The following is a 68,505-nucleotide window of genomic DNA, read 5'->3' on the forward strand; positions in this document are numbered from 1 at the left end:
AACAAACTGGGTAGAAACAAAATGACACAGAGGTAGGAGGCCCTGCTTGCAAGCTCACAATCTATAGACATGGTAGTAATGTAATTTAAAGCACTATAACCATGCCAGCTGTAGAAATGTAAACATGATGTTTTACAGGGATACGGTCATTGGGTCACCACAAAGTAGGTCGACACCACTAGGTCGACCTGCAGATAGATCGACATGACTTTAGGTCAACATGCAGTAAGGTTGACATGACTTTAGGTTGACATGGGTTATAAATAGAGTTCCAGGCAGAAGCATTTTACACCTTGACAAAGACAGACATTGTTAAAACTTGTTGGCGTTTTTTCATTAAGAAGGTGGCTGTAGTTATAGGGCAGTATTCAATGTGAATACTGGCGACGTGCAGCGAATCCTGTTTAGGATTCGCTGCACATTCGCCACTGCTCGCTGCGTTCCAGAGCCTCGCCGGCTCCGATATTCAACGAGTCAGGGGCTCACTGCCCCATATCGGCGAATTTGAGATCCTGCGGCGGACGCCGCAGGGAGCCTGAGGACGGTGGCAGGCAGGGAGATGGAAGTCTCCCTGCCTGCCCCAGAACGTTTGTGGGGGGGTAGGTGGGCTCCCCGGGAGCCAGGCAGCACAGGCTGCCCCCCGGGGGTGCCAGCAGGGGACCGGGTATATTAACTACACCCGATCATGCATATGTAATGATCGGGTGAAGTGAATATATGAATATGTAATGAGCGGCTCGGCTCCGGCCCCCTGCTGGCTGGTCTGTGTAAAAAAAATATATATATATATATATTTTTTTTTAAATTAAATATATATTCATGTGCTCACAGCACATGAATAAAAATATCATGTCCCTCCTCAGAATAAAATTCCAGATTTTTTTACACCAATTGTAAAAAACAAAACACTTTATTTTAAAAGTTCACATTCCACTTCACCATAAAAAGATAGCGATTGCTACTCGGTGAATCATGGCGAAAAAAACCTTGAAATGTATTCGCCATGTGGTCATTGAATAGGGTGATTCACCGTTTCAGTCTGAAATTCGCCTTACAGCACAAAATCGCCATAAAAACCTGGCGAATCAGCCTCATTGAATACCGCCCATAATTGTAAGCCCAGTGTAAGCATCTGCTGTTGTTGCCACACCAAGGGTGAACCCATAAGAAGTGGTACCATCACCACATAGAAGAGGATCCTATACCCCCATTGGGACATTCATTTTTATGGACTACACCATGAATTGTTTGTTTATGGTTTTCCATGTACGAACTATCCACGAGAAAACTTTATTTGATATAGACTCTACAGTTGGTTCCATACAACAGAAAACACGTAAATATTCATATAATATTTATTATATTTTTTTTATTATATTTATTCATTTAATTTCTGAGGGCTATTAGCATTGCACAACATATTATTTTTCTTGACTGAACTATCCCTCATTGTTGTGATTTCCTTTGCTGCTCTAGGCGCAGTAGACACAGTAGAAAAAATATTGTTTCAAATAAAATAGTGTGCCCAGCGTAGCGAGTATGTTTCGGTGTCCATGTCACGCGTTGGTACATTTCGGTGTCCATGTCGACATGACATGTGCCAACAGGTAGTATTTCATGCCCTACCGTTCACTAGGGCATGGTGGGAGAATAAAATAGTGTGTCGAGCGTAGCAAGGCACCGTGCCCGAAGCATGTCGAGCGCATGCGGTGGTACGTTTCGGTGTCCATGTTGACACGACATGTATTCCATGCCCTACCATCCACTAGGGCATGGTGGGAGAATAAAAGTGTGCCCGAAGCATGGCGAGCCTACCTAGCCATGCGAGGGGACACAGTGGTACGTTTTAGTGTTTATGTTGACTGTGTTGACATTCGGGTAAAAAAAAAACATGTTTCGCTGTTGGGTGCCGGACGGGGTCCCGACAGTCGGGATCCCGACAGTCATTTACCCGATGTCGGGATCCCGATAGTCAAAACCCAGACACACGGGTACCCGATGGCCACCGGCTATTCTCCCTCATGGGGGTCCACAATCCCCATAGAGGGAGAATAGAATAGGTGGCGAGCGCAGCAAGCCCCCGTGCCCGCAGTGTGGCAAGCACAGCAAGCCCACAAGGGGCTTTGTTGCGCTCACCATGCTGTCTGGGTCCGGCCAGTCGGGATCCCTACTGTCGGAACCCTATACCACACCCTCACTGTCGACCTAATGACCCTGTCGACCTTACCCCTGTCGACATAACCCATGTTGACCTTTAGTCATGTCGACCTTTGTGCATGTTGACCTTAAGCCATGTCGACCTAGTGGTTTCGACTTGCTTGTCTACCAACTTGTTGTAGACCAAATGACCAAATGATCCACACCTGTTTTACAAACATATTTAAAATTCTAATATAACACTATTATAATGCCTTCAATTATATAACTATCGCAAACTGCTATCCACATTGTCAACATTATAACTATCGATAATATACATGATCCCTTTAGAATTACACAAATTATTGTTTTGAGCTTTAGAATCAGTATTGTCATTCTGAAGGATTCTCCGTTTACATTTTTTACCTTGATACTACAGTATAGCTAGGTTAAAAAAAATCAAATCCAAGTTTTTCCACAAAATTCATATGAGTATAAAAACATGGGCAATTTATTTAGCACCTTCTAGAAGTTAATAGGTAGGATGTTGCTATGGGCAACGAATCATATACTATGTGAAATATAACTCCCATCTTAGTAAACTTTCCCTGTTGTAATTTTGGCCCTTATTCTGGTTCACTTGCAAAGGCAAATTCCTTCTCAAATGGACAAAACCATGGGCATTGCAGGGGGGGGCAGATGTAACGTGAAGAGTGAGTTAGAATTGGTTCAGTTATTTTGTTTCTGTGCAGGGAAAATACTGACTGCTTGATTTTTACACTGCAATATAGATCTCACTTTGAAGTAAAACCCCACCCAAATCTAATTCTCTCTGCACATGTTGGGGGAAATTTACAAAAAAAAAATTTGCGGAAAAAAATCGTATTTTCATACGAAAATACAATTTTTTTTGGTGTATACGTATTTTTGGCATTTACTGTGCCAAAAAAAAGGTATTTTCATATTCTTAATGATGGGACATTCGTATTTGTATTTACAAATACGAATGTCTACACCATCGATAGAATACGACAGGAATCACCATTCAAAAGAATGGTGGTTCCTGATTTACTAAGCAGCCGTATTGATAATATGGCTGCTAATTGAAACAGCCACGAAAATACGGCAGGAAAATACACCTTATTTTCCTGTCGTATTTGGTTTAAGCATGCACGGATCAGTCAGATCCATGCAGGCTTTAGTGTAATAAAAATAGAAAAATAAATAAATAAATAAAAAACAGCGTGGGGTCTCCCCCACAGCTGTAAACAGCACCAGGCTGACAGAGCCGGGGCCGGTAATTAAAAATCAGGGAACCCGACAAATAGGGGTTCCCCGATTTTTAACAACCAGCCCCAGGCTCCAGGTCTGGGGCTATTTCCCAAAATACGGGGGACAAAATGACTAGGGGTCCCCCGTATTTTAAGCACCAGCCCCAGGCCAAACCAGCCAGCAGGGTAATGCCACAGCCGGGGGGAGACTTTTTATACAAGTCCCCCCGGCCAAAGCATTAACCCCCTGACCGGTCAGCCTGGCCAGGGGCCCTGGGGGAGTGGGGACCCCCCCAATGAAGGGGTCCCCCCCCTCCAGGACTTACCTGTCCAGGCTGAAGCCTGGTGCTGTTCTCGATGCCCCTGGGCGGTGGGCATCGAGCTGATTGTGTGTAAAAAAATAGAATAAACTATTGTTTTTAACTGTGGAACTATGAGTCCCAGCAAGCCTCCCCCGCAAGCTGGGACTTGGAGAACCACAAGTCCCAGCATGCGGGCATTAAAGGGCCCGCTGGGTCTTGTAGTTCCACAGTAAAAAAAATAGTAAAATAAACAATCAATGACACATACGAAAAATGGAAGTTCTTCAGTCTTGAGCCGCCGTAGTCCAGTTCTTTTTCCAGGTTCTTCAAGCTGCCGGCGACTCCGGCATCTCCCCGCAGCCGACTGAGAAGCGCAAAAATGTTTCATCCTCCGCGCCTCTCATCAGAGCTATTCTATTGGCTAGGTGGCCAATCAGGAGCTGAGAAAGTCGGCTCCTGATTGGCCACCTAGCGGCCAATAGAATAATTCTGATGAGAGGCACAGAGGATGAAGGAACTCTGCGCCTCTCAGTCTGAAGCGGGGAGCTCCAGGAATCGCCGGCAGCGCAAAGAAGTCCAGGACTACGGCAGATCAAGACTTCAGATCCATGGAGGACCTGGGTGAGTAGGATTTCCTTCCACAGGTCCACCATGGATTTCTTCGGACCCCGGACCGGACGCCGACATGGACATCGACATGGAGAAGAATGCTGACATGGATCCGGGACCAGGACAAGGCACTGGATCAAGACCCTGGGACCTACCTACGGGATCAAGATAGGTAAGTATCAGTATGTGTGTAATGTATGTATTAAAGTTTTATTTTTCTTATGTGTCAGTGTGTGTTTATTTTACTATTTTTTTAACTGTGGAACTACAAGACCCAGCGGGCCCTTTAATGCCCCGCAGGCTGGGACTTGTGGTTCTCCAAGTCCCAGCTTGCAGGGTAGGCTTGCTGGGACTCATAGTTCCACAGTTAAAAACAATAGTTTATTCTATTTTTTTTACACACAATCAGCTCGATGCCCACCGCCCAGGGGCATCGAGGACAGCACCAGGCTTCAGCCTGGTCAGGTAAGTCCTGGAGGGGGGGGGACCCCTTTATTGGGGGGATCCCAACTCCCCCAGGGCCCCTGGCCAGGCTGACTGGTCAGAGGGTTAATGCTTTCGCTGGGGGGACTTGTATACAAAGTCTCCCCCACCGGCTGTGGCATTACCCTGCTGGCTGGTTTGGGGCTGGTTCTTAAAATACGGGGGACCCCTAGTCATTTTGTCCCCCGTATTTTGGGAACCAGCCCCGGACCTGGAGCCTGGGGCTGGTTGTTAAAAATCAGGCAGGGAACCCCTATTTGTCGGGTTCCCTGATTTTTAATTACCAGCCGCGGCCTGCATGGATCTGACTGATCAGTGCAGACTGCCTACACTAATTTGTATTAGCAGCTGTATATACGGCCAGCTAATACGAATTAATACGACATCGAAGGGTTACAAAGCAGTCGTATTTGACTGCTTTGTAAATCCCCCTCTGGAACACGACAAAGCATACGAGGTATGCTGTCGTATTAATTCGTAGTAAGAATATGAATGCAACTTTTTGCATTCGTATTCTTAGTAAATTTCCCCCGTTAAATCTGCCCCACCTGCAGTGCACATGGTTTTGTCCATTTGAGAAGGAATTTGCCTTTGCGAGTGAACCAGAATAAGGGCCTATATTTGAGCTAGGGACCTTTAAGGAATTTAATTGAATAATGGAATCTATGAGTCCAATGAAATTTACATATGCACTAAATGTGGAAAATGAGTAATTTCTTGGTGTATCAATTAAAATGAATCACAGGATTCTCTACCTTGATCTATATCAAACCTACTGACAGAAATACCCTCCTTTTGGCTGGAAGTCATCACCTCCTGTAACTAAAAAGGATTATATTTCTCTCAGCTCTGTAAAGAGAAATAACCAGAGGGGAAAGTGAATGGATGAAAGGTTTGGCCAAATGATGAATAAATTCAGAGAACGGGGATATTCTGTGGCAAATTTTCATTCAGAAACACAGAACAGAACAAAGCAGACTCCATCCCTAGCAGTGAGACACTGAAACAGTCTATTAAAACCAAAAAAACAAGACTCTTAGGGCAGTATTCAATGAGAAAAATTCGCTGTGATTTCTGGAGAGTTTGTGCTTTTCACGCGGTGGAGAGAGGTTTTTTTTCTCCAAAGGCGAGCCACCCTATTCAATGTGAAATATTCTCCGTCTTTCTAAGTGATTCTCGCCGTCTCTCTCCGTGTAGAAATTCTCCATCTTTTGATGGAGAGCAGGAATGTGAACTTTTAAACTAAAAGGGTGTTTTTTTTAATTTTGGTGTCAAAAAATCAGGTTTTTTTTTCTGTGAAGGGCCATGTTATTTTTATTCATGTGCCTATAGCACATGAATATATATTTAATTTTTAAAAAAATAATTTTTTACATTTTTTTTTTTTATTTTTTTTTTACACAGTGCAGCCAGCAGGGGGCCGGAGCGCTCGAGCCGCTCATTAGATATTCATATATTCACTGCACCCGATGCACGTTCGGGTACAGTGAATACTGGGTCCCCCGCTGGCTATAGGGGGGGCAGCCTGTGCTGCCTGGGTCCAGGGGAGCCCTGCTCCCCACCCCATATCCCCTGCAGCAGCCAAGAGAGACTTTAATCTCTCTTGGCTGCTACGTCCCCCGGCTCCCTGACAGCTCCCTGCCGCGGACGCTCGTCCGCTGCAGGGGTTAAGACTCGCCGCGAGTGGCGGCGAGTCTTTAACACGTTGAATAGGGGGATCAGGAGGCTCCGGAACACGGAGAGTGCATGGCGAGAGAAAAAATCTCTCGCCATGCACGGAGAATATTTGACATTGAATACTGCCCTTAGAGGGTTATTTTGGTTCACTCTTTCTGACAAATTCCTTCTTAGATGGACAAAACCAAGTGCACTGCAAATGTAGGTAGGGGAAATGTAACTTGTGCAGAGAGAATTAGATTTGGGTGGGGTTTTACTTCAAAGTGAGATCTATATTGCAGTGTAAAATAATGCAGCCAGTATTTTCCCTGCACAGAAACAAAATAACCCACCCAAATCTAATTCTCTCTGCACATGTTATATCTGCCCGACCCACAGTGCACTTGGTTTTGTCCATCTAAGAAGGGTTTTGTCAGAAAGAGTGAACCAAAATAACCCCCTTAGGACAGTATTTAATGAGGCTGATTCGCCATGTTCTACGGCGAATGTGGTAATGGTAATCTTATTACTGAAAAACTGATTCGCCCTATTCAACATGCACTATTCGGCGACGGCGAACAGTGAATGACGGACAATTCGCTGTCTGATAGTCGCCGTCATTCGCTGTGGTTTTTCAATGTGATTCGCCATGAGTGTAGTCAATGATCAGATGGCGAATTGCTTTCTATGTGATTTTCGCAGTGTGTCACTGTGTAGCAATCGCCATCTTTTTATGGTGAACTGAACTGTGATCTTTTAAAATAAAGTATTTTTTTTTTTATTATTTGGAGTAAAAAATTCTGTATTTTTTTTCTGTGAAGGGGCATGCTATTTTTTTTCATATGCTTTCTGCACATGAATATATATTTAATTTTTAATTTATTTATTCTTTTTACACATAACAGCCAGCAGGGGGCCGGGAGCCGCTCATTAAGTATTCATATTTTCACTTCACACTGCTCCCACTCCTGCATTACATATGCAGGAGTGGGAGCAGTACAGCGGCTCCCTACCCCAGTCCCCTGCCAGCTCTCCTGGGGGTCAGCTTTTGCTGCCTGTGTCCCCGGGAGCCCTGCTTATGCCCCACAGTGTACGGTGCAGGCAGGGAGGCTTCCATCTCCCTGCCTGCCTCTGACCCCCGGCTCTAAAATTCACCGTCAGGGGCAGCGAGCCCCTGCGGCAATGAATAGGGCGACAGGGAGGGGTGGCAGCGAATGCTCCAGGCCTCCGGAACACGGCGACTGTGCGGCGAATCCTAAACAGGATTCGCTGCACATCGCGATTATTCACATTGAATACTGCCCTTAGGGGTAAATTTACTAAGATGGAAGCTTTATTGAAGATGGGATATTGCCCATAGCAACCAATAAGATTCTATTATCTTCTAGAACAGGGGTTCCCAAAGTTTTGGAATTACGGCACCCCAAAGCATCAGAAACTTTTCGCGGCACCCCTAGGCTAAATGTTTCTCCTTGAGAAAGTCAGAAACAAATATTAAGTTAAATAAATTGTGTTTATATCTCATCATAAGGATCAGTTATGTCATGGTGGATAGGATTCCCTTCTGTTTGTCCACAATTTGATTATTATAATGGACATAAAAAACTGGAATTGCTCCTGGACCAATTACTGAACTAATGATTGAATACTAATTCACGTGGGGGGAAAGGGGAGGGGATTTATCAAAGCTCAGATAAAATGGTTAGAAATTAAGTACTAGCCAATCAGCTTGTACTTTACATTTTACAGGCTGTGTTTTAACAATGTGTCCCTTAGCAATGATAAATACAGGTATCCCCAATCTTTCAAGCCTCAGACTTAGTATTATTGATGATCATGTGGTAAAAATAAAAGACTCATACAGTTTAAATCAAAATGGTTCTATTTGTTGGATACGATGAAAACGCAGGGTCTGAATGACAATTTATCCTTTGGTCCATATATGTGAGGAATTATAAATATTTTTTTTATAATTGGATTTCCCTTTATAGGAATAGATTAAAAAATAACCTTTTGGTAATAATTTTTATATACAATACATAAATCATGTTAATATCGCATTGGTTTAACTAACTTAACACTTCCCACTTACTTCAATTCCCTCCATGGACCTTATTTTAATTCAACCAGTCCATTGCACGTTCGCCTGTGCGTTTGCATCTGCACACGCACAGGCGCATTTCTGTGCATGTGCAGAAGCAGTGCATGTGCAACTACATGTTCACCGCCCCGCTCGCACCTAGCAGTGCGGCTGGGCAGAGGTGGAGGGCACAGCCCATGGGAACGCCCATGGTAATTGGCCTGTGGTGCGGGGGGAAGGCAGCTGCCCACCTGCTTCCTGCACAGGGTGCTCGCAGATCAGAGACACCATAGAGGCGGGGGGGGGGGGGGGGGGGGGACACCTGCACGGCAGGTGGCAGCGTTACATTCCAAAAATATACTGGTAGGTTAATCGGCTCCCAACAAAATGAACCCTAGTGTGTGTGTGTGTTTCTCAGGGAAAATAGATAATGAGTTCCACTGGGGCAGGAACTGATGTGAATGGCCAAATATTCTCTGTAAAGTGCTGCTGAATATGCGTTAATATAATTTACTGGTTATAAATAAATGATTCATTTTTGTAAGTAAACCAAAAAACATAATACTAGGCAACACCATGTTGCACTGTGGGGTGTGGGGCAGATGAAAAGTGCAAACAGATTTCGGTTGGGGTGTGTTCTAACTGAAATCTAAATTACAGTGTAAAAATAAAGCATCCAAAGCAGCCAGAATTAACCCTGAACAGAAAAATATAACCCACTTAAGTCTAATGGTGTGTACACACTGTACTTTTTGCCTTCCGATGTTGACGATATAGTATCGGATTGGATTCGGATGCAGATCGCTTTAACCCTTGCGATCCCGATCCGATTCTGATGCACGTTCACGTATCGCAAGGCAGAAAGTCTTGTCTGCCATGACTATATAGTGCAGATCTGCACTATATAGTCAGACTTGTATGCAAATCGGATGTGCCTTAAGATACTATCCACGATCCGATCTGATTGTGGATAGTATCTTAAGGCACATCTGACCGTGTGTACACACCATAAATATCTGCATGGTACATCAGCTTCACCCTGCAGTGCAATATGGTTTTGCCCAGTTGTGTAATTTTGTTTTTGCTTTACTTACAAACATGAATGAGGCCCAAAAGGCGATTTTTAGACTTTTTGCCAGATCTTTTCCTATTATAAAGTATACAACTCGCAAATGTAATAGGGTGCGAGTTTTGGTGAACGTTAACAAAAATCATAATACAAATAGACCAGGTTCTGAATTTGACTGAACCACACACATCAGTGAGATGTGTGAATGGTTCTGTTCCTAAAAATGTGTTAAAGTAAACATTTAAAAACCAATACGACGTGGGGTTCCTCCTCCTGAGCATAACCAGCCCAGGGCTAATTGAACTGGTTTTAGAAATGTATGGGACAAAAAACATAGGTGATCCCCAGGATTTTTAAAACCAGCACCAGGCTCAAGGGCCAGTCCTGGTTCCAAAAATACTGGGGACAAAATGAGTAGGGGTCACCCAGATTTTGGCAACCAGCCGGGGGAAACTTTTTACGCAAGTTCCGGTGTCTCTTTGGACAATATATAACAACCGTTTTTTAAGGGTACTACCAGGGCCGGTGCCACCACTATGCAGCTTTAGGCATTTGCCTAGGGCGCCGGCCACTGGAGGGTGGTGGTGAGCAGCAGCAAAGCTTCCGCCAGCGCAGAGGGGAGAAAGCGCCTGGGACTGGAGCAGGAGAGTCAGCCATACCCCCGCCCCTAGTTAGCGCCGCCCGCACACCACTGACCCCCCTGCCCACCCAGAGCTGCAGCTATCGCCGCATCTCTAATTCCCCCCATGGAGCGATACGCATCCCCCAAACACCCCCCCCCCAGTGGAGCAAAGTGGAGGCAGTCACAAGAGCTTCCATTATTTAAGAATAAAAAATCTGTGGTAGTGTTTACGCATGGCAGAAATGTAAGAGATAGGTTGGTTCATGCAGATATTTCAAACAAATACCTCCAAACATGTCTACTAAACTTTTTGACACCATGTAAATCTTTTAAGCATCAATATTGCGAAAAGTAGTATGATATTAGATTTGTCTTAACTTGTGCTACTACATATTTAATTTACATCATAGCGTGCCCATGCGGCCTATTATGTTGGCCAAACAATTTGTACATTCAAAGAAAGAATAATTGTGCATAGGTCAGCTATTAATATGATACTTAAGATAAAGATATTGATCATCCTGTGTCTAGACCAGGCATTCCCAACCACGGTCCTCAAGGCACACCAACAGTGCAGGTTTTGCAGATATCCAAGCTTGAGCACAGGTGACTTAATTAGTACCTGAGTGATTCTGATTAAACCATCTCTGCTGAAGCCTGGATATCACTAAAACCTGCACTGTTGGTGTGCCTTGAGGACCGTTGTTGGAAATGCCTGGTCTAGACACATTAAGGAGGCTGGACATGCTCTGAATTCTTTAAAATATTTAATTATAGATCATACCAGAGTCTCTTTGTGTAGGTGATAGGGCAAAAAGTCTCCTAATCAAAGAGTCCCAATGGATTATGCGTTTGAGTACCACGGGGGTGGTGGGGCATTGCATGGACATGGAAACACTAAGCGGCGGGATAAGGTGTGCTGGGAGAGGTCACCGGACGTCAGCCACCTGCCCTGTCTTCATCCCGCTGCACACAAATATAAGTCGGTCTCCACTGACTTATATTTGAAAAGGCAGGAGAAAGTGTATTTTCGGCGGGACGGGCTCTTTGGGACTCGGTAAGCTGTGAGCTTTGCAGCTTATCAAGTCAACCGGAATTAGGGCCTTAATGTAAGCTGTTACAACACTATTTGTTCCAGTTTAACTTTATTTATGATGTTTTCTGCTGTGTAAAATATACCATTACCATGAAGACACATTCCAATTGTGGCACCTGCAAGGTCGGCGGCATGTCGTCAAGGGTGACACTGTTGATTGGTTTTAGGGAATCATGAATCATTTCTCGCTTCTGCCAGGATAAAGCGGTTGTCCTTGACTATCGGGACGCTATCAATCACCATGATGCTGTGCAGAGGGTCTGACTTCCACTGGGTTCATGTTGCTTCAGGTGATAATGAGTTTGTGCCACTTGTGGATAGGACAAAACTCATCGCCATTATTGCGTGTAGTGGGTTTGGCTTCTGTTGGGCTCTAATCACAACGCTATTGGTGACATTGTCCACAGTTCAAGCAATGCTTCCTAGAATGCTGGCTGGTTTTGCTTCATGGGACATGTGGGTGCCGGATGACTGACCAGCAGTCGGGATTCCGACAGTCATTACACTAACGTCGGAATCCCGACTGCTAAAAGCTCGACAGACGGGCAGCGGCTATTCTCCCTCATGGGCGTCCATGAACCCCATAGAGGGAGAATAAAATAGGTGGCGAGCGCAGCGAGCCACTGTGCCCCTAGCATGGTGAGTTTGCAAGGGGCTTTGTTGCGCTCCCCTCGCAGTCTGAACCCCCGCAGTCGGGATTCCGACGTCTGGCCAGACGTGTGCACGGATTTGCAGTTGAGTCTTGTTTTATCTGATTTAAGTTAATTACACCACTATAAATTGGCATTTTACAGACTGGTCTAACACGCTCCTGAGGACAGTGCACAGCACCAAAACAGCTGTTGAACTAACCCAACCTGCAGTGATCCATTCTGGGAGACAGGTTGTCGCTACGGACTGAATGCTCTAACATTCTGGTTGCCATCAATGGTGATTCTGCACCCAGCCATCGATAGTACTAAACTATTTGATTGATAACCATCAATAGTTTTAGCTATCGATGGTCATCTATTATATGTGACTGAAGGGCCTGTGGGCCAATCAGAACTCAGGGGTGGGGCTATGCTCCATGTCCCGGCACCTTAAAAAAAAAAAAAAAGAAACATCTGGTGCTCCTTTGCCATCGATGTAGGGAAACCATCTGGTTCTCCCACATCGATTGCAAAAGTGTTCAACATCAGCCTTAAACAATCGATGATTTTAAATCATCGATGGTCGATGGCCATAATATGGACTGGTTTCAGCCTAATGCAGACCTGATCGCTGATCTACAAAGTTGCAGATGACTGAGATTGGATAGCTGCCACCCAGACAGAAAGAAAACCCGCCCTGTGTAAATTTGCCAGTGAATTGACACTCAAAAATCCATACACAATTCACAAACCATTTAAAGACTTTTTCAGTCTGTGCAAGTGTGTGTAAATGTGACCCTCCCACTACTCTGTGACAGAGACAGCCTGATCCGAGACCCCTTTGACTAAATCTTGTAATTTTTTCCCCCGATTTGTAATCAGGTGCATTGTGCCTTGGTTGAAGGTGTCAGCTACTACACGCTGCCGTGCACAGTGCAGCGCTATTACAGCAGGAGTAGACGCTATCAGCAATGAAGGCTGCAATAACAGCAACATACAGCGTCTCCACCTCGGGCACTGCACCCCCTGCCCCCCACTACGGCTGGCACTGGCAGCTATAAACACCGTTGAAAGTCGACTCCAGACACAACAGTGCAGTGGCAGCAGCCTAGTACACACTGACTACACCACCCCACCGCATCCCAAATCCCACCCATTTACTCTGTTAAAAACCACGCCTACCCCATGATCACGCGCCCTCTCAACCCGCCAGTGAGGCATGAGGGCCGGGATGTTGGCGTTGTTGTCATGGTTACACATTAGCTGTCCAAACTCCGCCCACTCCTGCAAGGACACGCCTGCATTACGATTCCTGCTTCCGTTTTCTTTCTTTCGCCCCGCCCAATGCGGGCGCGCGTTGCGCGTTACTAGTGGCTACAGTGATGGAAGTTTTGTAGTGATGCGCGCTCCGGGCTGGCCAGTGATTGGCCGGCTGCTGGTGACAGGTGGCTGCGCTGTCAGATGCCATATGCGCGCTCCCGCGACTCCCGTGTGTAACTTTCTGTATGTACGCGGAGCGGGCACAGCGCCCCCCACAGTCACCGCACCGTTAGCCCGATTACTCTCTGACCGGCTACGGTCCGGATCAGCCGTGTACAGACAGCTCCCGGCTCTTATTGCGCATGCTCCCTGGATGTAAAGGAAGAGGGTGAATGTTTCCCAAGTGCTGGAACTTGCTGCAAGCCACACAGTATGCAGTCGGCGCTGTGCGTGTAGCGGCGCATACAGGGACACGGAGCGCAGAAGGCACTGATCTCCCTGCCCGGCCCCGGGTGCAGAGCGCTACCATTATATATTATTGCCATCATCAGTCACTATCAGTGCTGCTGCTGCATTCCCCGGCGCTGCCGGCCCTCCCTTCTCCCCGCCCCCTTACACACACACACACCCCACACTGACTGCCTCCTTCCCGAGTTGTTGCCCAGAAAGACAGCCATTCAATCAGCTGCTCACACTGCCAGACTTTCTTCGCTCCCAGCCGCTCTCTCTCTGCTGCCCGGCTCCGGCATCCGCTGGCTGCTAGACAACGCCTGTCTCCTGCCCAACCACCAGCCTACCGGTGCGGATCGCTTTGTGCAGCCGTGTCCCTAGGACTGTGGTGCATGCCCAGCCGGGGGTCGGGGAGACCGCATTCATCTGTCCCCCTGGCAGTAGGTGGGGGGCCCCCTGAGGTACAGACCCTGGAGCTGTAGGAGCCCGCTGGGGCTGTGCTGGAGACTGGAGTAGCACAAGATGCTGAACCCGAGCAACGGAGACCAGACCCACATGGTGACCTACGTGGAGGATTACTTGGACTCCATCGAGTCTCTGCCTTTTGACTTGCAAAGAAATGTCTCTCTGATGCGGGAGATTGACGCCAAGTACCAAGGTAGGCGTCCTGTGCATGGTGCCCACCCAGCCGGAGAGCTTGGGCAACTTTCCCCCTTGTTGTTTGCTGCAGTCTCCCTGTCCCCTTATGCATCCCTCACTCTCTGCCCTCTCCCCCATATGCACCCCTCACTCTCTGCCCTCTCCCCCATATGCACCCCTCACTCTCTGCCCTCTCCCCCATATGCACCCCTCACTCTCTGCCCTCTCCACCATATGCCTGCATTGTGCTCCCCCCATCCCTCTCCGCAGATGCACGGCTGCTACATAGGGTCAGTCACAATCTGTGCTGCTGCTGGACGGACACTTGCAGTATGTACTATGTAGCCGCCTGTCATAGGGCGGAACAAAAGGTGCCCAGCTCTCCCACACCCGCCGCCGCCGCAGCAGCCTCCTCTCCAGCATCACTATGTGCAGCATAGACGGGCGATGGGGGCTGCCAGTGACCCGCACAGAGGTTCTAGCTGTGTGTGGGGAGATTACAGCAGCACAACAACACTGGGGAGGAGGAATGTACAGGCATAGGGTGGCTGTAGTAGTGGCTGCTGTGTGTGCTGGTGGGCAGGGTTTCCTTTGCTTATTTTTCTCATTGTTAGTAGCGATCCTTGTCGTAAATAGCGCACAGCACAGCGCCCTGTCTGTAATACAGACGTATTCCTAGCCACCTTTGTTGTACACTACTGCGATGCTGAAAGAGTTATTATCCCCTGGCCAAAATGTTATCGCTGGGATTCCGCTCCCTCCCTCCCGAAGTTGCCCTCCCTCCTTGTTCCTATGTATCCCTGTGTGTGCATATGTATACATGGGCTCTGTCACCCTCCCTCCTTGTTCCTATGTATCCCTGTGTGTGCATATGTATACATGGGCTCTGTCACCCAGCCGGGCATTGTGCTGCATGTACAGGCAGAAGTCCTCCTGTGTGCAGTACATGTATGTGTGCTCAGGGCGCTGTAGTGGCTGCAGGAAAGTAGTTACTGTGATGCTGAAAGTGTGACATTGGCAGCGCTGTGCCCGGGTTATGGGGAAAACATGCACCACGTCGCATGCCACTACCCCCTCCCCCGCACCGGAGGAGGAGACACCCGGAGCGGGTAACCCGCTTCCCCAGAGACAGCTCTGCACTGTGTAAATGCGTCACATTCGGATGTCTCAACCTGCACTCCCACCACCGCTTCCCGGCGCCTGGGCTGGGTTCCCACTCATCCTCGGGATTGTATTGCTCTCAGCATCATAACTTAGTAGTGAGCGAGCAGCGAGACTCTCTGCAGATAGCGCTAGTGGTGAGAGTAGCGTATTGCGGCACCCGGAGATGGAAGCGCCTACATAAACGCTTGTTCATAGTTTGGTGCTGCTTTGTCTATGTCTGAGAAAACATACATGTAGACCTGTACAGGGACAGCTGGACAACATTACTACAGCCCTCCCTATTATGCATAGCGCCAGCCGCGCTGTAACCTGGCTTTAAGATACTCTCTCTTTTATACTGGGGGTATTGTAAACGTCGATCTGTTAGGTCCGCCTCTCTGAGCCGATTGGTTCCTACTTTCTAGTTTAGAACGTCCCGGGCGTTGTCTGTCTTTTCATTTGCTGCGGGATCGCCCCGTCCCCTGTGCTACTCCGCCTCCCTCTGCGCTCTTTAACATACCCCTTTACTCTCATTTGAATGTCTCTGCCTTTCCGACTCTAATCATTGGCTGCCAGGCATGAGGTGGGCGTGTCTTTTCACTCTGAAAGACGCACTGATATGGGCACAAATATATAAGTGAAGTACTTAAGTGTGTGGCAGCCATCTTTTATGTGGGCATGAGATGGTGGTTCCTGTCACAATGGCTATTGTTATGAGAGGCTGCTATGTGTAGTGCGGACTTCTGCGACCCTGCTGCTTTTTTTCCCTGTTTTAAACCACAATGCCGGCTACTCTCCTCAGTGGTCTTATTAAACATGGCGGCGCTCACCGCTTGATGGGTAGTTGAATTTCCCTGGAGCCGACGGGAATGTCTGTCTGTGCTGCGGGGAGCGAATCATTGCGGGCACCGTCTCGTCTCTTACGCTGAGAGCAGCAGCTGTCTGTAATAAGTGCCGGGTGTCTGTGGACTGGTGACCACAATGCGGCTGCACACACACTCTGCTCTCCTCTGTACACACAGGTATTGCTATGCACCGTGTCCCTGGCCCCTCGGCTCTGGTTCTAGGCGTCCTCTAACTAGAAACACCAGAGAGCTGCTGTCGCCTGTTACTTATTACTTAAGCTCAGTCGTATACTCAAGTTTAACCCTTCATCCGTTCTAAGACCATTACAGTTCTTTGCGGGAACACTGCAGCATATATACTAGCATCTTGTTAAACTATCATTTGCCAAATAGAGAAGAACCTGTAGGAAATGATCTCTCAATGGAAACTATCTCTCCGTAAAGCTATGCCATCTGTTCATTTAAACAAAGATTCGAAACCTATAATATAATTACCGATAAGAACTGATTGGCCCATCTAAACAAACAGGTAATGTACTGTATGAAGAACTGACCTTTTACATATTTAAAACATGTAATTGCACAGTGGCACTGCACTGGCGCTACATTACATTCTGCTGACTGCTGTCCATTGTCACAATGCTCATGACATCTGTACTAACAGCTCTCCTCTTAAGAGCTTCCCATTGCGATCCCTGCCGCTGCCTGTACCTGGTAGTCCTTCTGTACATGCAAAGTGACACTGGAGGCTGCGGGGCATGCTTGGGGATCCGTGTCTGATCTCCCACACAGCAGCACTGGGTAGAGGAGTCCATTGGCTACTACGTGGTAACGCCACCTAGAGCTGACATTGACCACTGCAGTAAAGCCTTGCTAGAGAGGGCTTTAAGTACATTCAAAAATGCAATAAAAACCACAAAGGGTGGGATGTACTAAGCTAAAAATGCAGTAAAACCCCCGTTTTCAGGGGTTTTACAGCATTTTCTAATGTATGAATACCCAGCCGCCGCGTCAAAGGTGGCGATACCATATAGAAGCCTATGGGCTTCTATCAACGTTTTTCCGGCTGCAGGGGGGAGGAGGAGGCGGCACGGGACAGCCTGCTTAGCTGTCCCCGGCGTGAGGGGAGGTGGAGAAGCTCAGGAAGGTGATGGTGACCCCCCCCCCCCCCCCCCCCCCGCACACCACATTACAGGTATCGTGGGGGCCTCTGTCACCGCACTGACAGAGGCCCCCACGACAGATAGCCGCATAAGTTAATACATCCCGCCCAAATACTTTTCTTTACCGCATTTTTTTCTGTAGTACATCCCATCCAATATCATTATTGCAGTGAGGCAATATTATTTGGTACAACACTTTGTAGGGTTGACTATTAATGGTCTGATGCCCAGTTTTTTCACTACTGATGGGAAACCACTGATTTACCATGCATCGTCGACCATCAGTCTCTAGCCATAAGCCCTTTGGAGCAGAACCTTCTTCCTCCATTTGCTCAAAATGATCCCCCGATTATTCTGTGATTTTTACTGAACAGAAGTTGGGGGAAAAAATAATTTTATTTTATACTCCTATACCGCCTGTACAATGGGGGTTATTCTGATTCACTCGGAAAGGCACAATAACTCTCTAACGGACAAAACCATATGCACTGCAGGTGGGGCTGATGTAACATTTTCAGAGAGTCGGGGGGGGGGGGGTGCACTTCAAACTAATATCTATATTGCAGTGTAAAAATAAAGCAGCCAGCATTTTCCCTGCACGGAAAAAATAAAACACCCAAATCGAACTCACTGCACATGTTACATCAGCCCCACCTGCAGTGCATATGGTTTTGTGCATTAGAGAGTGATAGTGCCTTTGCGAGTAAACCAGAATAACCCTCAATGTCCTTCTGATTCTTGAGCATTTGGATTCTGTTGCAAAACTGTTTATGATGACCTGTATTGTGATTGATATTGTATGTTATCACTTGCTAAAGCTTCAATAAAAGAAATGATCACAAAGAAAAAAATATTACCCTTTAGTGTCAATGCTTTGGCCAGCATACACCAATGGAAGGTCTGACTGGGACCCCAACCCCATAGTGGGTGAGATTTAAATAGGATGAGAGATTCAGAAAGTGAGAGATTTTGTGAGAAATCTCCAGTTTTTTTTAAAGCGGCAATCATTTTACATGGCAAAATAAAACAGATTTTGCCATGTAAATGATTTCCGCTTTAAAAAAACTGGAGATTTCTAACAAAATCTCTCACTTTCTGAATCTCTCATCCTATTAAATCTCACCCAGTATTTCTTCTGTAATCTAATGTTACCACACTATGAAGTTTGTATCCAAATCCATCTAATCAAAGGCCGGAACATGCTGACTGGGTCAATGGTCTGTACTATGCACTCTGCTGTGAGATCAGACTCTGTCCTTAACCACTAAAACCTGGCCAGGATCCAACTGGACCACCTAGTTTTGGTTTTCTCTGAATCAATGCAAGGGCATGCAAATGCATAACCGAGCAATTAATTTTATATATGAAAGCCATTTTCGACTATATTCCGCAGGTACAACTCTATACATTCGAACCTGCATCGGCAGAAAAGAAGTCTGGAAATGTCTTTATTGAATAGCTGAAAAATCTGGATAACATCAAATACCCACCAAAGAGGGTGCCAGAGAAAGAGGAGCAAGGAATAGAGAGTTGTTGAGGGAGAGAGCTTTGTAAAAAAAAAAAAAGGGGGGGGGGACAGAGTTGTGCAAGAGAGAGGGTGGAAGTTAAATGGGGAGAAGCAAGTGGGAGGGGTGCAAGCAGGAGTATAAAGCTGGGTACACATATATACAATCCATGTCTCTTTTTTAACCGTTTGGCTGATTGTACTCCCGTCGGACCGTCCACAAACAACAGCCGATCACGCGCGTACACACCTGTACAATTTTACTTGCGACGTCCGATGTACTCCCGTCCAAACAGTCGCAAGAAAAAGATTGTACCACGGTACACACTCTCTCGATTTGGGCTTTTGACACGATATATATGAACAAAATTATCATAATGGGCTGGGTTAAGGGCATACCAAAACAAAGAGGCGTGAGTACAGAACCTAAACAAGTGACGGGGTACGCATCTAAAAATTAGTCCGCCTGCAAGGTGACTAAACTTCTATATAGAAATGCCGGTCTGGTCCCGCAGTTAAATTTGAGAGGCACAAGCAGACAGACAATAGCCCTTAAAATGGCTAAGGATAATACAAGGCACAGTTGCTAATATTTCAATATGCATTACATAATGTGAGACACACGGATCACCAAACTGCTATAAAGCCGGGTATGCGAGTATAGTCAGTTTGCGGTAGTCACCATGTAGTCGCATACCCGGCTTTATAGCAGTTTGGCAGAGTGACTACCGCAAACTGACTAGTTGCATACCCGGATTTATAGAAATAATGAACTACAATAGTTACACTATAATAAGTACATAGATTCCATTTATGAAGTTGTAATGGCTGGACGAACATGCATATTATATGTAAATGTGTAGCAGCAAATTAGGTACTCTTTACCTAGAAGGGCGCCCATCGCGACCATCGAATGCACTAAAAATCGGGTGCGACGCGTTGCCCGCGATGGCCGCGATTTCCCATAGGGACCAATGTTAAAAATGAGATTGGACCCGATTTTAGTGTTCAATGCCCACGATTTTTACATAGGAAACAATGTTAAATGGGCCACAGAGCCCTAATAGTCACCGTGAACTCTGAAATGGCCCCCACAATTGTTAACGCCACCCCACGATCAACGTGAACCCGAAGCGTGGCGAGCGCAGCGGTACGCGTCCTCCGACCTTTTCATGCCCTACTATCCACGTCGGCGTGGAGTTGAGAATAGAATAGTGTGGCGAGCGGACGCGGATACCTTCACAGGTAAACGCGTCCCCTCGCGGGCTTCACAGGTGTCCGCTTTTCGCCACGGACACCTGTGAAGCCCGCGAGGGGACGCGTATAACTGTGAAGGTATCCGCGTCCCCTCGCGGGGCTCGCTGCGCTTGCCACGCTTCGGGCTCGGTGGCTCGCTGCGCTCGCCACACTATTCTATTCTCAACTCCACGCCGACGTGGATAGTAGGGCATGAAAAGGTCAGAGGAGGCGTACCGCCGCCCCTCGCCACGCTTCGGGTTCACGTTGATCGTGGGGTGGCGTTAACAATTGTGGGGGCCATTTAAGAGTTCACGGTGACTATTAGGGCTCTGTGGCCCATTTAACATTGATTCCTATGGCCAAATCGCGGGCATTGAGGCATTTAACATTAAAATCGCGGTCAATCACCGTTTTTAACATTGATCCCTATGGGAAAATCGCGGTCATCGCGGGCACCCGTTTTTAATGTGCCCGCGATGGCCGCGATTTTTTACCCCCGACACCCGCGATTCCAATCGCGGGCGCCCTTCTAGGTAAAGAGTACCGCAAATTATATCAGAAATAAAAAGAAGGGGAGATTTATGAGGTGAATATACTCAACACAGTTTATTTAAACAGTAATAGTGCAACACATGTAACAATGTTAGATAAAAGGGTATGTGCACATATAATGTCTGAAAATGGTGAAGAGCAGCCAGATGTGGTGCGGAGCATAGATATTCTTAAAACCTGTACTTCTATGTTGCCTTGAGGACAGAGTTTAAGAAGTACTGCATTAATCAATAGCCGGTATCTGCTTTCCATATGAACTGTTTTAATTGCAAGGGCAAGGCTTCATAGGACCTGGCACAGCTATAACATTTTTCTGACATACCTGTGAAATAATGCTATTTGTGGTTTCCCAGTGATGTCAGGGAGAGGTACCAAACTGCTATAAAGCCGGGTATGCGACTAGTCAGTTTGTGGTAGTCACCCTGCCAAACTGCTATAAAGCCGGGTATGCGACTACAGGGTGACTACCGCAAACTGACTATACTCGCATACCCGGCTTTATAGCAGTTTGGTGATCAGTGTGTGTCACATTATGTAATGCATATTGAAATATTAGAAACTGTGCCTTGTATTATCCTTAGCCATTTTAAGGGCTATTGTCTGTCTGCTTGTGCCTCTCAAATTCCTTTATGTTTTGACAGCCTGATATATCATGAGCAGCGGAGCCGTGGCTCCGTGAACTACATTAACCCTGTCAACTCCACACATGATTTATTCATGTGTGCGTTCTGAATGCAATGTACTTATTATAGTGTAACTATATCTGTAGGAGAGATCATGTAGCTATGGAATGCCCACATGGGCGTTCCAGCTTTAGCAGTATAGTCACAAGAACGGCCATCATATCGATCGAACGTGCGTACACACTGCACTTTTGTTCCGATATGAGGCCGTCCTGTCAGATGAAAATTAAATAGCAAAGAACCGTCTACCGACCGAGTATGGACGGTCAAGACAGTTTTTTGCCGTTTATCGCTCGTACGGGACAGCGTACACACCTATACAATTGAATGGCTGTCCGACCCAGAACGGAAGAACGACCCGACAATTGTATATATGTGTACCCAGCTTAAGTGAGAATGTCAAGAAGGGAGAGTGAGAGTGAGAGAAAGGAGGTGAGAAGTGGTGTCGGGCAAAGAGGGAGAACAAGAAAATGTTTGTGTCCGGGAGAGAAAGGGATTAGAGATGGAGAAATAACCCCATGGAGAGGGGTAGTGACAGAGAGCAAGGGGGAAAGACTGTCCGAGAGAGGGAGGAAAGAAATAGAGGTGAAGCGTGGGGAGAAGCAAGATGAGAGGGTTGAAAGAGAAAGAACAAAAGAAGAGAGGTGAGAGAGCTGGTGGCAGACATTGTTGGGGAGTTGGAGTGCATGGGAGAGAGAGAGAGAGAAGAGAAAAAGAGGTGGGGGGAGAGCGAAAAGGAGGAGGGGCATCACCTTTTACTAGGTGAAAAATGTTGTAAACCCCCCCCCCATTTGGGGGGATATACCACATTTTCAAATGTAATGACACCCAGCCGCCTCGTTTTCACCAAGTAGGGTATCACCACCTCCGCCGATCCCCAGAGCAGATACCGATTGGGGTAAAGTGAATAAGGGCAAAGTGGATGAGGAGAGGAGGCAGGTCTCCTGCTCCCCACCTGCTGCTGCTCCTGGTCCCAGTCCGCCTGACAGCTCCACAGGACTGGCTGCAACAGAGTGTGTCCCCAGGGACCAGCCCAGCTTTTAAAGTGGGTCCTGGGTCTGCAGTTTAGGGTAAAATATGTTCTAAAGCGTATTTGCGGTCACTGGCATAATCGTTAATTTTGTGAAAGACATCTGTTTACGATTTGGCAGCCTCACATTGAGAGTTAGGAAGATATTCGCATAAAAACTCATTCATAGATGACCAGTATCCTTTTGTGTATCCCTATGACCTCGCCACTTACCTGAATGTAATCTTTCGCTATGGCTGAGGATGAGTTACACTCCTTTCCTCTCCAGGCACCATCTAGCTCGCAATACCCCCTCTTCAATCTCTCTCACTACTAGAACATAACCTTCCTGTTTCTAATAAACACCCATCTTATCAGTTCTGAAGATACCATCTCTCAACCCAACTTCATCACCATCTCACCTGTCCCCTTTTTTTTTTGTCTCCACAGTATTTGAATGGATTGTGTACATCCGCCTAGCCCTCTTTATCTTCTCTCATTGCCTCCTTGTGTCTCTGTAATCTTGATCCATCAACAGCATTTCAACAGAGACTGTCCCTGCCCTAAGAAGTTACCAATGAGAAATTAAAATGTAGACTGGTGCTAAAGGGACAATCTGTCTGTTGCCTTGAGATACAGGGGCTATCAACAAAGCCCCAAAATCAATTTGCAAGAAAGATGTGTTTTTTTGTTTGTTTTTTTGTTCTAGAGATCAAGAATGCTTAAAGTGTGTTCCAATTCTTAAATGTTGTATGGTATTTGATTTAAAGCAAGTGGATTAATTTGTTACTTATTTTTTAATAAATAAGCTAACACATATGGATGCTAATAAGTATTTATTAATCAATAAAAGATTGTTAAGCATTTAAAATTAAATCCTTAGATATAAACATACCATATAAGTTCTCACAATTTATTGATGATACTGCAGCATTTTTCTGGGTCACGTCCTGTGCCTTAATATCTTCATCTCAGAGCACATTGTTCTCTCCCACTAATTGTAGGGGACCAAAAAGTGTCCTTGATACTGTTTTTTTTTTTTAATATACACCTCCTTCTTCTTCTTTTGGGAAACTAACTAGTTTAATGTATATTTAGTAGGATCAAGTCCGACACACACACACACACACACACACACACACACACACACACACACACACACACACACACACACACACACACACACACACACACACACACACACACACACACACACACACACACACACACACACACACACACACACTGTCAAGAGCTCCCACACAGGCTGCTTAAGTTTTATCCACCCATGAAACTTGAAACTTCCGGAATACTCCCCACTCATACTGAAGATGTTCACTTTCTTGTCCACTCCTGCTTTGAAATTTGCTGCCTCCTTTTAACTGAGCCTCCCTTACTGTGTGTGTACCTGCTGCCGTATAGACTTACCTGCTGTCTCACCCTCTTGCCTTCAGGTTGTAACCAATAGTCCGGTACACTGACTGGACACAATGTTGTTAAAGGAAGGAGATTATGTGAATACTGCCTTACACCTTTTATGCCTACAGAACCTAAATTTACTAAGATGGGAGTTCTATTGAAGAAGTTGCCCATAACAACTAATCAGACTCTATCTATTATCTTCTAGAAGGTGCTAAATAGAGAAGTAGTAGAATCTGGTCACTATGGGCAACATCCCATCTTCAATAGTACTCCCATCTTAGTACAGTAAAACAAACCACAAGTGAAACAAGTACAGTAAAACAAACCCATCTTAGTACATTTACCCCAGGGGTTGCCGACTTTTAAATGCTCCTCTCCGGGAGAAGCCCGGAGAGGAGACTTTCATTACCCGTTCGGGGGGGGGGGCTGGGCTGCTTGACTGTGACGTCATTAAGCCCCGCCCCCCATTATGGAAAATCGACTAAATCACTAATCTCCATGGAGGGGAGGGGCTAAAATGACACGAGTGTCATTTTAGCTCCGCCCCCTCCTCTGAGACCTGCGGATTGCGGCATTTAATGCCGCGATCGGGGGGCTCAGTGGGGTCCCCCTGATTCCGGGAGGGTTGCCCACCCTTCCGGGGGGCCGGGAGGGGGACCCGATTTTCGGGAGACTCCCGGTAATTCCGGGAGGGTCGGCAACCCTGATTTACCCCTATGTGAGTATTGTGGCACAAACTAATGGATAAATGGTTCTAACAAGTGTAACAGCATAGAACAGTAGCAATACAACCACTCAGGAACATATCACAGTCCTGGCTATTTAAAGTCTTACTTACCTACTGCTGTACCATTAACCTGACTATATAGAGCTCTATAGGGCCAGCCCTTCAAATTCTTGCCCTGGCCAATGTTTTTTTTTTTTAAATGGTGGCCTGACAGACCTCCCCATGAGAAGTCAAGTGTTCAACTAATTTGTGTGTAACTGGAGCGTTCCTCCACACGGAAGTGAGAGACTGACAGCTTACCCATCTCTCCACACTACTCTTAATTGGGTTTACTGCCCAGAACTCTACAGAGGCACAGATTTCTCTTTAAATTCAAATGATCTGGGCCTACTGCCCATTTCCATTTTATCGGGGGGCTCAGTATTGGCCTGCTTAAGTGGGGTCAATTGGAGTGATCTGGGCCTAGTGCATGTTATAGAAATCCCATTTGGCAGCAGTCGCTGCTACAATTGCCATATACCTTTACGCATGTTTTGCCTTTTTTTTTTTTTTTTTTTTTTTATTATACAGAAGAATAGCAATCCTAATGGTATACAGTGTTTGTCAATGTGGAAAATAGATAATGGTGCAGCAGCAGCACTATGTAAGAAAAATCAGAAATCTACCCGATAAAGCTAACTTAGAGCCCTCTTATTAAATGATAATTCCATCCAATTTAAACCCCCAACCTCTATGGACTTATAGGGAAGTGGCTTCCAATTTATGGAATTCATCTCCCTAGTTTCAGCCAATGGCCCTTAAATAATATCAGTTGTTTGCTATTTGAATACAGCACAAAACAATAGGAAACTCTTAAGCTACACATATACATTGATCCTGCATCAGCACGGAGTACAAACGTATACAATTTGTTCTGCTTCTGCAAAGGTTGGGATCCAATCCCAATAGAGGACCTGCTAAACTCCTCCACCCCCAAAAAATCCCCTGCTGCTAGCACCATGCCGCAGGAGGTCACAGCTGGTTACATAATACAAAACCTGGCTGATCGAGAGTGTTTGTTTGAAATGCAACCTCATATTTACATGTATTTAATCAAAATTTATGGGACATTTGAAATACCCACTTGTCTTACCTCAAGTTAAAATTATATTAACTTTAACAATTTATATACTTACTAACTTTGTTTCCTTTTTTATATATCATTGTAGAGATCCTGAAGGAGTTGCATGATTATTATGAAAAGTTCAGACGTGAATCTGATGCAATACAAAAGAGACGCCTACTGCAGTTCATCCAAAGAGCTCTTATTCGTAGCCAAGAGCTTGGCGATGACAAGATTCAAATAGTTAGCCAGATGGTGGAATTGGTAGAAAACAGGACAAGGCAAGTAGACAGTCATGTGGAACTCTTTGAAACATGCCAAGATTTAAATGACAGTACGAGTAACAGCAGCAAAAATACCCAGGATAAGTCCAAAAATGAGGCTGTCTCTCAGACTGAGAAAGCCAGCAATAAGAGATCACGGAGACAGAGAAACAATGAAAATCGGGAAAATTCGACTATTAATCATGACCACGATGACCTTACACCTGGATTGCCTAAAGAGAAGAAGGCAAAAACGTCAAAGAAGAAGAAGCGATCTAAAGCTAAAGCTGAAAGGGAGGCATCTCCTGCAGATCTTCCTATTGACCCAAATGAGCCAACCTATTGCCTGTGTAACCAAGTTTCTTATGGCGAAATGATTGGCTGTGATAATGAGGAATGCCCAATAGAATGGTTTCACTTTTCTTGTGTTGCACTCAATCATAAACCAAAGGGAAAATGGTACTGTCCTGAATGTAGAGGAGAAAATGAGAAAACCATGGGCAAAGCACTTGAGAAATCTAAAAAAGAGCGGGCATACAACAGGTAGTCCAAAGACACTTATCACATGAGAGGATGAAGGAAAGAGAAGGCATCTTATTTATTGTCCAGACACCTTGTGAAGGTGATAAGGATTGCATACTGTATATTTTTTATCTAGGGATACACCCATTACGGTTGTAGCGACAGCAATAACATTACTTTATCCCCTTTATTTGATATAAGGTCTAACAGTGAATTGTCCATGAATCTACCAAGTGAGCTGGTTATTGTCCATGCTGTGCATGTGTTCTCAAACGCCATGTTTCCAGATGAGGACTAATATTGTATCCATTGTGGTGGAAGTTTAATGCACTTCTAAAACTACAAGCACTATGTCCACAAGCTTGTTTTCACATAAGTCACAGCTATGACCTTTTGGCCTACCATCGTATAACATTATTTAATTGTATTGGTCTCTATATTTTGACTTTTGTCAATAGCCAATGTTTTGTTATTTCTTTTGATATGTCATGGCTTATACGTTGTGTTGGCATGGGAAGGATAAAGGTCAAGCTTGTTCTGTAGCTATATTATTATTCCAACAATGTAAAATTCACGACAAGTATCTTATGTTTTTAAAGAAATGCAAAAGATTGCGTTTTACTTGCCAGGTTTTTTATACTGTGTTCTGGCCTGGGAACCAGAAGAGGCCATTTTAAAATATTTACTTTTTTATTTTATTTATTGAACCAAACAGTGGTTTAATAATAATTCACACAAATCAAGCTTTATACAGTCATAGGTAGTAGCGAAGCAATCCTAATTTGTATAAATGTATATTTTAAGTGACATTGCACTTGATGTATTATAATTAGAAATGCAGCAAATGCCATTGTATAACCAATGTGCATTCCCCTCTGTATGTATGAAGATTGTACAGCTGTAATACTTAAAATAAATACAGATCTATGGAAAAATATATATTTTTGTAAATTTGGTTTACATACGGTAAAAATGGTTATTTATGTGTTGGAAGAGGATAATCCTATTCTGGGAACAGTAGTGATGTATCTTCCAGTATACAGAGAGTAAACTTGGCCTTAACAGGTCTACTGCAAATGGACCTCTGGGTCAAAAGGTCAATATGGAAAAAGTTGACAGGGTCACAAGGTTTTTTTTAAGGTAATTTTGTATATTTCACCATATGTAAGCCAAATTTGTAGAAACATCTATCTTTACGGCAAAGTGCCTTACTCCACTATCGCTGTGCTTGGCACAGAATACTAATCTCTATTGTAGTCCACATGGATGGTAAATCATGAAGTTTAATTATTTTTATTTTAAGTGTCGACTTTTCAACTTGTCCACCTTAAGCATGGTTTACCTTTTTTTACCTATTGACCTTTTGACCCTAATGACCATTTGGAGTCCACCTATTGGCTGTCAATCTTTTTTCAGTCGATCTATCAACCGGATGCCATTGTACACAGGGAAGGGCTTTTACAAGCCGTAGTACAAAGTCAGAGACTATGGCAAAGGACACTAAAGCTGTAGCAGCAGCACGCAAGTTGGGCTCTGTGCTTTTATCATTCCATAACTGATATTCTTAATGGCTTATTCCTATTTAATTATGGGGTGGTTTCTGTATTATGCTACTCATGAATTAGGGACAATTTTTTTTATTTTCTTTTTTTTTTAAACAAAAATCTAAAGTTTGTGTCTGGCGTTGTATTATTATTATTTTTTTTTTTTAAATAATAAACTATTCCATTCATAAGATATATGTGGAGAAATAAACTTACAACCCTGTTTACCACCACAAACCTTAAGGCAGGTAGGAATAACTTATTTAATTTCTCTTTCGTCCAGTCCGGTGACACAGATTACGATGGGATGTAGGAGGGGTCCGCAGGAGCCAGGCACCTATGCTTCTAAGTCTTTGGGAGCAGGCTCCTCCCTACTGCATCCCATAATACTTCAGTTAGTTTTAGGTGCCCACAGGAGTGGGTGCTATGCTTTGCAGCTGCATTTTTTTCTTTGGATTTTTTTCAGATTAGTTAGGCTTTTTATTATTTTATTAATGCACTAGCTAGAGCAGGTTTTCCAGTGTGTCGCTTCTCACAGAAGTGCATACACACTGAGAGCGCAGCAGAGGCTGACAGAAGCGCGTCCTGTCGGCTCTCTGTGTGCAGAGGGACACTTTTTTATTCCCTGGGCCCCGGGGGTGTCCTAACCGGCTCCTTGCAGAAGGGGATCGTGGGGGATGGACCCCCCGCGATGGCGCCCGCCATCTTGAAGGGTTTAGGGACCGAAATCCCGCCAGGGAAGTGAAGTCCCTTACAGGAGTCCGGCGCTGCTGGACAACTCCATTGTGGTCCCATGGAGGGAGGTACAAGGAGGTGAGAGAGACATCTGCGGGAGCGGCTGAAGGGGGAGAAAGCACCATATGGGCTGGTCTCCCTGCTGAGGCAGAGACCTGGTCTCTTCCGGAACTGTACCAGAGAAAAATTTGAGCGCTAGGGACAGGTGTACTGTGCTGCGTACAGATGGCTGCCTTCTGGTAGAGGGATGCCGCCCTCACTAAAGGTAGACAAAGAGAACAAAGGACCAGTGGGCGCCTTCTGTACGCTAAAACAATTTATTTAACCAAAAAACACACAAAAAAACACAGTAAATACAATTACAATAAAAAACAGTAATTTGCATGCATGCAGCAATTCAATAAAATAATTCTAAAAAGCCATTTCACTGCATTAGCATGAGAGGTATTGATAATTACCAGTTCCTGATTGGATGGAAAAATTGCCAGGTGTGGGCAGGTGTTACAGTCTCGCACAGATTTGTGGTAAGCAAGATTTTATAGATATTTCCAGGTGGAATTGGGGCTTTCAGGACGGACCCACACCGTATATATCACAGGGATTCCTTGATGGTACTTGGTATTGTCTCCTCCACTCACCCGGGCAGGTGCAAATTTGCCCGATGGATGTATCAAGTAGGTGCCTGATATATTTTAACACCCTTTTGGTCCGAGTGCTGCAGTAGCCAGTGGCCCGACTCTGGACTCTGTGCTCCACTGAATTAGTAGCCAGCCCAGCCTTTCTGTGTGCTGGTGTGGACAGCGTAGATATCCAGTGCACACAGCGGCTGACACACTTGCTTCCCAGCCGGCTGCCTGCGTGCACAGTATAGGCTTGAATGCCGCAAATCACTATCAGTCAGCTGGCATAAGTACCACAAGCTTCTGGTGCAGACAGCAGCTGCTGGACTCACTTCCCAGTCGGTTGTCTGTGTATGCAGTGGGGACCTGAATGCCGCAGATAAATATTCAGGCGGCGGGCTGATGGTATCGGTGTAGCGCCCTACAGGTCCTCAACTGCTGATCCTCTTCTCTGGGCTCCTTAAAGACGCGTTTCGCTGCGCTCAGGCAGCTTTATCAATTTCAGGAATAAAGGAGTATGGTTTGAAGGGTGGTTTTATACACACCACTTGATTTACCACAGGTGTGTTTCTCCTTTGCAGGTGGCAATTAAATGGCTAAGATTCCTGCCTTCCTTAGCAATTGGGAGGCGGCTACATTTAAGTATATAGTAGTTACACAGCTTAAAAATTCACATGTTACTTTTTTGGGTCATTTATTTTTTATTTGTTTTTGTTAACACTGACAGACTGTTACTTAATTTACATGTATCCAGTTAGTTCTATTTCACCACATGATTCACACTCTAATTTAAAGGGAAAGGCATCTTTTTCACTATTTGTGTCACTGTTTCTACTCATGTCGACTTTTCGCTCCAATGATAATCCCTACTTTTCAAATAAGTACATATATTTTAGGGGACTTTTAGACTTCTAATATAATAGAAAACTAATAAAACAATAATCCCTAGTACTCAAACAGGGGAATATATGCAAAAATAAAAATACAACATGACATAAGGAAAAATAAATAAATAAAAATAAATACAAAAAAAAAAAAAAAATCAGGAACTGGTAATTATCAATACCTCTCATGCTAATGCAGTGAAATGGCTTTTTAGAATAATTTTATTGAATTGCTGCATGCATGCAAATTACTGTTTTTTATTGTAATTGTATTTACTGTGTTTTTTTGTGTGTTTTTTTGGTTTAATAAATTGTTTTAGCGTACAGAAGGCGCCCACTGGTCCTTTGTTCTCTTTGTCTTCCGGAACTGTGTTGGCGCCTTTTTCACCGTGCTGCGGAGCTGACAGGGTGATTTTACACAGACTACAGTCTCTTCTCGGAAGCGCTTCCCTCGCTGATCGCTGACAGGATTACCAGCTCAGATAAGTACTCTGATACATTGCTCTGTGCGGTGCCTGTTCATTTTGCATTGTGTTTAGATACATGGCTGAGGGTTTTACTTCTGCTGCTGTGTAGGGGGGAACGCTGGACATGTTTATTTACTGTAAAAAGTGTGATGCTAAATTTACATGTGAACATGAGGATCAGGGGGATTTATGCCCGTCCTGTGAGGCTGTTCCCTGAGGGTCACGCGCCCCCAGACCAGAGATAGCTGAACCTGAGTGGGCTTTGGCTCTGGGCAGGTCTTTGAATGCTCTTACTGAGGCTTTGAATATGCAGAAGGATTCTTTGATAGGGTCTCCTGGCCATTTTACATCGTCTCAGGTGTCTGGGGGGTCACTTACCCCGGCTCAGGGGGACCCCATTTTGCTGCAGGCTATGCAGGATACTGCCCAGGGGGTTCATAAAATGACTGCCCTGATGGAGCAGTTTACAAAATCCTCTGAGAGTGTGCTTAGGCATCCTGTGTCTACACCACCAATTATTCAGGATTTGGATGATGATGGTGGGTGTGATGAGAACTGGAGTTGGGACATCAGCGATGAAGCTGAGGCGTTGACTTCAGGCATTGAGGATTTGATTGTGGCTATTAAGCAGACTTTGAATCTTACAGAGGAGGAAAAGACTCCTGTCTCTTGTGTGTTTAAAAAGAGTCGCAGGGACCCTGTGTGTTTCCCCTCAGATGAGGGAATGTCATCTCTTTTAAATGAGGCAGGAAAGACTCCTGATAAGAAATTGTTGATGGCAAAAAGGTATGCTAATATGTACCCTATGCCAGAGGAGCATACCAAATTATGGGAAAAAGTCCCATTAGTGAATGCATCAGTTGCTAGACTGTCAAAGGCCACTGCCTTGCCGGTCCAAGGGGGTGCTGCCTTTAAGGACCCAGTGGACAAAAAAGTGGAAGGTTGTTTGAAGGCCATTTTTGAAGGCTGTTTTGAGACCCATTATTGCATCTGCCTGGGTCACAAAAGCCATGATCAAGTGTGCGGAGGAGCTTGCTGGGCTGCTCCACCAAAACTCTGAGGCTTTTATTCTGGCAGAAATATTGAGATCTGCCGCAGAGTATGTCTGTGAGGCTGGTGAGGAAGGAGCTAAAATGGCATCCAGAGTGTCCGTAATCTCAGTGTCTGCTAGAAGGGCTCTTTGGCTCAAAGCTTGGGAAGCTGATAGTGAGTCTAAGAAGTCTCTGGAAAGCTTGCCTTTTTAAAGGGAAGTTATTGTTTGGCTCAGTGCTGGAAGCCAGTATCAAGCAGGCCACTGGGGGCATGAGTACCTTTCTTCCCACTACTTCCAAGAGTTCAGGCTCCAAGTTTGGAGTTTTCAAGCCATCCTTTTGGCCGCCATTTCGGGGCAGGGCGTCCAACAGAGGACAGTCTGGCCATGGCAGATTTCAGGCCGGCAGAGGAAAGGCTTCCAGAGGCCGTTTTGGTGTCTTTACAAAAAAGCATGCAGCCAAAGGGGATGACAAGTCCTCTGCATGACGAGGCGGGGACTCCCCGTTCTGGGCTCAGAGTGGGGGGTCGCCTCCTACATTTTCAGGACAGGTGGAGAGAATCCATAGTGGATCCTTGGGTCCTTTCCATCATTTCCGAAGGTTACCAGATAAATCTCACGGGCATGTCACCCAAGAGATTTCTTCCTACTCCCTTGCCGCGGACAGCGTCACTGAGGTCCGCTCTGTTGGGAGCAGCTGTGGCTCTCAAAGAAAAGGGAGTAGTGATTCCGGTTCCCCAGGAGGAGAGAAAACAAGGGTTTTATTCAATCTTTTTCCTTGCCCCCAAGCCAGATGGGTCTTTCAGGCCCATACTAAATTTAAAATCTTTAAATCTTCACTTGTGGGTAGATCACTTTCGAATGGAGTCCCTGCGCTCTGTGCTCCTGAGCATAGAACCGGGGCAGTTTCTGGCATCGGTCGATGTTCAGGATGCATATCTCCATGTGCCCATCTTCAAGGATCACCAAGCTCTCCTAAGGTTTGCAATTGGAGAAGACCATTGGCAGTTTCAGGCACTGCTGTTTGGTTTGGCAACGGCTCCGAGAGTTTTCACGAAGGTGATGGCGGTCATGGCTGCAGCTCTCCGTCTAAGGGGAATAGTAATTATTCCTTATTTGTATGACCTTTTATTCAAGGCGGAGTCAGCGGGAAAACTTCAGGAACACCTGAGTGTTGCGACGCAGTTCTTGCAGGAACAGGGTTGGGTGCTAAACCTTCCCAAGTCACATCTAACACCTACACAGAGTCTGCAGTTCCTCAGGGTTATTTTGTACACACACCTTCACAGGGTGTTCTTACCTCACTCCAAAGCGGTGGAGATTCGGCAAATGGTACTGACAATTCTCCGGGGGGCAGTGGTGCTTCACCTGAGATTGCAGGGCCTTTGGTCAGTGGAGGAATCCAGTCTTCCCATAAATATACTGGAACTGAGAGCAGTATGGAATGCCTTGTGCCAAGCAGAGGAATTTCTGAAGGGTTTACCAGTACGAGTACAATCCGACAATGCCACTACAGTGGCATACTTAAATCACCAGGGCGGTACTCGGAGCAAGATGGCGATGGCAGAGATTGTGAAGATCTTCACCTGCGGAGGTTCAGGTTCCAGCACTGTCAGCCGTTTTCATTCCGGGGATCCGGAATGTGGAGGCGGACTACCTCAGCAGGGCGGACCTGCTGGAGGGGGAGTGGTCACTCCATCGGGAGGTGTTTCAGAAGATGGTAGACAGATGGGGACTGCCAGACATAGATCTTATGGCATCCAGGACCAATTGTCAAGTACCGAGATTTTGCTCTCGGTCGAGGGATCCGTTGGCTTGGGCAGTGGATGCCATGACCGTTCCTTGGTCCTTCAGTCTGGTCTACATCTTCTCCCCCCCGTTCCCAATGATCTCGAGGGTGTTGAAGAGGATAAAGAACCAGAGAGTACCGGCCATTCTGGTTGCACCAGATTGGCCCAGGAGGTCATGGTACTCAGACATACTGAGATTATCGGCGGAATCGTGGCGACTTCCTCTTTAGCCGGACTTGTTAAGCCAAGGGCTGTTTCTGCACCAGGACCTAGCTCGTCTAAATTTGACAGCGGTGTCTGCGGCCAATTACCACAGGGTGTGGAGGATCTACATCAGGTGGTGTGAAAGGCAGAGAGTTCATACCTCCAGGTTTAAGGTTGCGAGGCTACTGGAGTTCTTACAGGATGGACTGTCGTCAGGGTTAAGTTTGCAGTCTCTGAAAGTGCAAATTTCGTCACTTTCCATTTTCTTTCAAAATAGAGTGGCTCTGTTGCCAGAGGTACAACCCTTTTTACAGGGTGTGGCCAGGATTAAGACTCCTTACAGGCAGCCAGTTGCACCATGGGACTTATCTCTTGTTTTGTCCATGCTGCAGAAACCTCCTTTCGAGCCACTGAGATCAGCTGATCTCAAGTACCTTACCTGGAAGCTTACTTTTTTATTGGCGATTGCTTCGGCTAGGCGTGTGTCAGAATTGGGTGCCTTGTCTTGCAAGTCACCATTTTTGATTTTTCATGATGACAGGGATGTACTAAGGACAGTACCGAAATTTTTACCTAAAGTGGTTTCCTCCTTTCATTTGAATCAGGACATGGTGCTCCCAGTTTTTTCCCCGCCTGAGGGAACGAGGAATAGGGACAGTTTGAAAAAGTTGGATGTGGTTCACGCATTGCAAATCTATATCAGTAGAGTAAAGGATGTTCGCAAATCAGATTTGCTGTTGGTTTTGTACGATGTACATAAGATTGGGTGGCCTGCTTCAAAGCAGACTATAGCCCGCTGGTTGAGATCAACTATTGCATTTGCCTACTGTAAGGCAGGTAGACCTGTGCCATCTCGCATAAACGCCCAGACTACAAGGCCAGTTGCTTCTTCGTGGGCGGTGAGGCATGGGGCCACAGCGGAGCAGCTGTGCAGGGCAGCCACCTGGTCCTCTGTTCACACCTTTACAAAATTCTACAGGTTTCATGAGTTCGTGTCTGAGGACGCTTCATTTGGACGGGCAGTGATGAGAACTGGCAGTCTGAACGTACCCTCCCAAAGGACCAGCTCGTGAACGTCCCATCGTAAGCTGTGTCACCGGACTGGACGAAAGAGAAAAGGGGATTTTTGTAAGAACTTACCGTTCGAACCCCTTTCTCGGAGTCCAGTCCGGTGACACAGCGATCCCTTCCTAACGCTCAGTAAGTTGTACCGTTCATGGTTGCCATGTTATGTGTTATAAGTTGCATATATGATGTTCAGGCATTGTACTGAGTTATGTATCCTAGTGTGCTGTTGAAGTTTAACTGAAGCATTATGGGATGCAGTAGGGAGGAGCCTGCTCCCAAAGACTTAGAAGCATAGGTGCCTGGCTCCTGCGGACCCCTCCTACATCCCATCGTAAGCTGAGTCACCAGACTGGACTCAGAGAAAGGGGTTCGAACGGTAAGTTCTTACAAAAATCCCCTTTTAATTATTGTTTGCTGAGTTTCTCAATACAAACCCTTTTGGCCTAGGAACGCCATGGAAAAGTGGAAAACATGCTGCTGTGAGTTTGTGTATAAGAATAAAAAAAAAATATTTTTTATTTTTATTTTATAAAGTATGCATAATTGAGGGCCATATCCGTTTTGGAACTGGAATGGAATAGAGATGAGCACGTCCGGATTTCAGGAATCCGAACACCCCCCTATCCGCATGCGTTCACAAGCCTGTTCAGGTTTTCCTGCCCAGACTCGGAGCGCGTCTTTCTGGCGCCCGCAAGATCACGCTGTCTGATCTTGTGAGATCCAGACAACGTCACTCCAACGTCACTATATGTATATAAGGATGGGCGGGTGCCATGTTCACTCCAGTCTAGGAGATTGAACAGTGTGCACGTCTGGCTGTCTTCCCTGGCGCCAGCCCGCGTGCTCACTCTCCCACCCCGCTGTGCAACCTGCGTGGTGTAGTAGTTTTAACTACTACACTGCTGATAGTGACAACCTGCGTGGTGTAGTAGATCTACACTGCTGATAGTGACTGACATGCCCTCTGCATATGCTGGAAGGGTCACCCACAGTCCAGTTCCTGATTTTGAAGTTGTCACTGTTGTACACCAGGAGGAGGAAATTGATGTAGCTGGCGCTGAGGAGGAAGTTAATGAGGAGGAGGCTAATTTTATTTTAATGAAACCCTGTGCTAATCTAAATATTGCACCATATACTGAAATCACAATTGCCAGACAAGGTTTAAAAATGGCGGCTGCTTCTCACACCTGTCCTGCTACTGAATCACCCTTAGATAGGGTGTTACAGGTTTCTCTGGGAAGCCATTCTGCAGTGTTAATGGAAGCACTGTACCTTAAGCACAGATAACATGTACATGACTGTGTCACATTCACAGACACACTGTAATGCAGATTAAGATATTCCAAATATTATTCCTGGAGCCTGCCGCTGCCGCTCTCATCCTGCATCACACAACCAGTCGCCGTCGGAAGACCACCTAAAAAGTGACAGGAGCGTGCAGGAGATGCTTGTGGTGGCCCTGCAAAATTGCTGAACACTTTTGCCATTCTGCCACTGCCTGCCGAAGGCTGGAGCGGCAGCAAAAACTCCTCAACCTACCCATCACCTCAAAGAAGAGGTTGTGATGCGCTGGAACTCCACCCTCTATATGCTGCAGAGGATGGAGGAGCAGCAAAAGGCCATTCAAGCCTACACAGCCACCAACAACATAGGCAAAGGCGCGGGGATGCACCTGACTCAAGTGCATATACGAAAGGGGATATAATAAGGAAGGGGGGGTTATGTTTGGCCAGTAGGTTCCGCTCCTTTGCAGCTCTGCAGTGCAGCTATTCCATTCATTGGCTTCTCTTTTTGACCTGTGTAAGAAACCCTTGGCCATTGACAATGATATTTTTGTATTGCTTCCGCTTGCTGGAAAACAATTTCTTTTGGAAGCTCCGAGCAGATCTCAGTGCGGCTCAAATCATCCGCTGCTCCTTGGCTATATGTATTTATATACCCATCAACCAATGATGTAATATCAGCTAACAAGGCATCCAACAGTGCTAGGCGCAGAGCCAAGCGGTGTAAGACTTCCAGAGCGAATTCTTTGAACAAATGTGTAGACATTGGACGACCAAGCCGTATATTGGGGTTATCCTTTATTAAAATTAGCTTGTAAGTCAGGAATGAAACTTGTTAAGATGGCATGTTGAGATGTTGAGTCAAACATTCCTTAAGTGAACACGTACGATTAAGAAGGAAGCCCCCCTTTTACATGAAGAACAGGTATACATTTCCTACCTGTGTATCAAAGACATTGCTAAGAACCACCCCATATTGGTGGGACAAGACATCCCCCAGCCAGCGACAGTCATGGACCACATTTAGAATGCTTTTGTCTTCAAGTGCCATTTGTAGCCTGTTTCTGAAAACTACAGGCCCCAAGAGATGGACATCAAAAAGACAAATGCATATTTATGTAGCCACCTGCAGCCAGCATAACTTTCCATGGCGACACAAGTTCAGTCCCACTGCACCTAAGCTCAGGACTTTCTGGCTCTGTAAATGTCGAATTGCAGGACCAAGCATGGGCTGAAACTGGTCTGCATCTTCATCCTCAACTGCCCATTTAACTGCCTGTAGGATAATGTCATGCATCCCATGCGGTGCAGGTAGGTCAGGCTCTCTCATTTCACCGGCAGGCTTCCCAGCATCTTCAATGCTCTCTTGTGATAAGGTTTTATCTCTTTCATTAGCTGTATTTTGTGGCTCTTGACTTGAAGGACCAGACGATTCTTCTTAGTTCCACTTTCAGAATGGTATGCCCAAAGAGGATTTTTGTTCGAGGTACTTCTTTCCCAGTTGCTAAATCCTTAACTTTTCTTAAAGTGATTGTACGGCTCGCATCAATACTCATTGGCACGCCCTGAAAGCATCCATTGGTGGTTGTAAATTTGATATTCTTCCCAATGACATTCATTAGGAAGCTGGTATCCGTTACTATGTCCATGCTAAACGTGTATTATGGGCACAGGACCGAGCACAGCACACACTGCCGGCAGCAACTGCAAACAACCGCACCCTTCCAAAGACATTTTATCACAAATCCCCAAGGAGAGTCAAAAGGTGTTGGTGGTTGCAATGCCATCACTGTGGTGGAAGATTACTTTGGTGACAGCATCCAGGTAGACATGTCAGACAGTCCTTACCTGTACTGGCTGGTCAAAAAAGACAGTTAGGAAGCCCCTGTACAAAGTAAAACTGTCTCTATTTTACCTGAGTTGTCCCCCATCCAGTGTAGGAGGATGCTTCCGCAAAATGTGGAGAAGATGATGTTCATCAAAATGAATTGGATGAGGATGAGGAAGACATCTTGCCTCTATAGAGCCAGTTTGTACAGGGAGAGGTGGCTTGCTTCTTTTTTGTGGGGTCCAAACAAACCAATCATTTCAGCCACAGTCATGTGGCAGACCCTGTCGCTGAAATGATTGGTTTGTTAAAGTGTGCATGTCCTATTTACGCAACATAAGGGTGGGTAGGTGCACCTCTTTTTTTGCATTATGTGCTTTTTGGGGCCTAGTTTTTCAAACAGCCATCCTGTTTGCTGCTGCAGTACCACTCCTAGAGGAGCCACGTGTTTGGGCCACCCACTTTTGTGGCTTAACATAGTTTTCTCCCACATCCAGCAGGGGACACTGCCTTTAACCATGGGGATTGGGATGTGATCTGGAGGAGCCGGCACTTTAAGAAATTTTGAACTGCTGGCTACTTCCCCTCCAGACTGCAGTCTTTTGAAAAAAGTGTCCGGAGGAGTCGCCCGGGTGTAAGTCTCTCTGAGACCGAAGACATTTTATTTATTTTTGTATTTTATTTTATGGCAGTGTTTTCTTACTGCACATGTCCCTGGAGGGAGCCAGGTCGACACTGCATGCAGTGTTCCTTCTGGGCTCAGCCACCGGGGTGTACTCCCGGGGGCCCGCCGCAGCTGCATGCAGCTTGCATACGGGTCCAGAGGCTACCACACACCTCCAGGGACGGGATGCTAGCGCCGAGCGCCATGTGGTCCTGGTCAGCCTAGCTAGCTGACCAGGTAATGAGACAGGCAGCAGGGAGTCGTGGGAGCATTCTCCCTGCAGTAACATAGCCGGCGAGCGTCTTGCCCGCTCACCAGAGGCGCTCCTTGCTGTCGGTGTCAGGCGGTGAAAGCGCGCTGTCACTTTAAGGCAGAGGGGGCGGACCGGAAGGGAGGAGGCGGAAGTCAGTTCCCTGAAGGGGATCTGTGCCGGATTAGCTTTCTGTATTAGCAGGATGCAGGATCCCACATTGCCTGTTCTCTGCAGCAGCGGCAGCTCCTATTAAGGATACCTGCGCAGCAAAGCAAGCTTCCCCTAAAAACTTCAGGTACTGTGGTCTGGGGACGCTGGTGGTGGGAGGAATTCGGGTTAAGGCTGCTTTCCCCTTGTTCCACTTCAGACCCAGGTCAGTGTATACACTTGTGGGGGTCTGTGTGCACGGTTGTCTGCAGGTATGGCTGAGAGCAGTACCTCTAAAGCAGCCCTTAAACTATATACATGCAAAAGATGCAAAGTCCAGTATACTCAGCATGTTAAGGGAGTAACTGTATGTGAGACTTGTTATGGGGCAGGTCAGTCCTCAAGAACAGCCCTGCAGCAGCAGCAACCATCTGAATCCCTTACAGCTGTGCTGTCTAATTTAGCTGCAGAGCTGACAGCTTCTCCCAGGGAAAGGGAAGCACTGCATGCACAGATTAAAAATGTAACCTCTGTTGAACCTCCATGGGCCAGATCCTTGTTAAGGTCAGTGGATTCTTTAGCCAGGAATTTTCCTTCCTCATCTCAGGGTAATCCTTTTTCTCAGGAAGCTAAGAGAAGGGGTCCGGCTGTATTAGTGCAGTCAGATGATGCAGAAGAATTTTCTTCGGCAGAGGAGGGAGAATTTTGGTGGAAGAGTTAGCAGAACCCTCCGTGGAGGAATATGCAGAAGAGGAATCTCAGGGTATTGATGCCCTTATTAGAACCGTTAAGCAGACTTTGGATTTATAAGATCCAGAAGTCCCGGTTCCAAGGTCCATTTTCGGGAGGTCTCCAAAGCCGCAGGTATGTTTTCCGGAGTCTCCGGAATTAGATAGATTGTTATTGGAGGCCTGGCAGTCACCGGATAAAAAATTCCAGGTGTCCAGGAGATTTAGGGTTTTATATCCCTTTTCTCAGGAATCCAGGAATAAGTGGGAGTCTCCTCCTCCAGCGGATACCTCTGTTTCCAGATTGTCCAAGAGAACCACCCTCCCCATTCCAGGGGCGGTGGCACTAAAAGAGGGTCCAGACCGCAGGTTGGAGGCCACTCTAAAATCCCTTTATTCCACTTTTGCTACGGCCTGCTCTTGCAGGAGCCTGGGTGAGCAAGGCTGTGGAGAAATGGGCAGATTAGCTTGTGGCAGGTCTTAATAATAATAGGCCCAGGGCGGTGTTGCTGCCTTTGGCAGAGTATATTCAGGATGCGTCTGGATATTTGTCAGGTGCAGCAACAGATACGGCAGCTTTGGGAGCCAGGATTTCGGCTTCCACTGTTTTGGCCAGGCGTTCGTTATGGCTTCGATCCTGGCAGGCAGAGGCAGAGATTAAAAAAGCGGTAGAAGCTCTGCCTTTCAATGGTGAAGTTTTGTTTGGACAGTTAGCTGGACAAATTGATTTCGCAAGCTACCGGTGGTAAATTGACTTTTCTGCCTTCCCTGGCACCGGTTTGTAGGAGACCCTATGGAGGGCCATCCTTTCTGGCCTTTCGAGGAGCGTCAGGAGGCAGAGGTGCAGCCACATCAGTTCCTACAGCTGCTACCTCATGCCGCCAGGAGCAAAAAGCTCCAGACAAGCCCGTGGCATGACGGGCTCCCCGACCACTTGGGAGGTGCCCAGGTGGGGGCAAGGCTGTTGAATTTTGCGGAGGCATGGCGACAGACTTGCAAAGATTCGTGGGCCCAGCAGGTGGTATCGAGAGGATACCAGCTGGAGTTCACAACTTTTCCTCCCCCAAAAATTTTTTTTTAACAGGTCTTCCGCTACTGGAGTTGAAGCGAGAAGCACTCCAGGCTTCAATCCAGAAACTGTTACAATCAGGAGTAATTGTAACAGTACCAGTGGATCAAAGAGGACAGGGCTTTTATTCCAACCTTTTTGGTGCCCAAGCCGAATGGCACGTTCCATCCAATCCTGAATTTAAAAGGATTGAACCACTTTATTATTTACCGCAGATTCAAAATGGAATCAGTACGGTCAGTGGTGGCAGGCCTCGAGCCAGGGGAGTTTCTCATGTCAATGGACATAAGAGATGCATACCTTCATGTTCCCATTTGGGAGCCGCATCCTCAGTTTCTGCATTTGCTGGAAGCGCATTTCCAGTTTCGAGCTCTCCCCTTCGGCCTGTCATCTGCTCGTCGAATTTTTACAAAACTGGTGGCATGCATGGTCGCGGCATTACGGCGACGGGGAGTTACAATCATTCCATACCTAGACGATGTTCTCCTCAAGGCTCCGTCCAGGGAGATAATGATTTCGGATGCCTTCCTCACACATCAGTTTTTGATTCAGCATGGGTGGATAATCAATTTTCCCAAGTCCCAGTTAGAGCCGACTCAGAGACTGGTTTTTCTGGGTCTTCTCTTCGACACAGTACAACAACATGTGTATCTCCCCGGCGACAAGATTTCATCCCTCCAAGCCTTGGTGAGGCTGGTTCTGGAAACAAGACATCTTACAGATGTGCAAAAGCACAGGCTGAAGAGAAAATGGCCCTGTCAGTGGGTAAAGGGGGGAAAACTTTTTTTAGGTATATAAGTGAAAGGAGAAAAACAAAAAGTGGAATAATTAGACTGAAGACAGAGAGTGGAAGTTTTCTTGAGGGGGACAATGTAATAGCAGATAATATTAATAATTATTTCTGCTCAGTATTCACTGCTGAAAGAGAGGGGAAGGGGCCACAGTTAAGTTGCAAGTATAGTCAGAAAACTGAGGGAGAGACAAGTACATTTACAGAGAGAAAGTCCTCACAGAACTCTCAAAACGGAAAGTGGATAAATCAATGGGGCCAGATGGGATACATCCAAGGATACTAAAAGAGCTTAAAGGGGAGCTGGTAAAACCAATAACAAAATTATTCAACCAGTCACTAGCTACTGGAGTAATCCCAGAGGACTGGAAAACAGCGAATGTAGTCCCACTGCACAAAAGTGGAAGCAAGGAAGAGGTAAGCAACTATCGACCAGTGAGCCTTACATCAGTAGTAGGGAAATTGATGGAAACACTCTTAAAACAAAGAGTTGTAGAATATCTCAAAACCAGCAATTTACAGGATCCAAAACAGCATGGGTTTACTGGGGGAAGATCATGTCAAACAAATCTTATTGACTTTTTTGACTGGGTGACTAAAGTAAAAGATCAAGGTGGGGCTGTAGATGTAGCTTATCTAGACTTTAGTAAAGCTTTTGACACTGTCCCACATTGCAGACTGTTAAATAAACTTGAAAGCTTGGGATTGGATTCTAAAATAGTTGAATGGATAAGAGCGTAGTTGCAGGACAGAAAACAGAGAGTTGTAGTAAACGGAGTACAGTCAAAGGAGGGAAAGGTTACAAGTGGAGTACCCCAGGGATCTGTACTTGGACCGGTGCTTTTTAATATCTTTATTGGTGATATTGCAAATGGAATTGAGGGTAAAATGTGCCTTTTTGCAGATGACACAAAGGTATGCAACAGGGTAGACACACCAGGAGGGGTAAAACAAATGATTGAGGATCTAGGCAGATTAGAGAAATGGTCAAGAGAATGGCAACTACAGTTTAATGCCAAAAAATGCAAAATCATGCACTTGGGTCTCAGAAATCCAAAGACTCAATATAGTATAAATGGCACTATAATGGAAACTACTGAGGAAGAGAGGGATCTAGGTGTCACTATTTCAGGGGACTTAAAAGCAGGTAGGCAATGTAACAAAGCAATGAAGAAGGCAAGTCAGAAGCTTGGTTGCATAGGGAGAGGTATCAGCAGTAGAAAGAAAGAAGTAATAATGCCACTGTATAGGTCATTGGTACGACCTCACCTAGAGTATTGTGTTCAGTTCTGGAGGCCATATCTCCAGAAGGATATAAATACATTAGAGACTGTACAAAGAAGAGCAACTAAAATGGTGCATGGCCTACATCACAAAACGTACCAGGAAAGACTAAAAGATCTTAATATGTATACTTTAGAGCAGAGAAGGGAAAGGGGGGACATGATAGAAACTTTCAAATATATCAAGGGCTTTAACAAGGTACAGGTGGGAGACATTCTTCACAGGAAGAGGAGCTACAGAACACGAGGACATGCACTGAAACTAGAGGGAGGAAGATTCAGGGGAAATGTGAGGAAGAATTTTTTCACAGAAAGAGTAGAAGATAAGTGGAATAGCCTCCCAACAGAGGTGGTAGACGCAAATACAGTAGTACAATTTAAACATGCTTGGGATAGGCATATTGATATCCTTACAAAAAAATAAGGATCAAATATGGTTTGAGGTAACATGTTTAAAAAAAGGGGCAGACTAGATGGGCCAAGTGGTTCTTATCTGCCGTCAAATTCTATGTTTCTATGTTTCTATGTTACAGCTCACCTAGGCATAAGATTGTTGGGGAAGATGGTGGCATCTTTTGAAGCCCTTCAGTATGGAAGGTTCCGGTCCAGGACCTTTCAATTGGACATTCTTTCCCAATGGTCGGGGTGTCACCTTCAGATGCACAGGGGCATAAAACTAAAACCACACACAAGACTGTCCTTTATGTGGTGGCTTTGCACGGATCATCTCTTGGAGGGGCGTCTATTTGGTATCACGGCCTGGACAATAGTGACGACCGATGCCAGTCCTCAAGGTTGGGGAGCAGTGACTATGGGACAATCGTTTCAGGGCCGTTGGTCACAACAGGAGGCCTGTCTTCACATCAATAACTCGAGCTAAGAGCCATTCGATTGGCACTGATTCAGGCATCAGATCTACTGCATGGGAAAGCAATCCAGATCCACTCAGACAATGCCACATCAGTGGCATATCTCAACAGGCAGGGAGGCACCAAGAGTCGAACTGCAATGAGGGAGGTTCGCCCAATTTTTCTTTGGGCAGAGCGCAATGCCTTGAGCCTGTCAGCCGTGTACCTGCCGGGAGTAGAGAATTGGGAGGATGTGTTTTCCGCTCAGTGGCGGTTCAAGCTGGCATATGCTTTCCCACCGTTTCCGCTTCTACCTCGGCTTCTCAAATGGATCAAGAACGAATCTGCCATGGTCATTCTAATCGCCCCGGATTGGCCGAGGAGATCATGGTACACGGATCTGAGACAACTATTAGTAGATGACCCATGGAGGCTCCCGCTGAGAGAAGATCTGCTACTTCAGGGTCCGTGCGTTTACCCAGCCTTGCCTCGTCTTCATTTAACGGTGTGGCTATTGAGGCCGAATTATTAAAAAGATGAGGTATCCCAGCGGTGGCAATTCCTACCAAGGTGAGAGCAAGGAAGGAGGTCACGTCAGCACATTACCATCGAATCTGGAAAGCGTATATAGTGTGGTGTGAAAGACGTCAGTTGCCAAAGGCTGTTTTTTCTTTAGCACGACCTCTTCAGTTTTTACATCAGGCCTAAGTCTAAGTACCTTAAAGGTCCAAGTGTCGGCCCTATCGATTTTTTTTTGTTTCACAGGCGTTTAGCTCTAATTCCTGAAGTCCAGACCTTTTTGAAGGGGGTCCTTCGGCTAAGGCCGCATTTTTCGGCTCCCACGGAACCGTGGGACCTTTCTTTGGTTCTAGAATTTCTACAGTCAGAACGGTTTGAGCCATTAGAGACTGTAGAATTACGGTATTTGACATGGAAGACTCTCATGTTATTGGCTTTGGCTTCGGCTCGTAGAGTCTCAGACTTGGGTGCTTTGTCTTGCCGCTCGCCCTTTTTGTTTTTTCACGCAGACAGGGCAGAACTATGGACTCGCCAGGATTATCTGCCGAAGGTGGTATCAGCTTTCCACATCAATGAACCAATTGTGGTACCAGTCTTATCGGGAGAACTGGCATCTCTTGATGTCGTTTGAGCTCTTCGGTTGTATGTACTCGTACAGATACAATCAGGAAATCGGACTCCTTATTTGTTCTTTATGAACCAGTAAAAAGAGGTTATCCAGCGTCTAAGGCGACATTAGCACGTTGGATTTGCATGACTATTCGTGAGGCTTATATATTTTTTTTCTCGCTCTATTCCAGCGGTAGTGTCAGCACACTCCACGAGGTCAGTGGGGACTCCTTGGGCAGCCGCTAGAGGAGTGTCTCTGTCTCAGGTGTGCCGGGCGGCCACCTGGTCAGGGGCTAATACTTTCGTCAGATTTTACAAATTTGATGCTTTTGCTAGGCCGGAGGCCAATTTTGGCCGGGCTGTGTTACAGGGAGAGTAGCGCTGTCCCACCCGTGTGGTTAGCTTTGGTACATCCCCATGGTTAAAGGCAGTGTCCCCTGCTGGATGTGGGAGAAAATAGGAATTTGATACTCACCGATAATTCCGTTTCTCCTAATCCACAGGGGACACTGCGCGCCCTCCCAGCGCTTCTGTTAGGATTATTATTATTTCTATTGATAGTCCAGTGTGTATGAATGTAGTATATATCTTCACTGGTGATGGAATTCTGTATATGGCTGTTGGTTATTCTTCTCAGAGATTCCGGGGCTCCTTTCCTCTCGGACACAGTTTTTTCTTAAGACTGCAGTCTGGAGGGGAATGGGAAGGGAAGTAGCCAGCAGTTCAAAATTTCTTAAAGTGCCGGCTCCTCCAGATCACATCCCAATCCCCATGGTTAAAGGCAGTGTCCCCTGTGGATTAGGAGAAACAGAATTATCGGTGAGTACCAAATTCCTATTATCCAGCTACCGCGGTGCAACCTTTTGCCCTGAAAACAATGTTGTGAGGTGTTCAGAATAGACTGGAAATGAGCGGAAATTAATGATATTGAGGTTAATAATAGTGTAGGAGCAAAAAAAACTAATTCTGCAATTATAGCAGTTTTTATGCTTTTTAAAAAAAATCCGGAACCCAAAACACGAAAATGATGGTGTTTTGGAACAGATCCAGATCCAAAACACTGCCCAAGATACTTAAGGCCCCCATACACTAGCAGATTTTGGTCAGATTTCAGCCAGATCAGTCGGATCTGGCCGAAATCGGACCAAAATCGGCTAGTTTTGATGTCCCCTCAGATCCGATGCGCGGTCCCGTGCGCATCGGATCTGCGTCGGGTGGTCGGACCTGCTGCACGTCCGACCACCCGACTTGGGACCTAGTGGGGCGGCGCGGCGGTGGAGGGAGCAGGGGGGGCTGGGGACGCGGCGCGGCTGCGGGGGACACAAGCGGCATAGAGCCGGGCAGGGGAAGCCGGCCGGGAGCTGTCAGTAATGAATAAAAAAAAAAAAGCCCATACAATGAATGGGCGGCCTGTGATTGGCTGAGCGCTCTCTCAGCCAGTCAGCAATTGGCTGAGAGAGCGCTCAGCAGCCAATCACAGGCTGCCCATTCATTGTATGGGCTTTTTTTTTTTTATTCATTACTGACAGCTCCCGGCCGGCTCCCCCTGCCCGGCTCTATGCCGCCTGTGTCCCCCGCAGCGTCCCCAGCCCCCCCTGCTCCCTCTACCGCCTCGCACAGACGCTGTCCCCCGCAGCGTCCCCAGCAGCAGGGGACACAGACGTGTCCCCCGCAGCGTCCCCAGCCCCCCCTGCTCACTCTACCACCTCGCACAGACGCTGTCCCCCGCAGCGTCCCCAGCAGCGGGGGACACAGACGTGTCACCCGCAGCGTCCCCAGCCCCCCTGCTCCCACCTCTGTAGCCCCCCTGCTCCCCGGGTTTTTTACATGTGATAAATCGAGACGATTTATCACATGTAAAAAATGGCACATCAAGTGCCAATCTAATCAAGCTCCCCCGGGGTGCAGCCGGGGAAGTTCAGGGGGAAGTCGGGGGCGACTTGTCCTAAGGACAAGTCGCCCTAGTGTATGGGGGCCTTAACTCTGATATCTATTCCTTGCTGATATCAAAATTCCATAATGTATACTGCAGGTACCAGTTATCTGTACAAGCTGTCTAATTGGGCACCTTTGGAGCATTTACCAAACACAATGCATGCTCCCATGCAGATCACATTGCACAGCACAAAAAGTATGTGCTGCCTGTACTTTTTGAAAAAGATTTCATCACATCTAGTTGAAAATGCACGGTGCTTTAGCCCCATCACATGCGTTTTGAACTAGATCAGAATCCACTTTATTGGGCAGGTATACTTGCGTATACTAGGAATTAGTTATCGGTTAGAAGTGCAGCAGCTGGATGGTTACAAGTGAGCAGGGGGGGGGACACATACAGGTAGATATGTCAAGGAGCACATCTTTAAAAAAAAAAAAAAAACATATATAACGTCACTGGGCCCGGGTAAAGTTGATCACCTATTATCTTCATAGCACATTTTTTTCTCTGGATAGGCAGAAGTCTATCTCTCTCTCAATCTCTCGATCTCTCTCTCGATGTGATGCACACTAGTTAAAAAAAGGATGGAGTTTATCGCTCCGTGTATAGGCGGCATAAGATTGTCTTGAGATTTAACTTTGTAATTGTCACAGTCTCCCGGACCGCGGAAGTCTCTTACCGGGTCCGGGAACGTGGCTTCTGCGGGGGTCAGGCTGGGCGCTCCGGGCACTGGCTGGGGCAGTCTGGGCGACGGCGGGCTGAGGCGGGTGGCAGGCGGCAGTGTAGCGGGCGGCTGGCGTCTCTCCCCGCACAGCTCCCGTCAGCGTCTCTGCGGCTTCCGGGTACGCGGGCGCGCGCTCACTAGGGGCGCTGGCGCCGCGCGTTCTGATGTTTAAAGGGACAGGCAGGAAATTGAACTGCCTAGTCTCCAGTATAAAGGAAGTCTCTGGCAGGCAAATCACTGCCAGAGTATAGGCTCACACCTACTCCAGCGTTACTGTGCCTTAGTGCTTGTCCCTATTGCTACTATTTTGATCCGGCTTGTTACTGACTACTCTTCCGCTTAACCCCTTGTACTCCGCCCGTGTATGACCCCAGCTTGCTCTCGACTATTCTTCCGTCTCATCCCAGTGTACCGCAACCAGTGTCTCCCGTGTATGACCCGGCTTGTATTGGACCTTCTTTGCCTCTCCCCTGGGCTCCTAACTGACCGCACAGATACCGACCCGGCTAGACAACCGCCTCTCCATATTACCTACTCCCGGCCGCCAGCTCATAAAGGGAAACCTAACCAGAGGACCGCGACCGACGTGTCGAGTGCCGCAAAAGCCCAAATCCCAATTGGAGGGGTCACTGGCAGAAAACCCTCGGCACGGTTAGACTCCGCACCTCTGCGTTAGGTCAAGCCAATTCCCGAGCTGAATAGGCAGGGAGGCAAAGTATAAACTGTGACAGAATACTCTGGCCCATAAATATGGATCCAGCGGCCGGTCCGTCTCCTAAGGAGCTTCTGGAGCATCTGCTTACCAGGGTGAACAAGCAGGATCAGGCACAAATCATGCAATGTCTGCAGACCTTGATGCAACGTATAGAAGCCCCCCCGGCTCCGCCGCCTCCGGCACCACTTCCTCCGGTGGTCGCAGCAAGTGCTCCTTTGATTCGCATTCCGAATCCTGCGAAATTCGATGGAAATCCCAAGGAGTGTCGGGGATTTCTAAATCAGTGCCTCATCCAATTTGAAATACAAGCGGCATCCTTCCCGTCAGATAGGGCGAAGGTGGCCTACATGATTTCGCTACTCACGGGTCAAGCCCTGTCCTGGGCCTCTCCACTCTGGGAGAAGGATCATGCAGTGATTAATAACATCACTGAATTCATCACCGAGTTCCGTAAAGTGTTTGACGAGCCAGGTCGGGTGACGTCCGCCGCTTCGGCCATCCTCCGGCTGAGGCAAGGAACCCAGACTGTGGGACAATACACGGTTCAGTTTAGGACCCTCGCATCCGAGTTAGGGTGGAACGAGGAGGCTCTGATGGCCACCTTCACACAGGGGCTATCTGAGAAGATTAAAGATGAGTTGGCAGGTCGAGAGCCGTCGACTTCTTTGGACGACCTAATTTCCTTATGTACACGGGTGGACCTCCGTTACCAAGAGAGGGATAAAGAGAAGGTTCAGTTTCAAGCTGGCACCCCGATTTATTCCCCCAGCAACTAACCCTTCGTCGGCATCAGCTTCCGCGGCAAGTCAGCAATTGGAGGAACCCATGCAGATCGGGAAAGCTCGTCTTCCTTTCGCGGAGAGAGAACGAAGGTTTAAAAATCGGTTGTGCTTGTATTGCGGGGAATCAGGTCATCTCCTCTCTGCGTGTCCCAAGCGTCCGGGAAACGACAAGGCCTAACTGATTGTAAGGGGGTCAGGTTAGGCACGTTATCTTATACCTCTTCTCGAGTTTCCGCAATCGGATTCACTATTGATGTAACCTTAAGTTATGGGAATTCCTCAATTACCCTCAAAGCCTTTCTAGACTCCGGCGCGGATGGTAATTTCATTACCGCAGGAACGGCAAGACGCTTGGGACTTCCTTGTCATGAACTGACGAACCCCTTACACATCATAGGTATAGATGGCAATAGGTTGCCTTTCTCAAGTATTCGTTCTAATTCTGCAATGGTGCAGATGAGAGTGGGAGCCCTACATCAAGAGTCCATCTCCTTCTTCGTGCTTCCCGCAGCGGAGAATCCCGTCTTATTGGGATTGCCATGGCTGCAGTTACATTCACCGGTGCTGGACTGGAAGCGTCCTCAAATATTGGCATGGGGGCAAGAATGTCAGGGGCGATGCCTTGAACATATCAAACGACATTCCTGTACTGTATCTTCCTCCCAACTGGAGTCCGGGGGCAAACTCCCAATTGCTTATCAAGCCTTTGCAGACGTTTTCAGCAAGAAGGAAGCAGAAAGACTGCCAGCCCATAGGATTTGGGACTGTGCCATCGATTTGGTTCCTGGAAAATGTCCTCCTCGTGGCCGAGTGTTTCCGTTGTCCATGGCGGAGTCTCAGGCAGTATCAGAGTATATTAAAGATAATTTGGAGCGAGGTTTTATCAGGGAATCCAAGTCTCCAGCAGGAGCGGGCCTGTTTTTCGTCAAAAAGAAAGACGGGTGCCTTAGACCTTGCATTGACTATAGGGGGCTCAATGCCATCACGGTGAAAGATCGTTTTCCTCTTCCCCTCATCTCTGAACTCTTTGACAAAATCAAAGGGGCACGGTTCTTCACGAAGTTGGATCTCCGCGGGGCATATAACTTGATCCGAATTAGATCAGGAGACGAGTGGAAGACAGCCTTCAACACGAGGGATGGACACTTTGAGTACTTAGTGATGCCGTTCGGCTTGAGCAACGCCCCGGCAGTTTTTCAGAGATATATGAACCACATTTTTCAAGATTTGTTGAACAAATTCGTAATCGTCTACCTGGATGATATTTTAATTTTTTCAGGGAACCTTTATGCACATCAGCAGCATGTTCAAGAAGTTCTAGGCCGCCTCCGGAAGCACCGGTTGTACTGCAAATTAGAGAAATGCTCATTTGAACAACAGGAAATGCCCTTCTTGGGGTTCATTGTTACCAGTTCAGAATTACGGATGGATCCAAAGAAATTGTCTGCAATCTCTGACTGGCCGCAACCAGTAGGGTTGAAATCTACTCAACGCTTTTTAGGTTTCTGCAACTTCTACAGACAGTTTATTAAGAATTACTCTTCCGTGGTAGCCCCAATAACCAAGCTTACCCGCAAAGGAGAGAATACCAAGGAGTGGTCCCCGGAGGCCAAACAAGCTTTTTCATTACTCAAGCAACTCTTTGTGTCTGCACCCATTCTAAGACGGCCCGATCCTGACAAACCCTTCTTTGTTGAAGTGGACGCATCTTCGGTAGGGGTGGGGGCAGTTCTATCCCAAAGGGATGAGGCTAACAAGTGGTATGCTTGTGGGTTTTTCTCCAAGAAATTTCAACCTGCAGAGAGAAATTACGCAGTGGGAGACAAAGAGCTGTTAGCCATCAAATTGGCCCTACAAGAATGGCGTCATATATTAGAGGGGGCAAGCTTTCCGGTAACAGTCTATACTGACCACAGAAACCTGACGTACCTCAAAACGGCTCACTGTCTAAACTACAGACAGGCTAGATGGTCTTTATTTTTTGACCGGTTCAATCTAGTGTTAACTTATCGTCCAGGAGACAAGAACGTCAAAGCAGATGCACTTTCACGAGTCTTTTGGCCAGCTGCTTCAGAAGAGTTAAATGACCAGAAGCCCATTTTAAAGTCGTCTTGTTTTATTGCATCCTCCAAAAAGATCAAAATTCCTGTAGGGAAGACGTTTGTGCCATTTAAATTCTCGAACAAAAATTCTACATTGGTTCCACTCCTCTTACTTTACTGGACACGCTTGTATTAAGAAGACTTCAGAAATCATTTGTCGCAGCTACTGGTGGCCATCAGTCAAAACAGACGTTAAGAACTTCATAGCTGCTTGCGATACATGTGCTCAACATAAGTCCATACCACAAGCTCCAGTGGGATTGCTTCAGCCTCTTCCAGTTCCAAGTCACCCCTGGGCTGACATTTCAATGGATTTCATCACCGAGCTTCCGGTTAGCCAGGGTTTTAATACTATCTGGGTGGTGGTGGATCGTTTTTCTAAAGCAGCCCATTTCATTCCTCTCAAGGGTCTTCCATCCGCTTCTAAACTGGCCGAGAGCTTCATCAAGAATGTCTTTAGGTTACACGGGTTCCCTCAGAGTATTGTGTCAGACAGAGGAGTCCAATTCACGTCCAAGTTCTGGCGAGCCCTATGCTCTTCTTTTAACATCAAGCTCAACTTCTCCTCGGCTTACCACCCCCAGAGCAATGGACAAACTGAGAGGGTTAACCAGGACCTGGAGAAGTTTTTAAGGATTTACGTGTCAGCCAATCAGGATGATTGGGCATCTCTGCTTCCCTGGGCAGAATTTGCCCACAACAATTTGTACCACGAGTCCACGGGGCATTCCCCATTTTTCGTTCAAAACGGATTTCATCCTAATCTTCCTGAAATTTTTTCCAAATCTGCTGCTGCCCTGCCAGCCGTCCAACATACGGTCAAGAAGTTTCTGAGCATCTGGTCTGAGGTGAGAAGAAACCTTAGTAAATCCTCTGATCGTTATAGACGCTTCGCTAATAAAAAAAGGAAAGAGGCTCCCCAATTTAAACCTGGAGATAGAGTATGGCTCTCTACAAAACATTTGAGGCTTAAAGTTCGGTCCATGAAATTAGCTCAAAGATTCATTGGTCCCTTTCACGTTCTTCAAATAATTAATCCAGTAGCAGTGAGACTCAAACTTCCTAGATCCCTTAGAATTCCCAACGTCTTTCATGTGTCACTTCTAAAACCGTTGGTCATCAATAGGTTCTCTTCCTTCAGACGATCTTGTACACCCCTCCTGATAGGAGGTCATGAAGAATACGAAATAAGTCAGATTCTGGATTCAAGAGTTTCTAGGGGTCATGTTCAATTCCTCATTGACTGGAAAGGGTTCAAGCCTGAGGAGCGTTGCTGGGTTAAGGCATCTGAAATTCACGCCCCACAGTTACTCCACAGATTCCATCGAAAATATCCCAACAAGCCTTTCATAGGGTGTTCGGTGCCCACCCCTAGGGTGGGGGGTAATGTCACAGTCTCCCGGACCGCGGAAGTCTCTTACCGGGTCCGGGGATGTGGCTTCTGCGGGGGTCAGGCTGGGCGCTCCGGGCACTGGCTGGGGCAGTCTGGGCGACGGCGGGCTGAGGCGGTTGGCAGGCGGCAGTGTAGCGGGCGGCTGGCGTCTCTCCCCGCACAGCTCCCGTCAGCGTCTCTGCGGCTTCCGGGTACGCGGGCGCGCGCTCACTAGGGGCGCGCGCGCCGCGCGTTCTGATGTTTAAAGAGACAGGCAGGAAATTGAACTGCCTAGTCTCCAGTATAAAGGAAGTCTCTGGCAGGCAAATCACTGCCAGAGTATAGGCTCACACCTACTCCAGCGTTACTGTGCCTTAGTGCTTGTCCCTATTGCTACTATTTTGATCCGGCTTGTTACTGACTACTCTTCCGCTTAACCCTTGTACTCCGCCCGTGACTTCCCCGTGTATGACCCCAGCTTGCTCTCGACTATTCTTCCGTCTCATCCCAGTGTACCGCAACCAGTGTCTCCCGTGTATGACCCGGCTTGTATTGGACCTTCTTTGCCTCTCCCCTGGGCTCCTAACTGACCGCACAGATACCGACCCGGCTAGACGACCGCCTCTCCATATTACCTACTCCCGGCCGCCAGCTCATAAAGGGAAACCTAACCAGAGGACCGCGACCGACGTGTCGAGTGCCGCAAAAGCCCAAATCCCAATTGGAGGGGTCACTGGCAGAAAACCCTCGGCACGGTTAGACTCCGCACCTCTGCGTTAGGTCAAGCCAATTCCCGAGCTGAATAGGCAGGGAGGCAAAGTATAAACTGTGACAGTAATTTTTTGGATTATAAAGAAAACTAACCAACCTAGAGTGCTTTGTTCTGGTTTTGAATGTGGTGCGTTTCTTTTTCTCTAAGTAATGAAGTTTCAGCCTGGGAACTAGTCTACAATGCTCCAAAACAAAACCACTCTAAACTCTGCAGTTACGTTACAAGTTGCATAAACACGTCTTTCATTTGCAAAATACATGAAAAACAAGTCTTGTTCACGCTAAATGGACAGATGCAATAGGAACCAAAGAATGTAAACTGAGACTTAAACCCTAAGAGAAATACAAATAGCAGAATGGATTGGAGATTTGGAACTGCTGGATACTGGAAGTGAGCTATCCTTAATCTTGGCCGACTTGGTACCCTCAGTGGCGAACTGGGATCTACCACATGTAAAGGTTGTGTGTATAAACGGAGCCATGGAGGATACACGTGTGAAATTCCCATGGCTTAGCAGGGAAAGGAGGTACAACTGATAGCTGCAGTAGCTCCTCAGTCGTCGTATCCCATAATTTTTGGTTAACACTTTCCTTGTGAGAGGAGTCCAAGCTCATGGTCAAGATAAAAAACATACAAACAAACTCTTTTCCACTACAAGCTTTAACTGGACATGGGGAGTGACCACTGGAGCAACAGACCTCTCCTTCCGAAACAAAAGTTGTGGGTGGAAATGAGGGGAGCTGGGAGCTGGACTGTCTCTGTGTCATTGTCAGGACCAGTTGAATGATCCCAACTTGTCAGTTGCTGTTGACAATGTATCAGGTGGGAGACCTTTTTCACAGTAAGAGGAGCAGCAGAACACAAAGACATGCACTGAAACTAAAGGGAGGAAGATTCAGGGGAAATGTGAGGAAGAATTACTTCACAGAAAGAGTAGTAGATAAGTGGAATAGCCTCCCATCAGAGGTGGTAGAGGCAAATACAGTAGAACAATGTAAACATGCTTGGGATAGGCATATTGATATCCTTACAAAAAAATTAGGATCAAATATGGTTTGAGGTAACATGTTTAAAAAAGGGGCAGACTAGATGGGCCAGGTGGTTCTTATCTGCCATCAAATTCTCTGTTTGTTTCTATGAGAGATTGATGGTCATATAAAGCTTCCTTTTCCCCCCCAGAGGGTACCTCTTATTTTGTCTCGAAAGGAAACCTGTTATATTGGGAATGTGTGTGTGTGTATATATGTGTATATATATATATATATATATATATATATAAAGGAAGACCAGTGGCGCAGTCAGTAACTGGTGCCTCAATGGCAGGGTGTTATTAAGCTCCTAACTGGTAAATGGAGAACTATAGACAAAATGTAGGACAGTGCTTGGTTACGCTGAATAAATATTTATCCCATCAATTGAATTAGACATTACACATATCAAAACAACAAATCCCCTAATTTATATTCTATTGGGCTAATATAATACCGAATATGCTTCTGATAGCTGCCACAGATATATAGTATAGAAGTAGCTGCTGGTGTTTTGTAAGGTGGGCAAAGGGCTATCCCACTCCTCTCCTGTGGGCAACATGCTCCCTATCACTGGGAGGAATTAGATCATGCCCAAAAAGTTGAAGGCTGCTTTTGCAACATGTTTTAATATATTGTTTTAGGGAAAGCACCTCTCCTGTGTGTGCACTGTGCAGCACTGGACACTACTGATAAGAATGAGTAGTCGTAGGGCCGGAGCGTCATGCAGCTGCCTATTGCGCCGGCCACCAGAGGGTGCCCTCACAGCTGTCCACCACAAGAAGGAATTCTGTTTCCGAAGGAAATACTTCATCATACGATGATGGCAGCAGCTGTAGGTCTTACCAGAGGAAGTCTCTGCTTTCCCCTGCTCTCTGGGCTACAACAGGTGCTGTGCTGTTACTGTACTCAGCTAGTATGACAGCTCCTTTCCCCTGCTGTGTCCTTCTCACTCCCAGCCAGGCACTGTATCTCAGCCCCCTACATGAGACAGACAAGGAGCTGTGCTGGGAGCAGTTGCTGCATGCTGAGACTAGAGTGGTAAGTAGCAAAGGGGTAGATGTATGAAGCAGTGATAAAGGAGGAGAAGTGCCTGGTACTTTATCACCAGCCAATCAGCTCCTGGCTGTTAAGTTACAGGCTGGGTTTAAAAAGGAACAGTTAGGAGCTGATTGGCTGGTGATAAAGTATGTGCTGTGAGTCTTCTTGTATCTATTTAAGCTGACAATCAAAATGGCAGCATGGTCCTTACTCTGGTTGATTTGGCCGGGGGTGAATTCGCACCGGGACCGATGTTTTGTGTATGCGCATGTGCAGCAGCATTTCCGTGCATGTGCATATGCTGGAAGGGTGCGAACTCGGCACAAAATCTGTTCGCCGAGTGCATGCTCCCTGCCTTTCGAGAAGGGGGTGGAGAAGGTCGTTCACATGAGAACGCTGGTCGTACACATGCTAATGTGTTCGTGAAGCATGTGCGGGGATCCCTGGATTTCTACATTCATATGTATGAGTGGTCTGGACCACCCTTACATATGCATGCACCTTCACCGTCATTCGATGGTCGGCGACCATCCAAGGATGGGGGGGTTCCCACTGCCATGCAAATGGATGTTTATGTAAAACACTAATTCGCATGCCGGGCGGGTTCTGGATCAGGGCCGGCGCTAGCCACTCAGCAAGGTATGCAAAGCAGGGAGGCGCCAGGATGGATAGGCGCTCGCTCCCTGCTCTGCACCTTGCTTGTGGTGTTGCTGCTGGCCGCCGCTGTGCCTGTCATATTGTATGACAAGTAGCGGCACTGGCAGCGTAAAGCAGGACTCCCGTCATCAGGGGAATGAGCAGCATCATCATTCTCTCTCTAAATATCCGGGCAGCTAGGGCTCCTTCCGTCAGATACCTGCTAGATGGTTAAGGGCTCCGCGGCAACTCTATCAGGGTAGTAGTAGCAGCAGCAGCAGCAGCATGAGCTCTCATATGTGACGGCATATGAGAAGCTCATGCTGTAACTGTCAGCACAGCACACGCTGCAGTGCAGTGCGCTGTGGCTGTGCTGCTGAGGACTCAGGGGAGGTCAAACAAAGTGTCCCTCTATTTAAAAAAAAAAAAAAAAAACACGAAGGGGGCGTGGCCACGCCTCCCGCGATTAGGCCACGCCTCCACATTTTACTGGGGCCCGGATCTCTTGTCAGCACTGCTAGTGCAGTGAGCAGGGAGAGGGAGCCTCAGTGCTGTCCATGGCTCACCTAAGCCAGCTCCAGTAGTGCGTGCAGCCAAAAAGCCACCATCAAACAAATGAAAGTTAAAGGTATTTGGGGCTTATGTTTTCTGTGGTGGTGAGGAGTAATAGACATAAAGATATAAGGGGTGGGGAGGGGGTGATGGCATATGGATAAATGGAAAGGAGGGGGTGGTAGATATAAGCAGAGGCGGGAGAACCTGGTAAGCGTGTTAAACGTGACGGGGGTGCACCAGGCCAGAGAGGTGCTCACTCCACTAGCTAGCACCTGTTGGGTCCCCGGCGACTGCCGTTTACATAAAAAAAACAGGAGCCAGTATAAGGGAGCAGGGGGCTCTGTGCCTCTGTCCGCGAACACACAGAGACCCTGTACCCCTCTAAAAATGGGAATCATGTTAGAGGAGGCAGGAGCATCTGTCAGGGCACCCAGCGCTATCTGGAAGTGCAGATTCCAGGAGCGCTGGGGCACTGTGCGCCTGCAGCCCCAGGCAAGGAGAATGTAACTCCTGGCAATAAGCATGTAGGTAAGGGGACCTTACATGGTATAATTTGTAATAGGCATTAGGATGTGTGACATAATGTGTAATAGGCATTATTGTGTGTAATTTAATATGCAAGGTGCATTATGTTGTGTGGCATAATGTGTAATGGCCATTACAGTGTGTGATGATATGTAATTGGCAATATGGTGTGCATAATCCTGGCGCAGTGTATCCAAAGGGCTCTAAGTGGCTAAGTGACTTTTCCTGGCATAGTGTGTCAAAGGGGCTTTACCTGGTGCAATGTGTACAAGTGGTACTGTGTGGTGTAATGTGAATAACACACCACTGTGCAGCGTGATTTGAATTGGTACTACTATTATGTGGCCCTGCCCCTCCCCCACAAAGTCACTTTGGCGAGCACTCTCCCGGTGTTTTCGCGTGTGTGTGTGTGTGTGTGTGGGGGGGCTGGGGCACAAATCCCTTTTCTGCCATAGGTCCATCAAATTGTCTAGTCATGGTATTGCTGCTACTTGCCATATTATGAGTGTATGAGGCACTACTACTATGGACATTATACACCCTTTTTTTTGAAGCATGCGCCTTCTGCACATGCTGTCTTTCTGTAAAGTATGGGAGGCGCAAATTTACAGTTTGCAGGGGGGCGCTGAACACCCTAGCCCCGGCCCTGTTCTGGATGAATGGCAAGGGTGCAAATTTGCGCCCGGGCGCATTTGAGTACAAATGGGGCAGATGTATGAAGGGTCTTTATGGGGGAGAAGGGGTATCAGCGCACGTTACGTGCACTGATACCGCTGCTCCCCCATATATGGCGAAGCCAGCGTGCGGTAATGGATTGCTGACCGTTCCGCCCGCTGCTGCTTTTAGCTTCGCCAGCAGCAGGCTGGCGCAGTTCTATCTAAACAGCAGGGACAGCGCTGTCCCTGCTGTTAGGTCTGGGCTGCGCTGGGGATCTCGCGTGAGCAGCGAGATCCAGCGCAAGCCCAGTGCAGCTGGCTGGGGGACAGGAGACAGTGTAAACTGATGATCTCCAAGTGGAGAGGGATAAACAACCAGCCAATCAACTCCTAACTGTCATGTTATTGGCAGGTGCTGGTTGTTTATCACTCCCTCAACAATTAATAGGTCGACATGCATTAGCTAGATAGATACAAAAGGACAACATTGTGAAAAGGTCCAAAAGTAAAAGGACGACAAATGCAAAAGATCAACAGGTTCAAATGGTCGACATTTTTTTTTTTTTATCTCTTATGGTGTGACACACGGTGCAATATGGTCAATGAGCGATTTTGGCTTAATATTGCTGAGGCATATATTGCTCAGTGACCATATTGCACAGTGTACTGTTTTTTCCAGTGACTTTTCAGTTTTGACTGACAAGTCAGAACTGAAAAGTCAAACTTGCAGGAGCGCGCTCCTAGCGATTTATCGAACACATCAAAAACCTGAGCGATATGGTTGCTCAGCCAGCCCATGTGTACAAGGCTTTATAGTTGTCACACCAGCTCCACACACAATTAATGTTGGAGGAGTAGGATCACCTTTCCATTTGGGGAGGGCAGAAGTGGATTACAGGCAGCCAGAGGAACAATTGTCTGTATGAATCTGTGTGCTTTTAGCCATGGAAACCATAGCTTGACGCAAGCAAAATGGAATTTTAATCCCATTATTCTTAAATGAAACATGAAATACTACACTATGTTATTTTCTGGTGTTTTGGTGCTGGGGTCTGATTTCAGATTTTTTAAATTCAGACAAGGTCCATTTATCATCTGGCTCATCTGAGTAATAATGAAGGAGAACATTTAAAGTGTCAAAGACAAAGATAAGCTTTATTTATTAATTTCAGAGAACACAATACTTACTTAAGCACAAGCTTGGAGTGGGCTATATGTCTGATGCATAAAAACAAATCACAATCACAAAAAGGCTCTTAACCTTCAATACGTAGGATGAACATTAACAGTTCGTTCTGTAACACTGCATCTTCAGTTGCGCTTCACATTTGTGAAAAAACAGTAATAAAATAAGTCTGGGTAATAACATACACAGCTGTAGGAAGACCCTGCTCACAAACTTACAATCTATAGTGAATTGAAAGGTATACAGGGCTAGGTTACCCCAAAAACATGCAAGGAAATAAAATATAACTCAAAAATAATTACTGATATCTTGTAAAGTATACTATAGATGGGGCACATGGCATACCCACACAAAAACTATTTACTATTAACATTGTATGCACTGCCTGGAAATCCAAGGCAGGAGCCGCCCTGGGTGCTTAGTATTGAAATAGGGGGCCATACCAACTGCCCCTTAAAACACTGCTCAACATTGCCAGCTGGGACTCACCAAATAGGCGCCGATTCTGTGGGTGCTCCGGGGCCTGAGCACCCACCGAAATTGTTCAGCACCCACAGGCCACCCAAACCCCACCCAGGGGTGTGGCAGTGGCGCGCACCGCAAATAATCATGAGTTCGACCCCCAGAACTCACTGTGTTGTGCCTGCCAGAGTGCTGCCCGGTGGCATCGCACCTGCCTGCATGGCCAGAAGTCGCCCGCAAGTCTTCCACATCCCCTCCGGCTCCATGCTTGCTCGGCTGTGATAAGAATTCAGGACACTCCCCCTGTACTCGACCCTCCTCCCTCAGCAGTGTCAGCACTCCCAAGCATATAACATGCTGTCACATGCTTGGGGGAGGCTGAGGAGAAAGAGGGAGCTACCTGATATTTACACTACCTAGCTACAGTGCACTGGGCTGGCTGCCTGAGGCAAGGTGCATTTTTAAATAAATCTAATACACGTAACAGGAATATTTGGTGGCCACGCCCCTTCCCCATGAAGCCACTCCCCTATATTTTTGGCTTGAGCACCCACCAGCAAAAACATAAATCGGCACCCATGACTCACCAGGATCAGTCACGGTTTAGTACCCTTGCCAACACTGATGCTTTCCTGTGCCTAATATTCTAATGTGTCATCAACCAACACACATGTTAAATTCATAATGAGGTACATGTAATACGCTGCCGTGCTATGGTGAGTACAGTTTAAAGGAACATGAAGTTTACAGTACTATTATTCTACCCTGGCAGCAGAAGAGATGTAAAGGGGCCACTTATGAAGACCCCTTAGATTGCAAAGTGAATAAAAATGTTAAAGAAACAATTTAAAACAAATACAAAAACACAATAGGGGTATCAAATTAGAAACAATACTTTTTGGGCCGAAAAAAAAAAAATGTTTTTATGGTCATTATCAGGCTATCCAATTATAGCCCCCCCCCCTTTTTTTCATGAAAAATAAGCAGTTTTTGGTTAATAACAAATGAGATCCGGCATAATCTCCTGATCCGGTGTGATATCATGGCTCTGATGGCTGCTTTTCTTGGATTATGCTTTGGTAGCCTTAACCCCCGACAAACCTATTAGCAGCATATGTCCCCAGCCGAACAGTGCGCCCTCCCGGCTCCCGCCCCTCATGCTGGCCGCCGTCTCCATACTAGTCTACACCTGGCAGAGCCAACTCTAGGCGCCTGCACCCCAGAAAGTTTAAGGAGGCAGCACGGGAGGCAGAGGCAGAAGTGACTTGATGGAGATAATGACCCCCGCCCCCCGCGCGGCACTTTCCCTTTCAGTTGTCCTCGTTCTGCCTGCAGCCCGGCACATAGCCTATTTGCTTTAATACAGCAGCCGCAGTGTGCAGTGCCTACCAGCGGCGTGCGCTCATTGGTGCCCTGTCAGGCCAGGGTAAACTCTGCTACTGTCCTGTGTGCTCTGGTGACGTCATGTGAAATCTGACTGCGACTCCTCCGAGTGAGGAGCTGACATGGCCAGAGCTTGCACTAGCTGGGGAGTCTTTTTGGGACTTCAGAGAAATAGTGGCCAGGTAAGAGGACAAAATGTTAATATACTTGGTAGGGGGTTATATTGGTGGGAAGGAGCTGATTTTTCTATGATGAAAATTTGACCTATTGACTCAGTCAACCAAACCACCTTTTTTTGTGTACACATGGTGAGATTTGATATTAGATTTTGACTATATAGTCAAAGCCGTATGCAGATCGTATGCAGATCGCATGCAGATTGCACAGGTTTTTTACCTTGCGATCCCGATGCGCGATCCCATGACAGCACAAATCGGAACCCAGATAGACAGGGCAGCAATGACTATTTAGTGCAAATATAATGCAGATTGTATTAGTTGTATTGTCCCGTGGCACTTACACCCATTATTATGAAGTGTTTTGAACAGCTGGTCTTGACATATTTGAAGAAAAATCTTCCATCTAAGCTGGATCCTTGCCAATTTGCTTATCGCACAAATAGACATACAGATGATGCAATTTCTATGATGTTGCACTCTGTGCTTATGCATTTGGACAAAAACAACAACCTAGAGTACTGAGTACAGTTCTGGGCCCCACACTATAAAAAGGACATCATAGAATTAGAAAAAGTCCAAAGGCGAGCAACAAAGCTTATTACGGGAATGGAGAATTTAAGCTACGGGGAGAGATTAAGCAATTTGGGACTATTTACATTAGAAAAGAGACGTTTAAGGGGGGACATGCTCAACATGTACAAGTATATCAAGGGCCAATATAAGGAACTGTCACACACCCTATTTTCTACTAGAAAGGAATCTAGGATGCGAGGGCATGAGTATAGATTAGAAGAAAAAAGATTTCATTCAGCTAGTAGAAAGAATTTCTTTACGGTCAGAACAGTCAAACTCTGGAACTCTCTTCCCAGAGAGGTGGTAACGGCTGGCTCATTAAATGCGTTCAAGGCAAAGTTGGACAAACATTTACTGGAGAAAAACATCCATGGGTACAAATAAGAAATATAATCTGTCTGTAAAATATCAGAACCTACCAAATCAGCAATGGATATCTATACCAGGTTGAACTAGATGGACGCAAGTCTTTTTTCAGCCTTACCTACTATGTAACTATGTAACACCTACGCAAGAGTGTTGTTTATTGATTTTAGTTCTGCATTCAATACTGTAATCCCTGCAAAACTAATCAATAAACTCAGAGATTTGGGCATAAATGGCCGCATTTGCAACTGAATTGTGGATTTTCTAACTAGTCGACCTAAGTATTGGCCAGACCTGTTTGGCTTCTATTATACTTAATACAGGAGTACCACAAGGCTGGGTGTTAAGTCCATTTTTATACTCAGTTTTCACCCATGACTGTAAGCCTGTTTTGCCATCAAAATCCATCATCAAATTTGCAGATGACACAACCTTGATTGGACTTATCAGAAATAATGATGAATCAGCCTATAAAGAGGAGGTACAACATCTCGTTGACTGGTTTGCTGCCAATAACCTACTCCTTAATACCAGCAAAACTAAAGAACTAATAGTTGACTTCAGAAGGGAGAGGCGAAGTCAGTATGAGCCTATCCGAATTAATGGCATGGAGGTGGAACGTGTCTCAAGTTTTACATTTCTGGGCACCCATTTTATGTAGGACATTTCTTGGTCCACAAATGTCTGTTATTTGGTAAAGAAGGCTCATCAATGCCTTTTCCTTGTCGGGATTTCGGTGGTCGGGATTCCGTCGTCAGGATTTTGACCACCGGGATTTTGTACCAATCCCATCTACGGATATACTCAAGAACTTTTACCGTTGTGCAATAGAGAGCCTACTGACTAACTGTGTAACAGTATGGTATGGAAGCAGTACTGTTGCAGAGCGTATTATATGATACAGAGAGTGGTGAAGACTGCTCAGCGTATTATAGGGATTCCCCTTCCGGCCATCAAGGATGTTCAAAGGAGGCACTGTTTCGCCGTGCTTACAGTATTACAAATGATCCCTCTCATCCGGCACAATAACTTTTTACACTGTTGCCATCTGGAAGACGCTTTAGGTGTTTTAGGACTAGAACTAGGGCTGTCTTGATGCTGAATTCTGCATTTTGACAATTTTAATAGTTTTTTTTTCTTTTTTCACCTCTTCGTGTACAATAATACTATATTGTTAAATTCTGTGTCTTGATTGGAAGCAAAACTAAATTTTGTTTCCCTGTACTTGGGCAATGACAATAAAGTCTAAAAAATCTAATCTAATGAATTGTATGTAAATAGTACAGAGTTAGCAAAGATTGCATAGCAAGTCAAATAGCAAGGGAATCCCACCATGTGTACACACCATACTTATGGTTCATACACACTGGGTGACTATGCCCAGCGTGTATGGACAGTGATGATCGCTATCATCGCTGGGGGGGGGGGGGGGGGAAGCCACTCAGTGCATACACACTGATCGGCTTCCCCCCTGCCCGGCGCCATCAGCAGGAAGAGGATGGCTTTGTATAGCACAGCGCTATGCAAAGCCATCCTCAAAGTCGCTCACAGGAGCGCGCATCACCACTCACCGCCGGGCCATACACACTGGGCAGCTTTGAGCTGAAAGCCGCTCAAACCTGCTGTTTTGAGCGGCTTTCAGCTCAAAGTCACCCAGTGTGTATGGGCCTTTACTCAAAGATGAGATATTAGATTGTACTATACCTAAGCTGTCTGAAATGGATCTGCACAGTGCACTTACAAAATATCTATTGTTAAAAGGGATTACAATATGTTTGATGGTACAAATGGTTTATTATATATATTCTCAGTTTACTCTTATTTCTACATTTTAGTAAATTTATTTATGACCTTTCAAAAACAATCTTTGAAAGCAATTTTCTTCCCATTTTCGTATCACTACGTTCACTAAATGGGTAAACAGCTCATTGAAGAACTGAAATTTGGAGAAAAACTACATTATTCTGATACCAAGGGAACAGACTACAGACAAACAGATTTGCTAAGTTTAGTTGCTGTATTGCTAAATTGTCTATGAGGATTTAGTAATACGCAGATGCATATTAAAATGTTGTTTGTGAAAGAAACTTTGTATTTTTTTTTTTAACTGGATGTGATAGCAGTTTATTATGCATGACCAGGAGCAGCTGTTTCATCATCCCCATACTTATCTTGTGTATTGTTCCTTAGTCACTTTCATATGGGCAGAGTGTGCGCTGTATATACGGAGGATAAAGCAAATTCTAATCTGTCAGAAATCATTGTCTAATTATCCATTTTAAGCACAGTGTTTGTAAACAGGTGTTGCTAACAGGGCAATGTATTTATGGAGACAGGGCCTAGTACAGATGAAGCGCCTCTCATGCAACTCCAGGGCTCGTCAGAATGCCCCCGCTGGCAAGCCCTGGTGGAGAGGCGCTCCGTCTGACTGGGACGCACAAGCTGGAATCAGAAACCCTGCCTGTCCGCTTCAGGGAGATGGGCAGGGTTAGGGGGGTGCGGGGAGGCAGCAGAGAGCTCAGTTGGAATGGGGCGCATAAATGTCTTGTACATGCGCGACCCCTTCCGGCCGCCGGCTGAATGAGTGGTGCTACATCTGTGTGTGCACTCCATGGCGTTAAGGACCCTCTCCCTTGTCCAAACATGTTCAGACGACAGAGTCCTCATTAACGGTGGTCATGCTACAGCCGCTGCTCCCCCTGCCGTGGCTCTCTGACATCCCAGGCATCTGCACATGTGTATGCACTTTCCAATGCCGGTGCCCCGATGGGTCCCAGCTACCAATACCGGGGTCCACAGGGACTCATTATTTGTGTACGGGGCTTTACTGGGAACATTACCATTACAATTCACTGTCCTCTAAGGGCTATTTCACACACTCCGGCTCCTGGTGGGCAGCGAAATCCCGCATGGCCAAGAAGCCATGCCACACACACAGTAGTTTACAATGAAGGGGATGGCCACAGCCCGGCAGCCGTCCCTTCCAGTGGTGGGATCCGGCTGCAACCAGGTGGTCGGGCCGTGGCCGTCCCGTGTAAATGGACACATTTGTGTCCATTACTAACGGCTTCCTGGCCGTGCAGGGTTTCGCCGCCCGGCAGGAGCCGGAGCGTGTGATAGCCCTAAGGCCTCATACATGGGTGTTAAAACAAGGGTTCAAAGATTTTCTTAATACATGAGAACAGAGGAAAAGACAATATTTTATATTGGAAGATAAACAAATAATGTAATAAATGGAATGGTATAAACCATACTTGCCAAATCTCCCTGACAATCCTAAATTCTCCTTGATTGTACCTTACTTCATTATGTAGCTGTTATATTCCCGGAAGTGGGAGAGCTATCGGACATCGAATTGCATGAACAATTGCTGTGGTTTTTAACAACACGCAAATGCTCGAATGCAATCGGCGGGCGGAGGGAGCGCTTTTGGCGGTGTCTGTTCGGGGAGAGGGGACCAGAGGGAGCAATGGCGGCATCTGTCGGAGTAACGTAGCCGTGTGAAGGAGTGCTAGCGGGGGAAGAATTTTGAAAAAACAGTTTAAAACATTGGTAGCCCAGTGTTTTTTTTTCAAATGTAGCCACTGCGCTGACCCCCGACTGCTAGCGCTACAGTACTCCACCACCAGCTTCCAGCACCCAATGTGTAATTGTAGCTGGCATGCGACATTGTGTGCTGGAAGAGGGCACTTTTGCATCATAAGATGCGATCGGACATAAGTGTATGGGCACCATTGCTAAACATACTCACAATTTGTGACAAGCAATTTCACTTTGCATTGGTCAATTTCAACACTGCATGCATCACAGTTACACCACATTGTTGCTCTTTTTTTAGTGCCAGTTTTACTATACTGGAATGGATTATGCCGAAGTATATTTTTAGAAGACATTGTGACACAGCCTTGGTTTCCAGTGGTACAGATGGATAATTACCAATTATTGCGATGTCCTTCCTAGCATCATTTAAGCATCTGACTGTCCCAAATCTACCGAAGCAATTAATTATTGTTGTTGTAGTGCAACTGCTCTGAAAAGCACCTGTCCTACTAACCCTAATGGTGTGTACACACGGGTACAATCTGCATAAGATTTTGACTATATAGTCAAAATCTCATCGGGATCACATGCAGATTGCATTGGTTTTTTACCCTTGCGATACCGATGCGCGTTCACGTATTGCAAGCAGAAAGTCTTGGCTGCATTGACTATAAAGTGCAGATCTGCACTCTATAGTCAAAGTTGTATGCAGATCACATGCATGCCGTGCGATGCGATCCCGATGCGATCAGATCGCATCAGGATCGCATCGCACGGTACTCGCACCATGTGTACACAGTATTCTGCAGCAGGAAAATGGTGCTGTATATGTGTAACCTTAGGTCATGCTTTTGTACTGCAAAGACTGCATGAGATGGAAGGACCCTAAGATCTAGATCTCCTTCCAAAAGGAACAGTGGGGCACAGTGAGTGTGAGTATCTGCAGTCAAGCTCAATATGTGAATAGTCATCACTCTAGTAATGTATGGGAGTGTGTGCCACATCAGGTCTTCAGCACATGCAGGACAACCATGATATCTCCTTCTCTGCAACCTTAATGAATGGGTCCATTATGTACAAATGTGAAACCTGAACCCAATAATGTTGCTGAATAGCCTCCAATATTAACATAGGTTTTATTTAGGGACACTGATTGCAGTATGTATAGCAATATACAGGATGTGCACTGATTGGAATCACATAAGTTATGGCCAATAATTATCCATGTAGAGCACACAGTAAACACTGGGGAAAGTCTCGCTATAACATTTAGTATTTTCCAAACAGAAAATTATTCATTTTCAGAATGTAAAAATCATCATTTAATGGTGCAAAATGTGTTCCATAGAAATTCAGTTAGCAGTAATCAGTTCTATACCAGTTCTCCATAGGTAAATGGGTATAGAAATATACAAATAGAACATCAGTTGCACATTTATGTTTATGTTCAAAAGGTACAAGTATCAATAGTGTGGACATTCATTAGTCTGACGTCGGAAATCCGACTGCCGGAACTCAGACAGTGGGGAGAGCGCAACGAAGGCCCTTGAGGGCTCGATTCGCTCGCCACCTATTCTATTCTCCCTCTGTGGGGGTAGTGGACCCCATGGAAACTAGACGAGTTTGTGAGTAAGTTGGATCCTGGTTAAACGCTATGTAAGTACACTACCCAGCCACCACGGAAAGTCTGCCAGCAGACCCTCAGCCACCTACAGCATCCTGGTAAGCACCAAATGTGTGGACAAGGTTATGGACTGATAATCACTTGACTCTGAAAAGTGAGATTGCTTATGAGCTGATATTGACATTAGTATTGCCTTCCGATAATAATGATCTCATATGAACTAACATTTACTGATATCTAAAAGGATTCCACACAAAGAAAGCTACAATATAAGAGCTAACCCCAAAGGAGGATTGGACCCCTTATATATGCTATAAAACACATGTTTTTCGTGTGTTTGTCCTGTATGTCATACCATCCCCTGTGTTTATACTGGTATTAGTATTTTTGAACTTCTATATGATCAATACCTTTGAGTTTTTAATGAAATTCCCAAAGTTTCAGTCTCTGCTTTGATAAAATATATGGCCTGCGCAGAATATGCCCTCCTATTCTCACACTAGAATCGCACAAGGTATCCTGTAGTATACATATATACTCAGCCGCAACCATATACGCAGTGTTTAGCACTGACCTCAAAACCCTTTTTTTTATATTGTGTGTACTTACCTGACGATGACCTCTGGGTATATGGCTTGTTGGATGGAAAAGGCAATCTATCTATACGTGTGTACTTAGCCTTTTGGTAAAAGACCATACTTTATCTGTCTCCATGACTTGATACATTAAACATGACATTGAAGGGGAGATGTAACAGTATCTTACACCAATATTAAATTACCTCCGAACAAGGATCAAGGGTATTGTATCGCTACAGGGTTTTTCTATTAGTCTTGATAATCTCACTTCGTGGCTTATTGGGGATTTTGTTTCATATACCTAGTTTATGCAAGGCAAATCCCCCCAAAAGGTTTTTGGTTTTATTTTGGTTGCATATATTTTTTCAGCTTTCCAAATTGGAAAAAAAAAACACCAAAAAATTAAAATAAAAACAGGCAAAAGATCAGGATATACCTATCAGCCAGATGATTATTTGCCAGTAATGGAATATTGGCTTTAGGGGAGTATTCAGTCCAGGACTCCAACTATCAGAATCCCGGGGCATTTTCACTTCTCTTGACTGCAGCTTGACTGTTGGTATTCAGAATACCGACAGTAGAGTGTCCAAAGTCCGAGTATTGCCTGTTTCCATCAAAAACAGATCCAAATTGTTTTAAAGTCGGATCTGTTTTCCCTGGCCTAGGCTTCTTGAAGGGGCCCAGGGGGTCCTGGACCAGTTGTGTAGAGAAACAAAATTACCCATTTTGCAGTGTGTAATGCTACTTCCCGATGATGTGCATAGTAATTTGTATATTTTTTTCTGAAGGGGATTTGGCCATGCCCCTTAATACCAAGGCCCCATAGATGTCTCAACAGACCTGGGCTGCCTGGACAAATTATCAACCTTGACTTGAACGGCAACCTATAGGATAAAAATTGTATAAAAACTTAAACACTGTAAAC

At 46.2% G+C, this 68,505-nt stretch overlaps 1 protein-coding gene and 1 pseudogene across 1 annotated transcript; one reads left to right on the forward strand and one right to left on the reverse strand.

Annotated features, from left to right (window-relative positions):
- Positions 1-13,440: 13,440 nt before the first annotated feature.
- Positions 13,441-27,419, forward strand: ING1 (inhibitor of growth family member 1). The gene is made up of 2 exons (XM_083168681.1): positions 13,441-14,327; positions 25,804-27,419. The coding sequence occupies exons 1-2, from the start codon at positions 14,192-14,194 to the stop codon at positions 26,505-26,507; spliced, it is 840 nt and encodes a 279-aa protein (XP_083024807.1). The 5' UTR covers positions 13,441-14,191; the 3' UTR covers positions 26,508-27,419.
- Positions 27,420-36,543: 9,124 nt separating this feature from the next.
- Positions 36,544-37,756, reverse strand: LOC146058511 (piRNA biogenesis protein EXD1 pseudogene; annotated as a pseudogene).
- Positions 37,757-68,505: the final 30,749 nt, after the last annotated feature.

The sequence above is a fragment of the Crinia signifera genome, chromosome 2 (genome assembly GCF_055691185.1).
Source record: "Crinia signifera chromosome 2, ASM5569118v1, whole genome shotgun sequence".
NCBI classification, from domain to species: Eukaryota; Metazoa; Chordata; class Amphibia; order Anura; family Myobatrachidae; genus Crinia; species Crinia signifera.

What these genes read in the sequence shown, in the direction of transcription:
- ING1 (XM_083168681.1), top strand. Translation starts at nt 14,192, where the DNA reads ATGCTGAACCCGAGCAACGGAGACCAGACCCACATGGTGACCTACGTG. An exon ending in GATTGACGCCAAGTACCAAG is followed by an intron (nt 14,328 to 25,803) that starts GTAGGCGTCCTG and finishes ATATCATTGTAG; the next exon opens with AGATCCTGAAGGAGTTGCAT.